General features: G+C 35.0%; 1 pseudogene; it reads right to left on the reverse strand.

Annotated features, from left to right (window-relative positions):
* Positions 1–27,833: 27,833 nt before the first annotated feature.
* Positions 27,834–50,467, reverse strand: LOC122747188 (annotated as a pseudogene).
* Positions 50,468–72,089: the final 21,622 nt, after the last annotated feature.

Here is a 72,089-nt window from a genome sequence, read left to right on the forward strand (position 1 = left end):
GAGCTCAACTTTAACAGTCACAAAATAGTCTAAAGTATGCATTAAAAATCAGAAAAGAGCCCTCACCATAGAAAGCTACTATGGTAACAGTTAAGACCGAAACACAAATTCAAAAGATGATATTACTGTCAAAATGCTGACATGTGAAGCCTCAAAGAGGAAGATGAATTATTCTCAATACCAAAAAGCCTTCTTGGAAGAGGTCAAAAAGGATTTTAAAAATAAAATAAGAGTCATGGAAGAAAAATTGGGGAAAGAAATGAGAGGTATGCAAGAGAGAATCAACAGCTTAGAAAAAAAAAGGGAAAAGTGACAGGAAAAGAAGTCTTTAAAAATACAATTGGCCAAAATAGGAGAACAATTCCACTGAAGAAAGTAACTCATTAAAAAGTAGAATTTGTCAAATGGAAAAGGAGGTGCAAAAGCTAACTAACTGAAGAAAACAATTATTTAAAAATCAGAATTGGGTAGATGAAATCTAAAGACTCTATGAGAAATCAGGAAGCAGTGAAACAGAATTTTTTAAAAATGTAAAAATAGAAGAAAACATCAAAGACCTCATTGGGAAAAAAAAAACAGACCTGGAAAATAGACCCAGGAGGGAAAATTTAAGAACTATTGGACTCTGTTTAACATGATTGTATATAAATAACCTATATCAGATTGGCTACTGCCTTGTGGAGAGGGGAGGGAAGAGAGGGAAGGAGAAATATTTGGAACTCAAAATCTTATAAAAAAGAATGTTGAAAACTCATTTTACATGAAACTGGAAAAAAATATCATAGAGATAATCAATTAAATAAATGAACAAATAAATGAATGAATGAATAGATAAGTAAATAAATAAGTGAATAAATAAATTAGTAAGTAAATAAATGAAGGAAGGAATGAAGGAATAAATTTATTTAAAATAGACAAATACCTAAATAGAAATTTTGAAAAAAATAAATATTACACTTCCTAAAATCCATGATTTTATTAAAAAAATAAAGAACCTGGGGGGGGGGCAGCTAGGTGGCACAGGGGATAGAGTACTGGCCCTGGATTCAGGAGTACCTGAGTTCAAATATGGCCACAGACACTTGAGACTTACTAGCTGTGTGACCTTGGGTAAGTCATTTAACCCTCATAGCCCCCACCAAAAAAAAAAAAAGAAAGAAAGAAAAAAAAGAAAAGAACCTGGACAGTATATTTCAGGAAATTTTCAAGGAGAATTGCCCCAATATCCTAGGAATAGAGGGTAAAATTGTCATGTAAACAATCTAACATGGCCATAATCTTTCAGGAACAAAAGTTTTCTAAGGGCTGCACCACCACTTGTCTGGTGGACAATTCACCAGAATAGAACACCAAGTTATGGGGGGCAGGGAGGAAGAGGGGGAGGAGGGAGAGCATTGAAGCAATTCCCCAAGCCTGAGAGAAAGAACACATAATCCATCAGAGAGAAGTTCTTACCACCAAGATGTCATTTGTGGCTGAGGCACAGGCTGGTGATCTTTGAAATGCTCCTCATATAAAAAGACTGAAACTCTTTTAGATCTAGCTCCCATGGAATGCACAGAGAAAAGGAAATCAGAAAGTAAGTAGTAAAGTAAATGAGAAGAGGTAGCAAAGATTTCGGTAAGAAGAAAATTCAAAAACTTTGGCAAAAAAAAATCTATGGGAAAAAACAATAGGAAGAAGGAAATATTAATTTGTATACTAAAATGTGTATAATCAAGGCAAAAACAGAAGGATATATCTCTTATAAAAATAAACTAATTCAGGAATCTATGAATATGTACTGTAAACAAATATGGGGGGGGGGAGTGGAGGAGGTTGATCCAACACATGATGAAACAGCAGAACCTGTGGAAGCTGAGGAGAACATGGAAGCACAATAAGAACATGAATCTTCAGTGGCAAATGCCATTAAAGAAACAAGAGAGAGAACAATAGATTGAAAACGCAAAAGCACAGAAATGAAGGACAACCTAGAAGAAGGGAAGCAAAAAACAAAACACACGAAACAAAAACGTTAAGATATATAGTCATCTTGGGAGCAACTCTCATTAAATAACATTAAAACCATTTTAGCAAACTCTGAAATTATTTTATCTGATAAATATGTTTTATCATTGCATTTCCCCCTTCTGGCTTATGACTTCTTACTTTCTTCTTCACCATTCCTTGATCTCCAAGCCCTCAATTATTTTCCAGGCCATCATTACCAATAAAGACTACATTCTACTACCTTTCTTATTCATAGCCCTTGATGATACAGTTCAAGTTAAATTATGCTATAGAATAGAAAATTTTGTCCCCCTCACAATATAATCTATTATGCCTTGCTAAACCCCAACTTTGGAATTCTCCTACAATTGACTTGCTGCTGAATAGAGCTTAAGAAAATTACAAAACTGGGTTGATTGAGGCCTTTTCAAATTTTTATTGCATAACCTAAACTGGGCACATACCGCATCCAGAAAATTATTTTATGCTTTTCTAATGTATTTAGTATATTATTTAACACATTTGTTTTTTCAAAACTTATAATTCCTCTTCAAACCTTTCATGGCACCCTTTTTTTACTACAGTTTTAGCTGAAGATCTCACTTTATCTTCACTGAAAAAAAAACCTTTTTACTGAGTTTCTTCCCCCATCCACCTCAAATGATTCATGTTTTCCCCACTAATTTCCCTTTACACTCTGAATCACATGAATATGTATTTTTGCCCATGAGAAAATGTCTCTTCATATATCCTTGAATGAATCCCAGGATATCTTCTCCACCATATTGCCCTTACTGTCAGCCACACTTTGCCTCTTATTTTCAAATTCTCCATGTCTACTGGATGTTTTTCTGCTTGGTATAAATATTTCTTCCCACCCTTCAAAATATCTTACTTAATCTTACCACCCTAGCCAGCTAACAGTATGTATTGATCTTCTACTTTGTGTCTACACTTGTTGAAAAAACATCTCCATTTAGTGATTCCACTTCCTCTCTCACTTGACTTTAAATCTGTTTCAATCTGGATTCTGCCTTCATTTTTAATTATTCTTTTTTCACAATTGTATCTAAAAGCAATTTTGGACATTCATTTTTATAAATTTTTAAGTTCTAAACTTTCTCATTTCCTAATTCCCTCCTCCCTCTGAGGAAAAAATGTGAAAAATGAGAGTGATGCAAGAAAACCATGAAAAAAAAATTCAACAGCTTGGTAAAGAAGACAGCAAAAGATACTGAAGAAAATAATACCATAAAAAAACTAACTAGGCCAAATGATAAAACAGGTACAAAAATACAATGAAGAAAAAAATTCCTTGAAAATCTGATTGGCCAAATAGAAAAGCAGGCACAAAAGCTTACTAAAAATAAGTCCTTAAAAATTAGAATTGGGGAAGCTAGGTGGCACAGTGGATAAAGCACTGACCCTGGATTCAGGAGTACTTGAGGTCAATTCTGGCCTCAGACACTTGACACTTAGTAGCTGTGTTACCCTGGGCAAGTCACTTAACCCCCATTTCCCTGCAAAACGAAAATTAGGATTGAGCAAATAGAAGCTAGTGATTTTATGAGAAATCAAGAAACAATGAAACAAAAATAAAAGAATGGAAAAAAAAACCAGAATGCAATGTGTAATATCTGATTGGAAAAAAGTACTGATCTGGGAAAAAAGATTGAGGAAAGGTAATTTGAAAATCACTGGACTACCTGAAAGCCATGATCAAAAAAATAACTTGGACATTTTTCCAAGAAATTGTCAGGGAAAAATGTCCTGATATTCTTTAACCAGAGGGTAAAATAGAAATTGAAAGAATCCACCAATCATCTCCTGAAAGAGATCCCAAAATGAAAACTGCCAGGAATATTATCGCCAAATTCCAGAGCTCCCAGGTCAAGGGGAAAATATTGCAACTAGCCAGAAAGAAACACTTTAAGTATTGTGAAACCACAGTGAGAAAAAAACAAGATTAATCAGCTTCTATATTAAAGGATCAGAGGATTGGAATATGATATTCCAGAGGGCAAAGGAACTGGGATTACAACCAAGAATCACCTACCCAGAAAAACTGAGTATAATCCTTCATGAGAAAAATGGAAATTCAATGAAAGAGAATTCTTTCAATCATTCTTGATGAAAATACCTGAGCTCAATAGAAAATATGACTTTCAAATAAAAGACTGAAGAGAAGCATAAAAAGGTAAATAAGAAAAAGAAATCATATGGGATATTAAATGGTTAAACTGATTACATTCTCATATGAAAAGATGAGAATTATAACTCATAAGAACTTTATCATTATATGGGTAATTGGATGGAGTATATTTATACAGAGGGCACAGGTGTGAGTTGAATATAAGGGCTGATATCAACGAAAATAAAATCAAGGGGTGAAAGAGGAATGAACTGGGAGAAAGGGAAAGGAAGAGGTGGACTGGGATAAATTATCTAACATCAAGGAAGCAAGAAAAAGTTCATACCATAGAGGAGAAAATGGGGAAGGTGCCTGGGAGTGAGTGAAACTTATTCTCATCAGAATTTGCTCAATGAGGGAATAACATACTCAACTGGGTAAAGAAATCTTTCTTATCCTGCATGAACGTATGAGGGGAAGGGGATAAGGGGTGGGGAGATAGAAGGGAGGTCAGATTGGGTGAGGGGCTGTCAGAAGCAAAACACTTTTGAGGAGGGACAGGGCAAAAGAGTTAGAGAATAGAATAAATGTCATGGGGAGGGATTAGGATGGAGGGACACACTTAGCAATAGTAACTGTGAAAAATTTTTGAAGCATGTTCTTCTGATAAAGGCCTCATTTCTCAAAAACATAAATAGCTCAGTCAAATTTACTAAATTAAAAGCCATTCCCCACTTGATAAATGCTTAAATGTATGACGAGTTTTCAGATGAAATAATCAAAGCTATCTATATCCATATTTAAAAACAATGTTCTAGCTCACTATTTAGTAGAAAGATGTAAGTCAAAACAATCCTTGGGTACTACCCCATACCTATTGTTTTGGATAATAGGACAGCAAAGGAAAATTACAAATATCATAGGGGATTTTGGGAAAATGAGACATTAATGCACTGTTCTTGGAGTTGTAAACTGATTCAATCTTTTTGTTGAGTTATTTGAAACTATGGCCAATAGGCTGTAACCTCAACTTTCTTTTAAACTCTAGATTCACATCACTAACTGCCTCTTAGAAAATCCCATTAATATTTTGTACTCAGAATGTCCAAAAACAGTGTAATAACTGCCCCCCAAATAAAAAACACAACAACAGCCTCCCCTCTCCCAATATTCCCTTGTCATACAAATATCTAGAATATTACCATCCTCCCAGTTATCCAGGCTGGTAATCCAAATGTCATATTAGACTCTTCATTTGTCCTCACTCTGTGTTTCCAACATGTTGCCAAACTCTATTTTTTAACCTTCACATCATCTCTCCTTGAAGTCCCCTTTGCTACTCCAACAATTATTATTCTGGTGCAGTCCCTCATCTCCTTATTCTTAGATTACTTCAATATCTTTCTATTTAGTCTCTATACCTCCTCTAAAGTCTCTTCCTATTTCTGTCTACCATCCACTCAAACGTCAAAGAGATATATCTTTTAAGGTCTTTCCATGGCACACACATGCATTGGTTCCCTTATACTCTAAAGATCATATATAACATCCTTGTTTGACATTTAAGTCTTTCATTATCTCTTCCCTTCCTACATTTTCTGTCTTCTTAGAGTTTACTACCTTACAAATATTCTAAGATCTAATGATATTGGCCTTCTTGTTCCTCACACAGGACACTTGGTATACCAACTCCTTGCCTTTGCAGAGAGAGGTTCCTTCCCATGCCCCAATATTTTCCATTCTTGCCTCTGGCTTCTAATTTCTCTGGTTTAATTTACACCTCCACACAAAAACTATCTTTTGCAATAGGAAGAACTTCTACTATTTCATTTACCTTTCCCCCAAAATAATAACATTTCTAATATCTTCCTTATGAGGTTTCCTTCCATATGCACTGTATATAGTCTGGATGTTTAAAAACATCCTTAGGATTTGAGATCCTTGATATCAGGTTTTGAAATTTTACATTTTGTTTTATTTATAGTCCTTAGAAGAGGGTCTGACATAGATTAAGAAAATAAAGAGATGGTTATTGATTGACAGAAAGCATGATTATAAGATGTTGGCAAAAAAGCTTGAGATTAGCATTGATTGGGGGAATTTTCCTCATCAGAAATAAAATGTACTTACAACAGTTAGATCATAGGTCTTGAACTCCAGAAAAAAACAGTACTTTGAGTGTCTAGACATAGGATGTACAGGAGTAGAAGGCAGAGTAAAAAATAGAGCAGAAGCTACTTCTCACACTTCTTTTTTTCATTTAAGAATGCACATATAACATAAAAAAGTAAAAATTTAGTCTAGTCCAGGGATTCTTTATATGTGTGTATGTGTTAGAGAGAGAGAAAGACAAACAGACAGACCTTTAAGCAGTCTGGTGAAACATATAGACCTTACTGTGAATAATTGCTTTTAAAACATTATATAAAGAATATAGAATTACAAAGGGAACAAATTATATTGAAATAGTTAGGGAATATACACATAAGTTCATGGATCCCAAGTCCAGAAAACTTGCAATGGTCCTATTGATAAGAAATGAGACATAGGAAATGCATAAAGTAGTAATTTGATTCTTGACTTAGAAGAGATAAATTTGGATTGTCATAATATGAGAATAGGTATGGCAAGATCTCTAAGATAAGCTGAGGTGGTGGGGAATGGAGGGTATGAAGTCACTGGAATATTGTGGAGGCATTGAAACTTTACAGGGTATGAAGGAAAGAGGGTACTTTGGGGCAGCTAGGTGGCACAGTGGATAGAGCACTGGCCCTGGATTCAGGAGGATCTGAGTTCAAATCCGTCCTCAGAAACTTAACACTTACTAGCTGTGTGACTCTGGGCAAGTCACTTAACCTCAATTGCCTCACAAAAAAACACAAAAAACAAACAAACAAATAAAAAGAGGGTACTTGTCTATACTTGCAGAATACTTAGAAATGGGTCAGAGATAAACATAAGCAATCCCCCCTACACATCAGTCCTTTAGCACCCTGATCTACCACTGGAATGATCTCTCTGTTATTTATTTGTTTTCTCAGTATTTGTTTACTTAAGGCTTAGATCTCACCTACTTACAAGAGTATTTGAGGCAATTAAGAGAATGAAACATTATTTAGAAAATGAAGATCATGGCTAAAAATGGAGCAGAAGCTATTTTAAAAGGAGCGGTGGGAGATAGATGCCACCAGATATCTAAAATGAGATTATTATTACTTTGGAAATTGGATTTGGTTCTTAGTTTCCTGGCAAAATGGAAGTAAGCCTGGATACTTCACCAGTATAGCCATGACCTTTGTGATTCATGAGACACTTTGCATACTATTAAGATATTTATGAATATCTTGGTACCAACTCTCTTTAATATTAATAAACCAATTTTCATAGAAATGTGCTCATATTAATCAGATACTTGATATTTTTGTTTTTAGTAGAAGGTCTCCCATGAGAGAATGATTAAAAGGAAATATTTGAAGACATTTTTCCATGCTTGCTCACTAATGTCTTTTCTAGAGATTCTAACATGATTAGTATGCCATGTCATACTTATTGCCAGTAGTAGTAACCATGGTATTATCAAGTTAAAAATAAGACATACATTTGATGGTCAACAAAATAAATAGATTTAAAGATATATACTAGATAATCAATAATCCAGATACCATTTTTCATAATAGATTAATTATGAAAATTCATATGAAATTTCAATATAGTAGATAAAAATCATGGATTTTTATTATTATTAAATAGTACCTTCTAGTCCTTCAACATAATATTTACAACTTTCTAGTTATTGAGAAAATCTTTATCTATGATAAATTGAGGAAAATATTTAAGGTGCACCTGAAAATTCTTTTCAAATTTTTGAAGTTCTTGATACAGAAGAGGCATTAGATTTGTTGTGCATGGAACCAAGGAGACAATATGGAACCTAATTGATATAAAGTAAATGAAAGGAATAAAAAAGTACTGGAATGCAGTGAAATTATAATGATAACATTTGGCCTCAAAGAAATGAGAGAAAAAAAGTGTTTGCTTGCCTTGCTTGCAGAGTTTGTGGATGACAGATGTGAAATATCTCTTATCCTACTAAACACATTTAATTTGTACAGTAATTTTGCTAAATTGCTTGATTTTAATTTCTTTTTGAAGGTATTAAGGGACAGGCTAGATTGAGAAATGACAGTCATGTAAAATCAAAACATATTAATTTCTTTAAATTCTGTTTGACTGAAGATTATAGAATTCAATGCAACAGATAAAAATTGTGGAATCCTAATTTTCAGCTCAATTTAAGGAAAACTCTTTAAAAATTACAGATATCCAATATATTTTAGGTGGAGCCAAGATGGTGGAGGAAAGTCATTAAACACACAGAGCTCCTAATACAATTAGCCCCAAAGCAGCAATAAAAGAACCACTGGAGCAGAAAAAAACACAAAAATAAGGGCTCAGATTATTCTCCAGATATAGATAGATTTCAGGGGGCCATGTTGGACTATGAGTAAAGTCCAACTCCACGATCATACCAACAGAGACCCCATCCATGCAGCCATAGGAATTTACCCTAGAGCCTCTGAAACAGCTATAGCACCAGTATCTTCTAGATCTAAGCATGCAGTCAGGTGAGAGAGCTGAACAGTTGGCCAGGGGGGAAGTGCAGGGGTTTCAGTGGGACATAAGGAGGAATTTGGCTGTCCCACCCCAGGAGTCAACCAGGAAGAAATCTTGAGCAGTGGGAGGCCCAAGTGGGGAAAGGGCACAGGCTCATTGAAAGCTAAGAACCACACCACAGAAAGCTTTGCTGGTTGATTGTTTAGTAAGTAGGATTGAGGTTATCTTTGGATCAGAGAACAGGCCAGGTAAGAGTAAAACCTTCCCTCCCTCAAACCAAAACACCTGAGACCTTCTGAAGCTGGGAACAGTAATGGAGCGAAAACTCAGGGCCCCACAGGGGAGAGTTTAAAGTCAAGTAAAAGATGAGCAAGCAAAGAAAGCTCAGTTTTATAGAAAGCTTCTTCAGCAACAAGGAAGATCAAGGGGCACCGCCAGATGAGGAAATCAACCACAGGGCCCCTACATCCAAAGCTTCCAAGAAACATATGGCCTGGTCTCAGGCCATGAAAGTTAGCAAAAGGGACTTTGAAGAGAAAGTAGGAGATATAGAAGGAAGATGTAGAGAGAGGGAGGAGCAAATAGAAAGAGAAATGAGAGTGATGCAGCAGAGTCATGAGAAAAAAGTCAACAGCTTGAAAAGCCAAATGGAAAATCTCTCTGAAGAAAATAATTGTCTAAGAATTAGAACTGAACAAATGGAAGCTAATGACTTTATGAGAAACCAAGACACAATAAAGAAAATCCAAATGATTTTTTTTTAAAAAAGAGGGCAATGTGGGGCAGCTAGATGGTGCAGTGGATAGAGCACTGGCCTTGGAGTCAGGAGTACCTGAGTTCAAATCGGCCTCAGACACTTAACACTTACTAGCTGTGTGACCCTGGGCAAGTCACTTAACCCCAATTGCCTCACTAAAAAAAAAAAAAAAAAAAAAAAAAAAAAAAGAGGGCAATGTGAAATATCTCCTTGGAAAAATAGCTGACCTGGAAAATATATCAAGGAGAGATAATTTGAAAATTATTAAACTACTTGAAAACTATGATCAAAATAAGAGCTTAAACACCATCCTCCAAGAGATTGTGCGGGAAAATTGCCCTAATATTCTAGAAGCAGAAGGTAAAATAGAAATTGAAAGAATCCACCAATCACTGCCTGAAAGAGATCCCAAAAGTAAAACCTCCAGGAATATTATGGCCAAATTCCAGAACTCCCAGGTCAAGGAGAAAATATTTCAAGTAGCTAGAAAAAAGAAATTCAAATACTGTGGAGCTCCAATAAAGATAAAGTAAGATCTGGCAGCTTCTACATTAAAGGACCAGAGGGCATATAATATGATATTCCAGAGGGCAAAGGAACTGGGACTACAGCCAAAAATCACATATCCAACAAAACTTGTATAATCTTAAGGGGGAAAAATGGGATTTCAATGAAAAAGAGGACTTTCATGCATTTATGATGAAAAGAGCTGAACTGAATAGAAAATTTGACTTTCAAATACAAGACTCTGGAGAATCATAAAAAGGTAAACAAGGACAAGAAATCATGAGGGACATTAAAAGGTTAAACTGTTTACAGTCATACATGAGAAAATAATACTTCCAACTCATAAGAACTTTTACAGTAAGGAATACAAGGACACAGGTCTGAACTGAATATGAAGGGATGGTATTTGTAAAGCATTTAGTTTTTGTGTATCCTTGTCCTTTGTGGAGCAAACAGGGTGGGTTGTGTGGTGTCTGGGGCCAGATTTGGGGTCTGAGCTTACTGGGCCCAGGGCTGCTGCTTTGTCCACTGTGCCACCTAGCTAACCCATGATAACCTCTTTAAAATAGGGGTGAGGGGTATGAGGAATAGACTGGGGGAAGGGAAAGGGGAGAGGTGGAATGGGGAGAGGTAGCTCACATGAAGGAAACAAGAAAAAAGCCTATGGAAGGGAGGGGAAGAGGGCGAAAGAGAGGGGGAGAGAGTGAACCTCACTATAATCAGAATTGGGTCAAAGAGGAAATAACATACATATTCAAGTGGTTATAGTAATACATTTTTACCCTGAGGAAAAGTGTGAGGAGAAGGAGATAGGGGTTGGTGGGGAGAAGAGGGGAAGGGGGGTAGGGAAGTTTGGAGGAGGGAGCTATGAAAGAAAAACACTTTCAAGGAAGGTGAAGATGTTCCGCAGAACACCACATGTATGACATATATTGAATTTCTTGATTTCATAGAGAGAGTTGAGGAAGGAAGGAGGAAGAAAAATTTAGAAAACAGAATTAGCTCAAAGGCCATAAACTCATCAGAGTGGGCTTAAGGAGGGAATTACATACACACCCAATTGGGAAGAGTAATCTATCTAATCCTACAGGAAAGTAGGAGGGGAAGAGAATAAGGAGGGAAGGGTGAATGAAGGGAGAGTAGAGTGGGGGAGGGGGCAATCAGTGGAAAAACACTTTTGAGGAGGATTAGGGCAAAATAAGATAGACAATAAGAGTAAATATCATTGGAAGGGAATGGAATGAAGGGAAATAGTTATGACGATTGAATACAATGTCAAAATGTATGATACCTACCTTGCTGGGCTATTGTGAAGAAAATTCTCTATCAAGTTCAAGGTATTATATAAAAATTATGATGAACAGGATGCTATCAGAAACCTGGAAAGACCCACATGGACTGAATCGGAGAGAAATGTGGTGTATACAAAATAACAGCATTAGTGTAAGATGTTCTACTGGGAAGCACATGGTTATTTTCAGCAAGACAATGATCCAATATAACTCTGAAGAACTTATGAAAATTACAGTCCATCTACAAAGAAAGAACTGATGGTATCTGAAAACAGACTGAAACACATTTTTTGACAATTCCTTAATCTGGAGTTTTGTTTTTACCTGTTTTCTCTCACAACCTAGATAATGTAGAATTGTTTTACATGACTACTCAAGTATAATTTATGTTGAATTGTTTGAGATCTTGGCATGGGGGTAGAAGGGGAGGAAGAGAAGTTGGAACACAATGCTTTTTTTTAATGGATGTAAAAATTTGCTCTTACATGTAATTTGGAAAATAAAAGTCTAAAATTTTTTTAAAAGAATATAAAAAATAGACAATGATCATAAGAGTGAATGTAAATGGGATGAACTCTCCCATAAAACAGAAGTGAATAGTGGGTTGGATTAAAAAACAGAATTCTACAATATGTTATTTCCAAGAAATACATTTGAAGCAGAGGGATATACATACAGTAAAGGGAAAAGGTTGGAGAAGAATATATTGTGCTTCAGCTAAAATCACAAAAGCAGGGGTTGCAATCCTTATCTCAGAAAAAGCAAAAGTAAAAATAGATCTAATTAAAAGAGATAAGGAAGGAAACTACATCTTGCCTAAAGGTACCATAGACAATGAGGTATATTAATACTAAACATATATGCACCAAGTGCTATAGCATTCAAATTTTTAGAGAAGTTAAATGAGTTACAGGAGGAAATAGACATCAAAACTATACTAATGGGGGATCTTCACCTTCCTCTCTCAGAAATAGATAAATCTAACCATAAAATAATTAAGAAAGAAGTTAAAGATGTGAATGGAACTTTAGGAAAGTTAGATATAAAATATATACCTTTCTTCACAGTGGTACACTACACATACAAAAAACTGACCATATATAAGGGCATAGAAACCTAACAGTCAAATGTAGAAAGCCAGAAATATTAAATACATCCTTCTCAAATCATGATGCAATAAAAAATTACCTCCAATAAAGAGCCATGGAAAGATAGACAGAAAATTAATTGGAAACCAAATAAAGTCATACTAAAGAATGAGTGGGTCAAACAACAAATCATAGAAACAATCAAGAACTTCAACAAAGAGAATGACAACAATGAGACAACATACCAAAATTTATGGGATGCAGCCAAAGCAGTTCTTATGGGAAATTTTATATCTCTAAATGCTTACATGAATAAAATAGAGAAAGAGAAGATCAATGAACTGGGCATGCAACTAAAAAACCTAGAAAAGGAACAAATTTAAAATCCCCAATTAAATACTAAATTAGAAATTCTGAGAATCAAAGGAGAGAATAATAAAATTAAAAGTAAGAAAACTATAGAATTAATAAATAAAACTAAGAGCTGGTTCTATGAAAAGATCAATGAAACAGATAAACATTTGCTTAATTTGATTTTTAAAAAGAATGAAGAAAACCAAATTACCATTGTAAAAAATGAAAGAGATGAATTCACCACCAATGAAGTGGAAATTAAAGCAATAATAAGGAGCTATTTTCTCAAAATGTATGACAATAAATTTGAATTTAAATGAAGTGAATAAATATTTACAAAAATATACATTGCCCAGACTAAGGGAAGAGGACATAAAAGACCTTAATAGTCCCATTTTAGAAAAAGAAATTGAATAAGCCATCAATGAACTCCCTAAGAAAAAACCTCCAGGGCCAGATGGGTTTACAATTGAATTCTACCAAACATTTAAAGAAAAATTAATAGCAATACTATATAAATCATTTGGAAAAATAGGTTCAAAAGGAGTTCAACCAAATTCCTTTTATGACACAAATGTGGTTTTGATACCTAAACCAGGCGGGGCAAAACAGAAAACCAAAATAATAGACCAATTTCCCTAATAAATTTCAATGCAAAAATATTTAATAAAACTTGGCAAGGAGATTACAGCAATTTATCACCTGGATAATACACTATGTTAAAGTGAAATTTATGCCAGGCATGTAGGGATGGTTCAACGTTAGGAAATCTATCAACATTATCAACCATATCAATAACAAAAGTAACCGAAGTCATGATTATCTCAGTAGATGCAGAAAAGGCTTTTCACAAAATACAGCACGCATTATAATTAAAAACATTAGAGACCATAGAAATAAATAGAGCTTTCCTTAAAATGATAAGTAGTATCCAACTAAAATCATCAGCAAACATTATATATAATGAGGATAAGTTAGAGGCATTCCTAATAAGATCAGGGGTGAAACAAGGATGCCCATTATCACCAATATTATTGAATAATGTACTAGAAAGGTTACCTTTAGTAATAGGAAAAGAAAAAAGAAATTAAATGAAATAAAAACAGGCAACAAGGAAACAAAACTATCACTTTTTGCAGATGATATGATAGTTGGTTATATCTATAGGATTTAGTTGACTTCCTGAGAAAGTAATCCATTTTGATTCTATGAAGGTTTTCATGTGCAGGCTAGATGATACCCTTGTATAAAGTGAGTCATACTTAAAATTTGGACTGGATTATATCAGGGTTTCTTACAGCTCTTTAGTTTCATAATAAGTTGGTGTTAAAGACTCTTCTCAATTGGGCTGTACCTGTGTTTTGATCATTAGCTCAAACTATTTCCCTTTATGTCCTAAATTATATTATTTGTCATATATTTATTTTTGTGTTTTTTATCACACAAATCTTAAGTCTGAAATGATCTCCTTTTCTTCCCCTTGTTTGTTATTTCACTACCAAATATAAGACTCTCCTCAGTATCAGGACAATGGTGGTTCAATTGTCTAATTGATAATAAGAATTTAATAAAAAATATTGATTGAACTATGTTTTCTAATGATAATATTTTATATATCACTACATATAACTTAATAAGTCTTCATATATCTATGTATATGTACACATATGTGTGTATATATGCATGTATTTATATATTTATGTATTATGTATATATGTACACACTCCAAGAAGCTGTAGCAATGAAACAAATATGTGAATATATATATATATATGTATATATGTATGTATATATATATATATATGTAACCATATATATATTGAGAGAGGGAAAGAGAGAGAGAGAGAGAAGAGTTTTTGTTTGTCCACCATTCTTGAAGAGAACCATGATATTGAGAGGTGATGTCATGACCTGCAATGAATTGGATTTCACTGAGGTAGGGCTGTGTAATTTCAGCAGCCTTATTCTCTCCTACTTAGCCATCTAGGTCCAGTAGCAACATATATACCAACATACTGGAGATGGCCCTGAATGTTTGAGGCAATCAAGTTTAAGTGACTTCCCCAGGGTCACGCAACTAGTAGGTGGCTGGAGGTCAGTTTGAACTTAGGTCTTCCTGTCTTCATGCCCAGTGGTCTATCCACTGTGCATCCTAGGTACCTACCATACTTATGTAACAGTTTTGTTTTTTTTTGTTTGGGGTTGGGGGTACTATTGCTGGGTAAATCATTAAAGCCCTTACTTCCCCAGACATATCATATCTCTAGACCTGTCTAACTTAATTCTTAAGTCTTCTGTGTGTGTGTGTTATGAACCCTCTTGTAAGTCTGGTAAAACCAATGGATCTCTTTTCAAAATAATGTTTTCTATCCCTAAAATAAAATGTATTCGGTTACACAGGAAACAAAAAATATTAAAATACATTATAAAGTATTTTATCGTGGATTCAAGTTTAATAGTTTCTGTTCTAGACAATTATTTGTGGAGCAGCTGCTAATTTGCATTGGTGGGGGGTAGTTTATTTATCAGATGTCACATACACCAATAAAAGGAAAGGCTCTATAAGCATTAACAAAAACATTTTTTGTTGCCCAACTAAAATATTAATCCCTCTGCTAAAATCTTTTCCCCATCATTCAATTTGGAAGAGATATCTTCTTTCTCAGAAATTTAATGGTATTGTGTCTCTTTCTTATGCACTTATCAAACTCATCATTATGTTGAATTTATTTTAATAAATGTCTTAACTTCTCTACTGGATCTTAAGTTCAGAGAACATATCTTAATAATTTTTCTCTCTCAGTACCTTTCAAGTAATAGGTGTACAATAAATATCCATGAATAAATGTATAAATAAAGTCATGAAATTCAAATTTGTGTATTAGGTCACTGAGTCATTCCTCATTTAACTTATGGAGGTACTATGTCAAAGTTTTAGGCCAAAAAAACCCCAAACAAACAAACAAACAAACCTTGGGGATGAATTAGTTCCAATAGCCAAGAAGGTAGCTAAAGCAGGTACACTAGGACACTTAGAGTTTGGTCAGGTGTCAAAAATGCCAAAGTCATCTACTGCATCCTGGGCCATTAACAGTCATATTGTCTTTTTGTGTTGCCACTGGACTTTAATGAAGCTGGAAAAGTAAGGAAGTCAAGATGTCAACATTGCACAACTCTACCTCACTTAAATCCAATTCACATGCAAGTCAAGATATCACTCATCATATCATGATATCACAATTTCTCTTCCAAAATGAAGAATGAAGAGTATGCGGACAGTACAGTTTCATCCAGAAGAGGGTTGTCTTTCCAGCATCCCTAAAGGTGTTTCTCTTTTTTTGGGGGGGTGCAAATCCTTATGGTAATAACATAAGGATAAAATTTTATATATGTCTCTAGGTAAAAGGTGGCATGTTCCAGAATGTTAGGGGTATGCCCTATAAACAATATCAAGTTCATTCCTTTTTTTTTTTTTTTTAGTGAGGCAATTGGGGTTAAGTGACTTGCCCAAGGTCACACAGCTAGTGAGTGTTAAGTGTCTGAGACCGGATTTGAACTCAGGTACTCCTGACTCCAGGGCCGGTGCCCTATCCACTGCTCCACCTAGCTGCCCCTCATTCCTTTCTAAGAGATATAAAAGTTGCAGGGTGGTCCCATGATTTGTAGCATTCATATGGTCTTATAACCCTGGATAAAGAATAAAATTTAAATTGGAAACTAAATAATATTGATAATTTATGGATTAAATGGCTTTAATTTTCAGCATAACTTTCATTTTTTTTTAATGAAACAAATTCTCCCCTATGTCTGAATATGAATCTGTTATACAAAGTACTTACATATCATCTAGGAGCCCATTTAACCATACATTTGGAAACTTAGCTTTGTATCATCTTTAGAATAAATGCTGATATTTGTCAAAATTAATTCAAGTTGAGGTGATTCTTGCTATGCAGCAAAGGATTAATTGAACTGCCAACAAGATCAGCCACAGATTTGGTAGGCAGGCCTAACTCTCATTTCTGAACCTGTCCATCCTTTCCTCAAGGAAATAAAGAGTCTCTTTATTGCTTTAGTGAAAATATAAAAATTGCTTCCATTTAATGCTCTCCATGATCTATTTACATGCTGTCTAACCAAACTGATACCACATTTTTTCCTCTCCTATAATCTGTCCTCTTGCCAGATGTCCCACTTTCTGCTCCCCCAAACAAAACATTCAATTATTCACCTGTGTACCTTTGCATGGAGTGTTTCTTAATATTACCTATGATTTCCCTGCTCAGAACTCAAAACTCCTGGCTCCCTTCAAGGCTCAGCTCAAGTGCTACTTATTTTGAGGGGCATTTTCAGATTCTCACAGTTCATAGTAAAATCACACCAAGTTCTATGCATTTGTTTTATAAATGGTCTGTATCTACTTATCTCAGAAATGTTCCCTTTTAAATAGAAGAGATGCTTTTTTTTGGGAAGGAACTGTCTCACTTGGGTATTTTGTATTCTCCAGTTCCTAGCACAATGCCTCTGTTGAATAAATTACTATTTATCAAGATAACATTTGAGCCTTTAATCAAACTTCATTTAACAAATATTTATTGAAATATGATTCAAAAAATTTGGAGATATCAAAGTACTTCCCCTTTTATTTATTAGAAAATAACCAGTTTAAATGTAATCAATGCCATATAATCTGGTATAACCTTGGAAATGGGTGCCACTGTTATTAAAAACACAAATAGAAGGGTGGTGATACATATAACATTCTAACTTGTTTATTATTGCATAATCAACTAAAATAATGAAAGCAAAAACTGTGAATTATCTTCAGCAACCTCAAGATAAGATGATACCTTGGTGACCAGAGATGTTCTTTTTTTATTAATTTGACCAAAGCCTTTGATACTGTCAATTGTGAGGCTTATGAAAATGAGGGTAATATTCAGTTGTCTAGAAAAGTTCATAAGTATTGTATACCAGTTTATAGAGACATCTAGGTGGCACAGTGAACAGAGTACTGCCCCTGAAGTTGTGAGGCCTGAGTTCAAATCTCAATTCAGACACTTACTAGCTGTGTGACCCTGGGGAACTCACTTAAGCAAAATTGCCTTAAACATCCTGGGCCATCTCAAGTCTTCCTGATATATATCTTGCTACTGGACCCAGATGACTCTGGAGGAGAAAGTGATGTTGGTTACCTTGTACAGTCTTCCCTCACTTAAATCCAAATCACTGCAAGTCATGACATCACCCTGATGTCACAGTCCTTTTTGATAACAAAGGAAAACAACAACAATAACAACAGTTTCATGACATCATGTTTTCATGGACTTTGGATAATGGACCATTCTCTTTCTCTTTCCTAGTCACCAATGTAGTGAAAAAGTCCTATGTGTTTGCTCCCATGATTTTTAGCATGATTTTTTCAACGATGATGTCAGACACCTTCAATGAAGACAAGAATTGTATAAAGGTCAGCTACCATATTTATGGTATATTATTTCACTTTAAAAATCTCCAAACCAAGACTTAAAAAGAGGGAGACTTGTTGAGATCTTTTTTTTACTTTTGGATGATCATATGTTCAATGCAGTCTCTGAGGCTGAAATACAATGGGGTATGGGTCGATTATCTGCCCTTCTGCTCATTTTTGCCTGACAATTAATAAAATGATAAGAGATGTTGTCCACTAGCCAAGATAACATGTGCAAATATTGATTACAACAAATGGAAAAAATGTGAATGCTAGGAATAATTTTACTTACTTTTGCAGTATACTTTCCAGGGATATATACATAGATGATTAGGTTGACCAACACATTTCTAGAGTTGGCTTTGTGTTTGGGAGTCTCCGAAGGAAAATGTGGGAGAGAAGAGGTATTAGACTGACTACTGAACTGAAAGGTACAGTGCTATTCTGCTAACCACATCATTATATGCCTGTGAAACATGGGCAGTATGCCAGTGCCTTGCCAGGAAACTAAATGATTCCTATTTTATCTGTCTTAGGAAGACTATGAAGATCACCTGGCAAAATAATGCATCTGACACTGACATCCTTTCTCAAGATGAACTGCCAAGTTTTCAAATTCTACTGGAGAGAGTAAAATCCCTACGTGCTGCCAACATTGTTCAAATGCCAAATGTAAGCTTGCCTAAAAGACTATTTTATGGAAAACTAACACAAGGAAATCAGTCACACAGAGGTCAGAAGAAGCAATACAAGGATAAAATTGAGATCTCTCTGAAGAAGATTGGAATTGATCTTGAGACATAGGAAACACTAGCATAGGACAATACATCTTGGTGTGCCCACAAGAACGAAGCTGTTATGCTCTATGAACAAAGCATCATTGTGGTAACGCGAAAGAAACATAGAATGCATACATTTAAAGACATTTCCTTTCCAAATTTTTATATGGACCATTTGTGTCCAAGTTGTGGTAGAGCCTTCAAAGCTAACATTGTCTCATTAGCCAGTCAGACACATTGTAACTTGACTCCAACATAGTGATATTATTTTGGTCATCCTTGAGCCTGAAGGACAACAACCACCAACTACTCTCCCCAAGTTTATCCCAAAATTAGAAAAAGGTAACTCACCAGGCTACTACACTTAATGAAAATGTCAATTATGAGGATATCCAAATGATTTATTTTTAATTATAACTTAATGGATTTATTATAATTATTTACGTATCTGTGCAAAATACCGATTTCATTTACTTTGAGGTTAATCTTAGAAGACAAACAGTGAATCCCAGGTTCATAATGAGGCTATAGACTTTTATGAAAAAATGGTAATTCCATATAAAATATAAAAATGAATTTCCAGGGGCAGCTAGGTGGCACAGTAGATAAGGCACTGGCCCTGGATTCAGGAGGACCTGAGTTCAAATCCCACCTCAGACACTTGACACTTACTAGCTGTGTGACCCTGGACAAGTCACTTAACCCTCATTGCCTGGCCAAAAACAAAACAAAACAAAAAAACAAAACAAAACAAATAAGTGAACAGATCCTCTGGAGGACAGAAAAATGAATTTCCATTTTAATGCATTAAAACTAAGATATTTCTTCACACTTACCAATGCTTACATGAAAATATAGTGATATATTTATAATTCAGTGACAAATATAAATGTTGTTTTAATAGTTATCAATTTTTAAAAATTAAAAATAGGTAAAGTAACAAACTTTTGTTTGTCTGCTTATTGAGAATTAATTACAGAAGTTGATATTTTGTTGCAAGGTAACTATCTTCCACTTATAATGGTCTTCTAAATGTAAATCTCTCATTTGTGTTTATAAATATTTTTTAATTCAAGTCCTGTATTACGCCTATTCAGAACAGAATAGGTTACTCTTAGTAGCTTCCATACCACTGGTGGCCATCAATTAGTTGCTAGATTTTCATTTTCTAGGAATGTGCATATTAGAATCCTGTAAAAATATTCATTGGATTAGAAAAAAAACTTGCATCCTTTGCAAAATGAAGACTATATTATTCTGAAAACCTGGAATTAAAGTATATTGCTTTTGTGAGAATCAGAGCACCACCATCCTGTTGAGAAAGACATTGTAAGAACCAGGGCAGCATCACCCTGAGGAAAAAGCATGTGATCAGCATCCAAGCATTTACATCTCTTAATAGAAATGCCTGTTAGTCTTATCAATCACTCCTACCAGCCAATTAGCTTGGAGCTGTGTGTGTAGGGACCGCACCTGGGTGGGCCTGTAGAGAGCTTCCACTTTAGGGAATGTGAATCTGCCTTTTCAGTTGGAGGTCACAAGAGGAGCAGCGGTAGGTGCAGGGAGCTAGGGTCTTTTCTTTCTTTCTCCATGTGTTCTTTTTCCTAACCCCTAATATACTTTAATAAATACTTAATGCCCTGAGATTGGTGGTATACAGTTCTAATTTAAGGCAGCCACTCATTAGATTTTTAAACATCACAGTTAGAATTTTAGGGTTCACACTTTCATTCCATGGAAACCACTTTAACAGTATAACAGTTTGGATAGAGTTTTTCATAACTTCATTACAATCATTGAATGTGGTAATTTTATTAATCACTTGATATTATGATCTTTCAAAAATGATTACTTTACTCAACAGTATGATCTTAGTCTTTCTGTCATCACAGTTATCCTTCAATTTGTATTTCTTTAGACAAATATACAAAGAACACAAAATATGGCCAGCTCCCTACCTGTACCTAAACTCCAAAGCAAGATAATTTCATCTCCAAGGAAGATGAGTTTCCCTTTTAAATTCAATAACAACAACAATATCAATAGAATTATAGTTTATAAGCTAGTGTCTCATAAATTGATTATCTTTATCCCTATGCTAAGATACTAATCTCCCCTAATTGCCATGTTCTGAATCCATACCATTGCACTATTTGCCTTGCTTCCACTGCTTATTTTCCCAGGTTATTTTTCAAGATTCATATCAAATCCTATTTTCTTAGGAGGCCTTTCATTAGTCTCACAACTACCAATGGATCTTCTTCAATTGCCTTACATTTATCCAGTATATATTTCATATGAACCTAGTGTGAGTACATGGACATATATACACATTTACACACATATACATACTACATAAATACACAATATACATATAGATACCCAAATACATATTTGCATGTATGTACTTGTGTGTAGATAGATAGATAGATAGATACATAGATAAATAGACTGTGTTCTCCATTACAATGTAAAAATTTTTGAGGGAAAGAAAAATTGTAACCTCTTTTTTTATAATCCCAGCATTTAGAACACTGCTTGCACATGATAAACACTAAGTAAATGCTTACAGATTAACATGGTAAATTAAAATTTCAACATAGTTAGAAAAGCTAAAGCCTTCAAATTAGAGTGATACCATACAATTTTAATATTCTATGAGAACAAATATGAAATTTTCTTCTAAATCTTCTTGTTAAACAGTAGGGATAATAATGATAAACCTTGTCAAATTGTTCTAGGAGGAAATGCAGCTGTTTACAAACCCTTGAAAAAATGGCAGATTTCTATATGTTATGGAAGAGGAAATATTGGAAAGAAAGTGAACCCTGATAATTAGTAAAGTGACAAATTTATAGCCAGATTTTTCTATACATCAAATTTGGAATAATACATATAGAGATAAGCTTAGAATATGGTCAATCTATATTCATGACCTGCCCCTGATATATACATGACTCTGGACAAATCCTTTAACCTTTCAGAGCCTTGGGAAACTTTCTAAGACTATCTTGATGATCTCCATTGTGAGAGGATATTCTTCACTGAAAGCTCCCTACACCAATGAATTTACAGATTTTCTATAAAGAAAATTCACTTTTTTTATGCTCCTGCTCCTGCTCCTGTTCTTATTCTTGCTCCTCATCCCCTTTCTCCTCTTCCTTCTCCTCAAAAACATCATTGACCCATGTGATACAGTGGAATTATAAAAAGGGTATTAAACTTGGAATCAAGAAAGACCTGGATTGGAATCCTGCTGACATTAGCCATGTGGCCATTCAATCAACCAGCATCTTAGTTTTCACATATGCAATATAATAATAATTATTATTATTAAGAAACTTGTCAAAAGTATATCATGGGGGGGGCAGCTAGGCAGTACAGTGGATAAATACCAGCCCTGGATTCAGGAGGACCTGAGTTCAAATCTGGCCACAGACACTTGACACTTACTAGCTGTGTGACCCTGGTGTGTTGTTTAAAAATCAAAATGTGGGTTCTAATATGCTCCCCCCCAGTTTTGGGGGGAAACTGGCTAAAATCACTTATAAATTCACCATGAGTTTAGGCTTTTAAGTGTTTATTGAAGGATATAAGATAGTGAAGAGAGAAATATTGAGAACAGATTTCTTATAGCATGGAAATGCTCGTCTTCCTAAACTCCCATGTGAAGTCCTGCCACCATACCAATCTCTCCAGCCAAAGAGGAAGAAGTTCCCCATTGTCATTCACTTCCTCCTTCATGTCCTCCTCCCAGAAATGGGAAGTTCTTCAAGCTGATTGGTTAGGGTCATTCAAATTCATTGGTTCACTGGAACCAAAGGTTGTCCTGATTTAAAGTTCAAAGTTTTTAGCTTCTGAGAACAATACCCTCTTAAGTACCAGCCAGATGTGCTTATAAACTAGTCAGCATTCCTTCACTCTCACTTAATTCAATCAGTTTAGATCAATCTCCGGGTGGGCCCCTAAGTATCTGCTAAATCCCCTCATCTACCACATTCCATTATCTTGATACACTGGGCAAGTCACTTAACCCTCATTGCCCTGAAAAAAAAAATATGGTGAATTTATTTTTAATCTGACATCATTCATTGTAGTGAACTTGCAAAGATAAAATTAACTTGATGTGTCCATATTTCACCTGTTTTATAATTCAGCTCTGAGAATTACCAAGGGAAATTAGTTTAAGTGCTTTGAACAGAATCACACAGTTGAAATATTTTTTGATTTATGAAATTATTTTCCCAATTCCATGTAAATCAATTTTACTATACTTTTAAAAAAAATTTTGATTTCCAAATTTTCTTCTTTCCTCCTATATTCCCTCCCTTAGATGATAAGCAATTTAAAGCATATTCCCCTCTTAGTCATATTTTGGAAAAAAAAAAACAGAACAAAAAAAAAGTGAAAAATACTATGCTTCAATATGTATTCAAACTCCACCATTTCTTTCTCTTGAGTTGGATTGTGTTTTTCTTCTTGAGTTTTTTTTAATTTTCTTGGATCAATCTATTGCTGAAAAGAGCTGTCATTCCATCCCACAAAAGAAAAAAAAGACCTATTTGTACAAAAACAATTCTTTTCTGTGGTGGCTAAGAATTGGAAGTCAAAGGAATGCCCATCATTTGGGGAATGGCTAAACAAACTATGGCATATGATAGTAATGGAATACAATTGTGCTATAAGAAATGACAAGCAGGATGATATCAGAAAGACCTGGAAACACTTGTATGAACTGATGTATATGAAGTGAGCAGAAACAAGAGAATATTGTGCAGAGGGGCAGCTAGGTGGCACAGTGGATAGAGCACTGGCCCTGGAGTCAGGAGGACCTGAGTTCAAATCCAGCCTCAGACACTTAACACTTACTAGCTGTGTGACCATGGGCAAGTCACTTAAACCTCATTGCCCCACCAAAAAAAAAAAGAGAGAGAGAACACTGTACACTGACAGCAATGTTGTTTGATGAAAAACTGAATGACTACTGTTCTCAGCAATACAATGATCCAAGACAATCTCAAAGGACTAGTGATGAAGCATACTATCCACCTCCAAAGAAAAAAAATGATATTAATTGAATACTTTATTTCATTTATTTCATTTTTATTCTAATTTTCTTGTATAAAATGACTAATAGTTTAAGGTTTTACATAATTATACATATATAACACCTATCTGATTGCTTACCACATCAGAGAGGGAGGGGAGAGAGGGATAAAATTCTGAACTCAAAACTATATATCAAAATGCTTATTTAGAAAAAAAAATTAAAGCTTTATTAAAAAAAAAACATAGGGGCGGCTAGGTGGTGCACTGGATAAAGCACTGGCCCTGGACTCAGGAGTACCAGAGTTCAAATCCAGCCTCAGACACTTGGCACTTACTAGCTGTGTGACCCTGGGCAAGTCACTTAACCCCCATTGCCATGAAAAAAAAAAAAAAGCTGTCATTCACACATGATCAACAAATAATATTACTATTACTGCCTAAAGCATTTTCCTGGTTCTGCTTACTTCATTTTGCATCAGCTAAAGTCAGTCTATTTTCTTTTCCTGAAATCATCCTACTCATCTTTTCTTATAACACAACAGTGTTACATTATAATCATATGACGCCTTTTCTGCCATTTCCTGATTGATGATCACCCCAATTCATGAGCATCAATTTCAAATACTTTGCCACAACAACAACAACAAAAAGCTGCTATAAATATTTTTGTACAAATAAGACCTTTCAGGGGCAGCTAGGTGGTGCAGTGGATAAAGGACCAGCCCTGGATTCAGGAGGACCTGAGTTCAAATTTGGTCTCAAACATTTGATACTTACTAGCTGTGTGACCCTAGGCAAGTCCCCTAACTCTCATTGTCCTGGAAAAAAAATGACTCAATGTTGTTTCCCAGTTTTCCCAGCAATTTATGCCAAATAGTGAGTTCTTGTCCCAAAAGCTTCAATCTTTGGGTTTATCAATCACTAGATTACTATTGTAATTTACTACCATGCCTTGTGTTCATAATCTATTCCACAAATTCATAATTCTATCTCTTAACCAATACCAGCTTGTTTCATGATTACCATTTTATAATACAGTTTGCTATCTGATATGGGTAGTCTACATTTTGTCACATATTATTTTTTCATTATTTCCCTTGCTATTCCTGATGTTTTCTTCTTCTAGACAAATTTCCCTATAGAATTTCTAGCTCTGTAAAAGAATAGTAGTTTGATTAGTTTGGCACCGAACTAGTAAATTAATTTAAGTGAAATTATCATTTTTTATATTGATATACATTGCAATGTAGTTCAAGTTATCAAATATTTCCACTATTGTTAATTCATTATTTAAAATTCTATAAGTATGGATCATATCATCTAAAAATGGTGATAATTTTATTTCCTCATTGCTTATTCTAATTCTTTCAATTTCTTTTATCTTCTTGTATTGTTATAGGTAAAATGTCTAGTAGAATATTGAACAATAGGGTTGATAATGGGCATTCATGCTTCACCCTTGGTCTTACTGGGAAAGTTTCTAACTTATCATTACAAATAATGCTTCAAGGGGCAGTTAGGTGGCGTAGTGGATAAAGCACTGGCCCTGGAGTCAGGAGGACCTGGGTTCGGATCCGGCCTCAGACACTTAACACTTACAAGCTGTGTGACCCTGGGCAAGTCACTTGACCCCAATTGCCTCACTAAAAAACAAAAACAAAAACAAATAATGCTTCAAGAAGATTTTGGATAGATATTATTTATCATTTTAAGGAAACCTATTCATTCTTATACTATCTTGTGTTTTGATAGGAATGTGTATTTTATTTTCCCTAAAGATTATTTTCTTCATTTATTGATATAATCATATGATTTTGTTGGTTTTATTATTGATATGGTCAGTTATGGTGACAGCTATCCTATTATTAAACCATCCCTGAATTCCTGTCATAAATTGCACCTGGTGATAGTGTATGATCCTTATGATATATTGCTGTAATCTCCTTGCTAGTATTTTATTTAAATATTTGGCATCAATATTCATTAGGTAGATGGGTCTGTATGTTTCTCTCTCTATTTTTTTGTTCTTCCTCATTTAAGAATCAGGCACCAGGGGCAGCTAGATGGCGCAGCGGTTAAAGCGCTGGCCCTGGATTCAGGAGTACCTGAGTTCAAATCCAGCCTCAGACACTTAACACTTGCTAGCTGTGTGGCCCTGGGCAAGTCACTTAACCCCCATTGCCCCGCAAAAAAAAAAAAAAAAAAAAAAAAAAGAATCAGGCACCAGATTTATGCTGTAAAAGATGTTTGGTAGGACTCCTTTGACTATTTTCCCAATAGTTTATGTAGTACTAGAATTAATTGTTCTTCAAATTTTGGTAAAATTCATTTATGAATCTATCTGTCCCTGGTGATTTTTTACTTAAGGAGTTTACTGATAGCTTTTGTTCATTTTTCTAAGATATGATCATTTAAGTATCCTATTTCATATTCTTTTAATTGTGATTTTTTGAAAATATTTATCCATTTCTCTTAAACTGTAAAATTTTTGGCATATAATTTGGCAAAAATAGCTCCTAATGCCTGCTTTAAGTTTTCTTCATTGGTGGTGAATTCACCCTTTTCACTTTTGATATTAGTAACTTGATTTCTCCTTTATTTCTTAAATCAACTTGTCAATGGTTTATCTGTTTTTTGTATTAAAAAAACAAGCTCCTAGTTTTATATATCAGTTCAAAGATTTTTTTTACTTTCAATTTTATTTTTCTTTTCTTTGATTTTCAGTGTTCCCAATTTGATTTTTACTTGGAGATTTTTAATGGTTTGTTTTTTCTAGTTTTTTTAGATGCTTGCCCATTTCATTGATCTGCTCTTTTTCTATTTTATTCATATAAGCATTTAGAGATATAAAATCTCCCCCAAGAACTGCTTTGGCTGTATCACATAAATTTTGGTATGTTGTATCTTTGTTGTCATTATCTTTAGTGAAATTATTTATTGTTCTTATGATTTTCTCTGTAACCCAGTCATTCTCAGGATTAGATAATTTAGTTTCTAATTTATTTTAATCTAAATTTTCATGGACCTTTATTAAATGTAGTTTTATTGCATTATGATCCAAAATTTATGCAACTAATAGTTTGGCTTTTCTGCATTTGGTTTAAGGTGTTCTTGTTTTTTTTTTTTTCTTTTTGCCCTAATACATGGTTAATTTTTGTGTAGGTGCAATCTGCTGAAAAAATATATATTCCTTTCACTTTTCCCCAGTGGCATATTATCACTAGTTTTCCTACAATTGTATTCACCTCCTTAACTTCTTTCTTATTTATTTTGTGGCTATAATAATCTAGTTGTAAGAGGGGTAAGTTGAAGTCTTTCACTGATATAGTTTATTACCTATTTTTACTCTTGTAACTTACTGAACTTTAAAAATTAGGATATTCTACCATTTGGGGAATATATGTTTAGTATTGATATTATTCCATTTTCTATGGTACCTTTTAGCAAGATGTAATTTAGCATATCTCTTCTAACTAGATTTATTTTTACTTTTGCTTTTTCTGAAATGATTTCTCTAACTTCTTTTTTTTTTTTTTTAAACTTCAATTATAGTATAATAGATTCTGCTCCGGGACCTTACCTTTACTCTGTATGTGTCTCTCTGATTCAAATCTTTTTTTTTTTTCCTTATAAACAAAATATTGTAAGATTATGTTTTTTTAATTCACTCTGCTGTCTGCTTCCATTTTATAGGTGAACTCATCCAATTCAATCTCACATTACTTCTCCCAGTGTAATCCTCTCTCTAAGTTCTTTTTTTTTCCCCAAATTTTATTCAATACAAAACATCTCTACACTTTTTATTGAGGAGGTTGACCATGTCCACAACCAAATCCACCTCTAAAATGGAATTCTGCTGCTGACCCAGCACCAGCTTCAGCTTTCTTGTCAGCACCAGGGGGAGCAGCACTTCATCTGTATGTGTCTCTGTCAGCTTCACCACCATGAGAAAGGTGGGGAGGTTGCTCACCCTCCAGGCCTTTAGGCGTTGGCCTTCCCATCTCAGGATGACTTCTACAGAGTGTGGCAGGCACAATCTCAGAGGGCAGGTGAAAGTAATCCTGGAGATACTGAATGCCTTCATTGGTGAGATACCAGTAGAAATGGCTCCATGCAAATTGCTCCTTAACATAGCCATGAGACTTTAGAGACTGCATAGCCTTCATGCCTTGGAGATTGGGCACATTCTTGTCTGCCAGCTCAGGATGCTTTGGCATGTGGACATCTTTCTTGGCAACCATTATTCCCTCCTTTAAAAGGAGTTCATAGATAGAAATTCGGCTCTTCTTGGGCATCAACGTCTCGACGGTGGCAACGGGTTCTGCTCTAGACAGTCCCGGATAGAAAGCTCTCTCAGTTCTTAATTTTGTTTTGATGCATGTCATCCCATCACAGTCAATCTGTACCCATGGTCTCTGTCTTTGTAATACTCCTTTTAACTTCCCTAACAAGTGACAAAGTTATTAGGAGCTACAAGTTTTACTTTCACATAGGGATGTAACAGTTTAACCTTATTGAATTCCTTATATTTTCATTTTCATATTTACCTTTTTATGCTTCTCTTGAGTTTTTTTTTTATTTGAAAATCAAATTTTATGTTCAACTCTCGTCTTTACATCAGGAATATTTGTAATTCCTCTATTTCATTTATTATCTGTTTGCTTGTTGTTGTTGTTGTTGTTGTTGTTGTTGTTGTTGTTGTTGTTGTTTTTCACCTGAAGTATAATGCTCAATTTTTCTGGGTAGGTGGTTTTTGGTTGTTATCCTAGCTCTTTTGCCTTCTGACATTTCGTATTCTAAGATCGCTTATCCTTTAATATAGAAGTTGCTAAATACTGTGTCATCCTGACTGGCTTTACAACATTTGAATTGCTTATTTCTGGCTGCTTGCAATATGTTCTCCTTGACCTGGAAGTTCTAGAATTTGGCTACAATATTCCAAGGAATTTTCATTTTGGGAACTTTTTAGTTCTAGAATATCAGGGCAACTTTCCTTGGCAATTTATTGAAATATAGTGTAGATGGTCTTTTTATGTAGGCCATCTTCAAGTATTAGAATAATCTTTAAAATATATCTCCTTAAACCACTTTACAGATCAGTTGTTTTTCCAAACAGATATTTCTACTTCTATTTTTCATTCTTTTGATTTTGTTTATTTTTATTTCCTGATATCTCATGAAGCTATTTTCTTCCACTTGTCTAACTCTAATTTTTAAGGAGTTATTTTCTTCATTGAGTTTTGTACCTCTTTTTCCATTTGGCCTGTTCTACTATTCAGAGTTGTTTTCTTCAGTGAATTTTTGTATATTTTTTTTCACATTTTGAGTGCTTCCTTTATCAAGCCATTACCTCCTTTTTCATGATTCTCTTGTATCACTCTCTTTTCCCATTTTTTCTTCTACCTCTCTTATTCAACTTTTAAAAATCCTTTTTGAGTTCTTGTAGGTATTCTTTTGTTATTGTGGTATTTTTTCCCTTCTGAGGCCAATTCATGTTTTTCTTTGAGGCTTTGCACATAGCCATTTTGACATTTTTGTCTGTGCTTGATATTCCGTTTACTATAGTAAATTTTTACAGTCAGTTTCTTTTTTTCCAGCCTATTTGCTTAATTTTAACTTCATATTAAAGTTGGACTCCTCCCTAGGCTTATACCTTGCTTGGTCATGGGTCATGGCTTACTTGGTTGTGGTTTAATGCTGGCTTCCTTTGATGCCACCTGCTCTGGAGTGTTTCCCATTCACTGAAGTGAGACAGATCTTCCCTGCCAACCTTCTAACTTGTATTTGGCTAGAATTTTTTTTCCCTCCATCCTTTTGTGGTTAGGCTGCTCCAGAATAATTTTTGAGGTATAACTTTATATCCATTTGGAGGCTAATTTGAGAGGGTTCAGGCAAGTTCCTTTCTTATTCTACCATCTTGGTCTCACCCTCTCCATTGGAATAGCTTAGAAGCTATTTAATTATTCTTCCCCTGTTTTTTCCATTTGCAATTCTTCTATGCAGGTTTTCCTCAAAGTCACCTAGAAGGGCAAATTCTAAGGATCTCCTATATTCCTGTTTGCAGTATAATTTTAGACCACAAAAGTCACCTTGACCTTTTGAAAAAAAAAATAAATATTTTTATTTAAATTTTGAGTTCTAAATTCCAAATGAAAGTTAAAAATAGCATGCTTCAGGCATCTAGGTGGTGCCGTTTGGTTATCATGACAATATTTGTCTCAATAAAGGACTTTGGTAGTACTCCTTTTTCACTTATTTTCTCAAATAATTTATATGGTACCAGGGTTAATTGTTTATTAAATGTTTGGTAGAATTCACTTGTTAATGCATCTCGTGATTTTTTTCTTAGGAAGTTTATCAATGGCTTGCCAAATTATTTTTTATTGGATCATTTAAGTATTTTTTTCTTCTATTAATCTCAGTAAATTATATTTTGTAGATAATCATATAATTACATTTGTAGATATTAATTTCATTTAGATTTTTCAATTTATTGCACATAATTGGGCAAAATAGTACTTAACAATTGTCTTAATTCCCTCTTCATTGGTGGTGAGTTCACCCTTTTTATTTTTGATACTAATAATTTGGTTTTCTTCTTCCTTTTTTGATCAAATTAATCAATGACTTATCTATTTTATTGTTTTTTTCCATAAAATCAGCTTCAAGTTTTATTTTATTATCACAATGGTTTTCTTTCAATTTTATTGATTTCTCCTTTGATTTTCAGGATTTCCAATTTGATATTAAATTGGGGATTTTTAATTTTTACATTTTCTAATTTGTTGTGTATAATTCATTCATCTGCTTTTTTTCAATTTAATTGATGTAAGCTGTTAGTGCTATAAATTCTCCCCTAAATGCCACTTTGGCTGCATCTCATAAATTTTGATATGGTGTCTCATCATTGTCATTCTCTTTAATGAAATTATTGATTATTTCTATGATTTGTTCTTTTGGCCTACTTGTTTCTTAGGATCAGAATATTTAATGTCCAACTAATTTTTAATCCCTCTTTCAATTGTACATTATTGAATATAATTTATATTGCATTATGATCTGAAAAAGATGTGTTTATTCTTTCTGCTTTTCTGAATTTAGTTGTGAGGATTCTGTCGTAGTAGTGTAGTTGTGAGGATTTGGTCAATTTTTGTGTAGGTCCCATGTACTGCTAGTATATTCCTTTCTATTCCCTTTAAATTATCTCCAGAGATCTATCATATCTAACTTTTCAAGAATTCTATTAATTTCATTAACTTCTTTCTTATTTATATTTTGGTTAGATTTATCTAGTTCAGAGAGGGGAAAGTTATTGTTCCCCACTAGAATAGATTTATTATCTATTTCTTCCAATAACTAATTCAACTTCTCCTTCAAAAAGTTAGATGTTATACCATTTGTTATATATATGTTAAATACTGATATGACTTCATTGTCTATGGTTTTTTTCAGAAAGATATAGTTTCCTTCTTGATCTCTTTTAATCAGATCTATTCTTGCTTTTGTTTTGCCTAAAGTCATGATTGCCTCCCCTGTTTACTTTGCTTCAGCTGAAGTAAAATAAATTTTGTTCCAGTGATTTATGTTTACCCAGCTTCAAATGTATTTATTGTAAACAACACATTGTAGGATTTTGGTTTTTAATCCATTCTGCTATCCACTTACATTTAATGGCTGAATTCATCCCATTCACATTTATAGATATAACTGGTTATTTCTCTCCATACTATTCTCTTGCTTGTTCATCCCCCCACACTTACCCATCACCACCCTTTCCCTCCTCACAAGTGCATTACTTCTAATCACTGCCATCCTCAATGTCTCCTCCCTTGTATCAGTCCCTCTTCCCCTTTCTATCATCCCCCTCCCTTTTTTACTCCCATATAGGGTAAGATAGATTTCTATATGTGTATGTTATTCCTTCATTGAGTCAATTTTGTTGAGAGTAATCTATATTTCCCTGCCATCCCCACTCCCCCATCCTTACCTCCATTATAATTGTTCTTTCATGCTTCTTTTTGGGGGGGACAATTTACCCCCATTCAATTTTCCCTCTCCTTCTTCCATGAAATTTATTTTTTAATCCATTATTTTGTTTTTGGGGGGTATTGTCTGATCAATGTCACTTTTTAACCACACCTGCTGTCTACATATATTTCTTTTGGGGGGGGGGGGCAATGAGGGTTAAGTGACTTGCACAGGGTCACACAGCTAGTAAGTGTCAATTATCTGAGGTCGGATTTGAACTCAGGTCCTCCTGAATCCAAGGCCAGTGCTTTATCCACAGTGCCACCTAGCTGCTCCAACATATACTTCTAATTGCACTTTTAATAAAGTTAAGACTTACAAATATTGTCTTGTCATATAGAAATATAAACAGTTTAATCTTATTGAATTTCTTACATTTTTTCTTCCTTGTTTGTTTTTAAGTTTTTATGTTTTCCTTCAGTTTTGTATTTGGCAGTCACATTTTTTAATTCAGCTTTGGCCTTTTAATCAGAAATGCTTGAAAGTCCTCTATTTTATTAAATATCCATTTTTTTCCTAAAAGATTATATTAAGTTTTGCTGGGTAGACAATTCTTGGTTGTAAAACTAGTTCCCTTACCTTTCAGTATATCATATTCCAAGCCCTGCAGATCTTTAATGTGAAAGCTGCCAAAGTCTGTGTAATTCTAACTTTAGCTCCACAATATTTGAATTGTTTCTTTGTGAGTGCTTGCATTCTCCTTGATTTATGAGCTTTGAAATTTGTTTTTATGTTCCTTGGAGTTTTCATTTTAGAATCTCTTATGGGCAATTATTGGCTGATTCTTTAAATTTCTATTTTTTTCTCTGGTTCTAATTTATAAGGTCAGTTTGATAATTCCTTGAAAGATATTGCCCAGGCCTTTTTTTTTATCATGCCTTTCAGGTAGTCCAATAATTCTCATATTGTCTCTCCTGGATTTGTTTTCCAGGTTAGCTGTTTGTTTGTTTGTTTTTTTCCAATTAGAAATTACAAATTTCCTCCCATTTTTCTTACTTTTTATTTTGTTTTATTATATCTTTATGTCTCATAGAGTCATTAGTTTCCGTTTGTTCAATTCTAATTTTTAAGGAATTACTTCCTTTGGTGACCTTTTGTACTTCCTTTTCTATTTGGCTAATTCTGTTTTACTTTAGGGAGCTATTTTCCTCAGTAATTTTCTTTATATCTTTCCCCATACTATTGACTCTTTTTTTCATGATTCTCTTGCATTATTCTCATTTCTTTACTCAATTTTTCTTCTACTTTTCTAATTTACTTTTTAAAGTCCTTTACAAGGTCTTATAGAAATTCATTTTTGCCCTGAGCCTAATTTACATTTTTCTTTAAAGTTTCACCTATAGTCATTTTGATACTATTATCCTCTAAGTTTATGCCTTCATCTTCTATAAAACCATAGTAACTTTCTACAGTTAAGTGTATTTATGGTTTTTGCTCATTTTTATTCCTTTTTTGTGCCTTGGTGTTTTAATTAGATTGGTGGGCTCTAGTCCTGTACTGTCCCAAGTTGTTTTGCTGAGGCTCTGGGTCTTACAGTTGGCTTTCTTTGGGCTGCAATGTTTAGCCACTTACTTTTTCTGTAGAGTAAGCTTCCTTACTGACTGGTACTGGGGGGTTGATCATCCCTTTTTTCCTCTACTGGGTGTGAACTGACCTTTTCAGGGGGTGGTGCCCTCATGTTGGGTTGCTATAGTTAATAGGCTCTTTTTGGTGGCTAACCCTGGAGGAGGAATCTTGCTGCTGTTCCGTCCCAGTGGTGGAGCTTTGCTTCTTGATTGTTTTATTAATAGGACCTTTCTGTTAGCAGGCTTTAAAGGAGTAATTTTGCTGCAAATCTGACCAAGTTTGGGGGCCCTGCTGCTGTGTTGCTATGGTAACATAGTTTCTTACCTAGCAGGTCTTGGAGGAGTAATTTTGTCTATGGAAAAAAGAGTCTCTCTCTGTTGGTAGGTCCCAGGGGCAGGATTTCATCATTGGACAGCCTCAGCACAGCTTAACGACTAGTCAGCAGTGGGGACAAGGCCTCCCTGGTGGTTTGTTCTGGGGGTGGGGTAGCTAGTGAGGGTCCTTGTTATGAAGCCCAGACTGCTCACTTGCCTAGGGGCTGCTGGTTTGAAGGAGGGCAGGACCTCACTGGTGGACTGCCTGAGACATAGCCTTGCTTCAGCTTCCCTGCTGTGAGCATAGCTACTGCTACTGATGCTTTTGGACCTCACTTCTCTCTCCCAAGTAAGACAGATCTTTCCTTCCAGGCTGGTAAGCTCCTCCTGGAGCAATTCCAAGGTGATTTACTATTGGCTTGGAGGGGAAATTTGGGGGAATTTCAGGGGATACCTTCCTCACTCCATTGTCCATGATCTTTGAGAGGTTTTCCAAAGGCACCATGACAATATCTATGGGGAAAGAAGAAAGTCTTACCTGGGTTACACTTATTCCTCTATCTATACGTTCCTGACTCCCCAGTCCTTGTTAGGCTCTAAATTATTTTATTCATTAATACTCAATCCAGTTGCTTGAACATTGTGTGACCCAAATGAATTTTTTTTTAATACAAATTGAGCAGCTAATAAAAAGTACAGCATTTATACCATGTCTATAATCTGTACAATATGTTTCTACTATCCTATGGTTTGAGCATTAACATTAAATTGCTTAACATCTTTTCCTCTATCAGGAGGTACAATGGAATAAGATAAGTTTCTAGAGGAGATTTAGTGATTGAGAAATAGAGAAGTATACAAATTTTTTAAAAAGATCCAGATGGTCATTTACTTTCTTTTTTAAAAAAATATATTTATTTATTTTTGTTTTGAACATTTGTTTACATAAGATTTCCAATTTCAAATTTTCCTCTGTCCTTCCACCCACACCTAGACAGCAGGTAATCTGATACAGGTATATATAGATATAGATATTGTAAAAATATTTTATTAACTTACTGGCCTAATTTGGGGGGCCTAATCTGACTGGGGTACTTAATCAGGGACTGTTGACTGTTTGGTTATCTGACTGCTATTAATTTTATATGGGCCATTTATAAAGTTCTACCACACTGCTCCACTCCCAAAATTGATAAGCAAAAGATTAAGAAGCCTCTTCCATTTTAACAGCAGAGGGTTTATTTATGAGATACAATTTAAAATTAAGAATACAGGGAAATAAAATGTACAACCTGACTGCGTTCCGGCAAGTATCTTTCCACCTGCTGCACCTGGAACTTTTTTAGCCTCCTCCTGCTTACCAACAGACCTTCTTCTAGCATTCTCCTAGTGCTCCAGTGTCCCTGTGCTCTTAATCTTAGCTTTCTCTAACCTCCTGTACCATCTCCTGTTCTGTCTGTCTGCTCTGTCAGTCTGCTCCCTCACTACTTTCTTACCTCTCTTTATGTAGCCTCAGTCTCCTTAGCGTCCTTGTAGCTCCTTTCTATCTGTTCCTTTCCAACCTCTTAACCTTCCGGCCTTTCCCTTTCTCCTAGTCCTTCGGCATTCTCCCTTTATATATGTTCCTTCTCACCCCTCAAATCTCGGGCTCTCTGAGCCCCCACATACACCAAGCAAATCTGCCAGGCACACTAGGGCTGAGGCTCAGGGGGGACATGCATACCACACCCAGGGCTCCAGGGACCCATGCCCCTTGCTTTGTGCCCAGGGACCTCTGCATGGGCTATGCCAGAGGCCGGCCTGGATGAGCCCAGGATCTCTGGGATAGATGCACATAGGGCGGAGGGAGCTGGGGATTTTTCCCCCAGCTGTCTGACCTGGTGTCCTGTACAGCCCATGGGGCTTTTTGGCTCAACTGAAGCAGAGGGGGAGGGGCACCAGCCCCTCACACAGAAAAAACCTTGAGGACCCAAGACTTTCTAATCTCAGCCCAAAGGTAGGGTCCCAAATCAAAATAAATTTCCACTATATATATATATATATATATATATATATATATATATATAATAACATTAAACATATTTCTGCATAAGTCATGTTATAAGAGAAGAATCAGAGCAAAAAGGAAAAAACCTCAAAAAATAAAAACAACAGCACCAAAAACAAAAGAAATAGTATGGTCCAATCAGCATCCATATTCCACAGTTCCTTTTTTTTTCTGGATTTGGAGAGCCTTTTCCATCATGAGTCCTTTGGAATTTTCTTGTACTGTCAGATTGGTGAGAAGAATCTAGTCTATCACTGTTGATCAACACATAATGTTGATGATACTGTGTATAATGTTCTTCTGGTTCTGCTCATCTCACTCATCATAAGATCATTCAAGTCCTTCCAGGTTTTTCTGAACTCCTCATCTGAGTTTGTGTTTACCTATTCCCTGTCCATACAGAAGCTCTCAATGGTGAGAGCTCTTTTTTGTTTCTTACTCATACTGCAGCTTTTATTTTTTTTTAATTGAGGTCTACTCTGGGGGCACCAGGGTCCCTGTTTCAAGCTTCTTGTGCTAAGGTATAGGGGCTGTGTCACTGGCTTTCTACACTGAGGCCTCTATGGCTTGTGGATTTCTCACCACCCTGGCCTTGCTGGCTGTGCACTGGGATCAGTAGGCCTGGTTGCACTTGTCCTATGGGTGGGCATACAGCTGGCAACCTGCCCTCCCAAGTGGTGCAGGTGGGTTTCGCCACTGTCTTGCTGTGACACCAGCTTGTTGAGGCAGGATCCAGGGGCCTCAGTTGCTCAGCTGTGGCCCACAGCTTCCTATTGACTTGCAGTGACCCACTCAGAGCTGCACAGCCATGGTGAACTGCACCTCCCTTTTGCCCCAGTGAGACCAACCTTTCCTAAAGTCTTCTAAATTATCTCTGGTTGGGAGACTGTGTCTCTCTATCTCTTTGCAGGTTCTGTAGTTTCGGAATCTGTCTAGAGGCTTGATTTAATGTTCTTTTTGAGGGAACAGAAGGAGAGCTCAGGTGATTTCCTGGCTATTCTCTGCCATCTTGGCTCTGCCCCAGGCCATTCTATTAAGTTTCTGTAGATAGGAGGCAATTGTATAATTATAAACATAAGCCACTGCACTATGTTTACTCTTAATACAAATTACTACAAATGGAGACTGAGTGTCTTATTTCTCTAGCTTGAATGTTAAAAAGTGTCTTTTGGATAAACTTGCCTTGACAAGCAGAAAATATCCTGAAATTCCAACGTGATTAGTTTTCAAAGATATCCTTGATTAAATGACTGAATAAGACACTGTTTAAATTTTCACAGATAGATCTTCAGTTATCCACTTTTTAAACAGTAGCAGGTATCTACTTTTAAAAAGGTACATTTTAAAGTATGTGTGCATATTATGGCTGAAGTAGCTGGTTATCAGGATCATAAGCACAATTGAAGACCACTGAGTATATTACCCTTCTAAAAATTATAATTGGAATTTCCCTCTATAGCTCAGAAGTATAAAAATATCTTTCAGTATTTCTTGCATTAAAAGTAAAAATGGGGGCAGAGGGAGCAATCATCTCCCAGGACATTTATGCCAATTTTTCTTCTTCCAACCTGACAACTTTGAATTGATAGCTTAATAACTCAATTAAAACTTTTTTAAGGTACTATGCTTTTGATATTGACTGAGTATCATATAAATGACTCCTATTAAAGTGAAATGACTATGTAGTATATGAACCCTTGGTATTGAGTGAATAATTTCCTTCTGTTTTGCACACTAAAGATCCCCTTTTCATGCTTTATAAGTGGGTTCCAATAAAAGAGTAGCTCCATTTAGCATGAAACATTAGATAAATGCATATAAATCTACAAGTTAAAATGTATAAACTACAACGCAAATACCTTACAGAAAACCAAATAGGCCATATAGCATAAAGAAAATTTTTTCCTATTTTAGCACTAATTTATTTTTCTTCTCCTTATTATTATTGATGTTAATAATATTATTATCATTATCATCATTATCATTATTATCATTTTTACTATTTTAAACTTAAGTCAAATTTCTCCATAGCTATCTCCTACACAGGACCCCTATAAAACCTTTCAAATATCCTCTGGCATTTTCAAATAACTGATCACTCTATCTAGGATTTTTCAGTTCAATATATATCCTGAAGTTTGATAATTTCTGGAGGCTTATGCACCCCTTTCTTTCCACATATCTTTTTCTACCTTTTCCAAGATGACTGAAACTACCTCCCTTTCCTTTATTTCCTAGGAATAACCTTTCTGTCTTCTCAAAGAATTATATCAGTATGTTTAATAATTAGTGTTTTATTCTATTGTGTCAGAGGGAAATATTAATGACTCACTATTTTCCCACTGGTATGTGTTTGTGTGTATATTTATGCATGCATGTGTGTATGTATGTACATATTTGTATATGTAAATTGTATTGTGTATGTAGGCATTGTGATGTATATGTATGTAGTGTATGCACATTTATGTATGTACATGTGCATATACATGCATACATGTGTATATTTACATATATTTCTACAGATGTAGATGGTATAAAGGTGTATGTATGTGTATATATGTGTGTGTGCATGCATGTGTGTATGTATGCATATATCATATATCCATACACACATATGTGTTGATATATATGTATATTTGTTTGTATATCCATAAATGTATGCAAATGTGTATACACATACATATCTACCTATCATCAATACCTAGTTTTTATATGCCAAGTAACTTTTAATATACTTATGTATATAAGCATATATGTCTATGTTAGTATTTTTAGTTTTTATATAGCATGAATTTCTACTTGGATCCTTCTCTCTTCCAAGAGACTCATCAATATGACCCAAAAAAGAGAGAGAAAAAGGAAAAATAGTAAAATCAGTACAACTAATCAATACCTTAAAAAAAAAAACCCTGAAAAATCTATGCACTTTACCCCAACAATATACTTACTTCCTCTGGAAAGGAGGATAGAAAGGTTTCTTCACATATATTTTCTTTATGGTCATACTTGTTCTTGGTAATTTTGCAACATGTACTTTTAACTGTTTTGTGATGGTTCTTTCCATTTATGTCATTATAGTCACTTTTTATGTATTTAATACTCCATTCATTTACCAAAATTCGTTTAGCCACCCCTAAGTTGTTGGTCACCTACTTTATTTAATTTTTTTGCCTCTCTAATTATTTGTTACCATAAAACCTTTTGCTATAAATATTCTGTAGGGGCTTTATTTGTATTCATTGCCTCCTTGGAGTACAAAGGTAGTAGTGGAATCCCTAGATCAAAGAATATAGCTATTTTATTCATTTTATTTGTATAAGTCCAATTTGCTTTTGAAAATAATTATATTGATTTTTAGCTTTACCAATAATGTACTAGTGTGTCTGTTTTCCTACAACTCCTCCAACACTGACAATTGCTATTTTTATGTTGATTTACGCAAAGCTCAAGGTTAATTTGATTTTAATTTATCTCATTAGTTATTTAGAGCATTAATTTATGTTTTAAAAGTTTGCAATTTTTAGAACATTTCATAAACCTCATAATATATTTATTGGCAAATGAATTTTTGTACTTATAAAGTGTTTCCCTAAGTCTCACTGCAAAATTAAGCTTTAAAAGATTTTAGAGCACTCTGTTTATCCATCCATCCATGCATTAATACATAAATACATGTATGCATATATACTTACATATATGTAGGTATGTATTTATGTATACACACAAGTATGTATGTTAGTTATCCACATAACTTGGATACTAATCTTTTTTTTTTCCATCTGAACACTTTCTGGTTCATGTAGTCAAAGAAAATTATTTTATCTAATAGTAGGTAAGAACCAATTTAAATGAACTCAGAACATCCAATTGTTAAAATTTCAATATGAGTATTTACATCTTAAAAATTGTCAAACACCAAGAATCACATCTTCCTTTATAGTTATAATTATCCTTATTATTGTTGTTGTTATTGACTAAAGAAAGTGATGGAGAAAATGTAAATAATGAAAATTAAACCTATAACTGTATCACATGTACATTTTTCCAGGACAGTTGGTTGTTAAATATTTACCAGAAGATTTTTCTTGTTTTTCTGTAATGATACATGTTCTTCCTGTATTTGTGGGATGTAAATGATCTGTTTCTGTTCTAAATTTTTAATGCTATAATCATTAATGTTAAGGTCACATTTCCATTTTGAATTTATTGTGGAACATGGCATAAGAGTTTGCCCTAAGGTTAATTTCTGCCAGATGTTTTTTCTTTTTCTTTTTCTTTTTTTTTTTGGTTGGTTTTGTTTTTTGTTTTTTGTTTTTTTGTATTTTGGTGAGGCAATTGAGGTTAAGTGACTTTCCCAGGGTCACACAGCTAGTAAGTGTTAAGTGTCTGAGTCCAGATTTCAACTCAGGTCCTCCTGACTCCAGGGCCAGTGCTCTATCCACTGCGCCACCTAGCTGCCCCTTTTGGTAGTTTTTTTAAATGAAATAGACAATCTTTCCCAAGTAATTTATATTTTTATATTTATCAAACACCGGCTTATTGGTTTCAATTGTTTATTTTTTCCACTGTCTAAATTGATCCAATGATATTTGTCCTTTTAAAAACTGATACAAATGGATTTAATGAATATTGCTTTATACTATTTTTTGGACTAGAAATTCTATTTGAACTTTATCTCAACCTTTATTTTATTATTTGCTTTTTTTTGTTTCTCCAATAAATTTTTTTTTCAGTTCTGTTATATAGTCATTTGTTAATTTAATTGCTATATCATTAAGGAATAAATTAACTTTGGCATTATTATCATTTTTATCATATTGGCATGACCTGTACAGTCACATTGAATTTTCCTCTATTATAAGTATTCTGTCTTTCTTTAAGGTTCGCTCTGTAACTGTTTCTATGCAAATATTTAGTGTGTTTGATAAATTGATCTGAAAATACACAGAGAGATATGTGTGTGTCACTGTATGTATGTATACATATATGCACATGCATATACACTGTGGGGGTCAAATATAATATATGGAGAGTTAATTGGGTGACTCATGGAAATATTGGGGTTGCAGAAATAATGAGGGACCTCTAGGTTCAAAGCTCCTTCCCCTCCAAACTGCCCTTTTAGATATTTTTCCTAGGCCTATAAGAAAGGAGCCTTACAGCTTCTTTTCCACAAAATGATCAGATTTTATTACTTTGGAATTAATTAAACAACAAAGGTGAAATTAATAAAAATCAAAGATAAGGAAGAAGGGAAAAAGAAATACAGATAAATTCTCCTAGCTCTAACCTAAGTCTATACAATCACCAACTTGCTTCCAGTTAAGCTAATTCAAAAGAAAACAGGGCTTTTGTGTTGTCACCACCTGGGACATCTCCTCTAGCTGCTCGCACCACCAGAAGGACAGAAGAGAGGGAAGAGAGCCAGAGTTCTAGAAGTGACTCAGCCTCCCCTCAGTGAGCATTCAATCATCCTCCCCCAAAAGGGGAGGTCCTTCAAATCTGCCTATGGAGAGGTTTCTCCTTCTGACCTCAGTAGCATACATAACTTCAGGGTGGGCCAGGTGTGGCCCCTCCCAAATGAGTCAGCTAAACTCCAATAATTTTTACCACAACACATATAATCAAATACACATATAATAATTTCATCTTATTTGCTTATATTGCCACCTTTAATTTCTTTCTCTTGTATTATTGCTATTGATAGCATTTTAATTTAAGTGAATATGAGTCCTTTCTACCATTCCCTCATAATTGCCTTCATACTTTTTCCATCTTCCTCTTGCCTAATACTTATAATGTTTTGAGGCAGACAACAAGCACCAGTTTGGGGCTTTTGTAGTGTCTATTAATCTATTGATTAGGCATTTTTGAAATACCAGATTTCTTCCAACATTCTCTTTATAATAAATCAGCAGAAATGAGAGAGAAAAAGAAGACATAAGTCCTCTAGCTCCTGAATCTTAAACACTGAGTCATTGAGGTGTCAATCAAGATCAGGCACATGATAAGAAGCCTAACAGGTGATGTGCCTTTGAAGTTGTTTCCAGTTCTAAACACCATTATCTATTTTACCTGTCCTAATTGTAACTAACAGCTAATAAAGCAAGTAATATTGGTGAAAAGGAGTAAAGAATGTTAGCTTCTCCTGTTATGTGATATTTTAGGAATCCCATAAAAAATTCAGGGATACTTTTAAAATAACAAAAAATCTATATTCTATGGCTTGGAAACTTTGCTGTTTCTTTTCCGTCATCAGACTTAGAAATTTTTGTTATAAAAGTTAGGGAGATACCAAGTTGTGAAGCTCACTTCTCTAAGAAATCACCTCACATGATGTTTATAGATAATTCAGAAGCTAGAAAAAAAGAGTGGCTTAAACACTGTGCTTAGTGCAATAGTGCCTGGACACTAACAGCATTAACAATGCAGCTAGTGAAGAAATTTCAAGCAATTGCCTTGCAAGAATAATAGAGAACAATACCTACCAGATACTATGAACATCAAATGAGGTCACTAGGCAGAATATTCTACAAGCATAGTCATTCACAACATGAGGGGATTTTACTGAAAAGAGCATAGCAGAGGATATGAACTTCCTGGCAGTATGAGAGGCATGAGCTGCTCTTGTGTAGATGAGATATTTGTTGCCCTAAGCATGCCACCTCTTCTGTTTAATAAAAGGCAAATTTATGTAAGTTTTCCATAGGTTTATGGATAAAATATTTTATGGTTATCTTGTTTACTATATTTCATTAAATCTCTTTGCTTTAAAATAATTGTGTCCTATGGCTAAAGACATAAGGTAAATGTATTATTTGGGGCTCATGAATAATGGATTCTTATTGTAAATGAAAGCACAAAATACCTTGTTCCTAAGGGCCAATCTTGAATGTTGGGGTGTGGGGTGGTGGAAGCTTACACAAATTCTACTGAAATTCATTTTCAAAGCTTTGGTATAAACATTCTTTCCAAAATGTTTTCAGAGATATTTGTTTTATTTTTAAGGAAGATTAGTGTAATTTCCAAATACTTGTTATTATAATCATAGAAAAATTAGATTAAGCTGCTATCAATTGTGTAATTGTTGCAAAAAATTGACTAAGTCCTTGGAGGTTCCTTTCTTTGAGAACATTTTAATTTTAGAAATAAGACATTTAAGTAGATAAAGAGGAATAATTTTTGAAGGTATTTTTTTTCAGTTTATCATTAATATAAAGTATTAGTATTCTGTAATAGAATGCTATTCTGAACCTCACTGTGCGGCATCCATATATTCTTGAAGACTAAACCAGTAGAATGCAAAGTGTTGTAGGTCCCAATAATGTGTAAAGACTATTCACCTGGGAATGGACTTGTAGCTGCCATTAGTGAACTAGCTTGGTAAAATCAGAGATGCTGATTTTCAGGTAAATGACTAACAAGTATTATTGCTTCCTTTCTTCTTTTTTTCTGTAGCAAATTACTAAATTATCTACTAAGATATAGTGTGATAGATCCAGCATTTCCCTGATACAGATTCTTTCCTCTGACCCACAATATGGGGAGTCTTGGAGCAAAAGATGACAAAGCAACCCTTAGGACCTGATTGATCTCAGCCTTCTTGATAGTTTCTTTTCCAACCTTAGTCAACATGAGCTAGGCACTTAACGAAGCTTCTTTTGGAACTTAACTGGCTCTAGCTTTCTTTCCTCAGACTCTGTTCATTTATAGGCCCAGCTATATGAAGTCTATATCTCTGTGATTTTTGGGGTGCTTAAGAACACTTGAGTTTCCATATCCTAATGTCCTACTGTCCACATGTATTGTGGCAGATGCCACCCAGAGAAGATAAGTGCTACTATAAGCTTGGTGTATATCCTTGCTGTGTTATGGCAAAATAAACTTCCTTTTGTTAAGTGGTCCTACTTATTCCACAGTCAAAGGATTCTATTTCATCTTATGCTAAAATTAATGTAATAGTTCAATATCATTTTGTATATTAATATTGACAGAATTAATCAAGATACTAAGGTTCTATGACTTTGATACAACCCTTCATATGTTTGAGGTACAGTTCTAACAAAAACAATGTTTTAGGCTAGATTTGGAAATGAAAGGAGGCACTCATAAAACCTTGAACATTAGAAAGGACCTGGATTTTAGTGTATACATTTTCTTTGCGATATTATGAGTCAATTAACTTCTTAATAAACACAAATCAGGTGCTTGTTTTGGAAGTAGAATTCTCTTCCCTGGGGGGAGCAGGGATAAAATTAAACACACAAATATAAAACAAATCAAACTAACAATAACAGCAACAACAATAAAACACCCACTAAGTGGGTCAAATGGCTGTCTCAGTTTGGCCAAATGACCTGAAGTGAGGGTTGACCAAGTATTTTAAACCTATGTGTATCTTCCTTCTTATTGGCCTGAAATTACATCATTTGGACTTCCCTGGCAAAGGGAAGCATAGGCAACTAGGTGGCACAGTGGATAGAATACTAAGCTTGGAATCAGAAAGACTCATCTTCTTAAATTCCTATCTGACTTCAGATACTTACTAGCTGTGTGACCTTGGGGAAGTCACTTAACTTCATTTGCCTCAGTTCCTCATTTGTAAAATTAGCTGGAGAAGGAAATGGCAAAGCACTCCAGTATCTTTGCCAAGAACCAACAGAATTGAAACTGAAACTGAAATGACTGAACAACTACAATAATTACAGGACAAAAACTTGACCTTTAGGAGAGTTTTTCCGGAATGTAGAAGAGTAAAATTACAAGGGTAAGGATTTTAGATTCACAAGGAGTGGGAGAGTAGTAAACCTATGCAAGCTTTATTAGGTGTTAAAAATAGAATTAAAATTAATTTGCATTTTATAGTACTTTATCTCACTTTTCTTTTTTTAGGAAAGCGCTAACAGTAGCAATAGCAACTCCTAGTTATATTTATATATGGCCTTCAAGTTCACAAAATGCTTTCTTCATTACAACCCCTTCTGGGGAGTAAGGTGAATGAATGTAAGACACAGGGGTTTTCCAACTTTTTGGCATTCAGGATTCTTTTGAAATCTTCAAACCTAGAGAATCCCTCTCCCTACCAAATAATTTTTATGTGGCTTATATCTATCGATACTTATAGAATCAAGAAAGTTTTTTTGTTCTTCATCTTTTCAGTTTTGATCAATGCTTTGTAACTCCATATGGAGTTTTCTTGACAAAGATACTAGAGTGGTTTTCCATTTCCTTCTTCAGCTTATTTTACAGAAAAGGAAACTGAGGCAAACAGTGTTAAGTAACTTGCCCAGAGTCACAAACTCAGTGTTTGAGACCAGATTTGAATTCAGTTCTTCCTGATTCTAGTGCCTGCACTCTATCACTTGTGTCACCTACCTGCCCCATTAGAAATGAAAACATCTTAAATATCATTAGGAACATAATTTTCACCTGATGAAATCATGAACCGAGCCTTGAATACACCCAGTCTTCCTTGAAAACTGTGAAGTAGAAAAACAAAGGACTATGAAATCATAGAATTACCCTAAAAAACAGCATCCTCATGGAACCCATTGAAGGAAAAAGTGAAAAATATACAGCTGTTAAATACTGAAAAGTTCCAAGAACTAAATTTAATGAATGCCACAGTGACTAATAAAATAGAATTGGTGTTCACTTGTGCCATATATCTTCTCGGCATAATGACTGTAAATACAAATGTAAATATGATGCTAATGATTTTAAATAAACCTAAAATCAAAGAAGAAATCACTGGAATAACTTATACTAACCAAACAAGAAATGATAACAAATAACTCTGTGTCAATGCTCCAGTGCAGTAATGATTTTAAATTAGAACAGCAACATTTCCAGAATAGGTTGCTCATTTAACATTTTTAGGATCTGTCAATAAGATCACTTTTGGCATGAAACAGCCTATTTATTTTGATTAGAACAAAAATCCCCCAGAAACACTGGAGCAAATGCCAACCTCAGTGCTTGACTTCCTGAGAGCCCAGTGAGTTCTTGCATATAATAAAGGCTTGAAACAGAGAAACCAAACAAAGACCTGAAAATGTCAATGTAGCTTTCAGACAGAGAGCCCACACTCCTGAAGAGCACTATTATACAAAAATGGGAAAGATCTGATCAACTGATTAGGGAAACTGTTTGTAGTTATTTATAATTCACTGACTTGGTGGGCAGTATCACAGTTGTACTCACTGAAATGAAGTTTCTAATGAGCCATTTCTGCTGTGTGAGGCAGATATCTGATAAGGTTTGACAAAGGTTATCTAGTTACTGGTTACTTAAAGGTAAGTAGATATTTATGAATTGTTTTCCTGCTGTCAATGACTTAAGTTCTGGGTGAAGCTGTATCACATAGGCTTCATGGGAGGAAATGAGTGAATTAGAGCATATTCAGGGTTACTTGCCAAAAGATCATGCTCCATTTTTTTTTATATCTTCCCATAAGTATAAAGTGTTTGGTGAAAGAGTCAGAGATGAAGGTAATGAGGTAGGAGAGGCAGAGCAGCTGAATGTTATGTAGAATACCACAAAAGAGACTGCAATCAGCACCAGGATTTACCACCATAGATAGCATCACTGAAAAGTCAAGGCAATTCTAACTGTTGACAAAATTTTCCCATTCCTAATTCAACTGTCCTCATCTGTAAGTACTCTCTCCTTGAACATATCTTATATTCACTTATCTGTAAAATGTTATATAGCACTCCCTTCCCCTCAGCTGTACTAGAGCTCCCTCGTGTTTCATTTCTGTTTTTGTATTCAGATAGCAGAATAAAGGAACTGGAACAGAATGTTTAAGAAATGTTTGTTGAAACCCTATCTATACTCTCTTCTTTTTTTAACTTCTCTATTTTTATAAGAATACCAACGTCCTTTCAGACCCAACACTTGCAGTTTTAGAGTTCATTTACACCACACACACACACACACACACACACACACACACATTGCTAAATTTGGTCAAGTCTACCTCCCCAACTTATCTCACATTCATATCTGTCTCTCTTCAAAAATGACCAGAACCATAGATCAGGTTACTATCACCTCTTGCCTGAACTACTGCAATAGACTATTAATTACTTTCCCTGTTTCCAATTTCCTCTCCGTTATTGTTTTCAAGGTTGACAAACTGTTTGATATTTCTGAGACATGAGTGTAATGATGTCACTCTGCTTTTTAAAATAAATTTTACTGACAAGTATTTATTTCCTCTCTCCTAGTATTACTAAAAAAGAAAGAAAAGAAAAAGGAAGAAAAAGAAAGAAGAAAAACTTTCTAATGGCATGCATAATATACAAATTCCCCCATGTGACCTATGCAAAAAGAAAATAAAACAAAGTAAAACAGCAATAATTATCAACTTTGAAAGATTTTTAAAATCTGACAGATGATTCCAGAGTACTAATTATGAAGTTACCCAGCTACTGGCTCTCTTTTAAAAATCTCAAGATCCGGGGACAGTCACCAAAGTGTAGAGACTCTCTCTCTCTCTCTCTCTCTCTCTCTCTCTCTCTCTCTCTCTCTCTCTATATATATATATATATATATATATATATACACACACACATACATACACACACATACACACATATATATACATATATATATACACACACACACACACATATATATATATACACATACATATATATGTATATATGTATATGTGTCTCTCTCTTTTTTTTTACAAGATTCATGATGAGCCTCTAATATTTTGGGTGAGCTAGTGCTCCTATCCAGGTCGCAAGTCCCCCCCAAATACATTTGGTGCAGAAACCCATGAGAAGTTGTCAGACAGGTATAAAGGGGGCTACTCATTTGTCTCCTTGGATTCCCCAGGTGGGGTATACATTGTACTTTTCTCCTCTGTCTAGAGCCTCAGTTATGTTGGGTGGGTCCCCAAGGTCTGAGGTCAGAATAGACAGGCTTCCTCGAGAATCTCCTTTCTCTTAGTCAGGAGACATCCTGACTTAAAGAAATGCTCCTCAGGTTTTTGTCAGCACCCACTTGGATGCAAGTGTGGTATTTTTTCCTGGTGTGGTCTAGCCCAAAACACCATGAAGGGACAAGGAGACAGCATTCTGTGTAACCCCCATCTTTGGGTGTATCCTTAAAAAAAATTGGGGGAAAAATTGGATGTAGGCAAAAAGAAACAAATTATTTTCTAGTGTAACACGAAATGGCCACTGTTTGCAGGAGAGAGGAGAATTAAGGTAGATAGGCCTCCTAATAAGCCCCTACCACACCCCCGAGTGGGCTAGACAGGAAGAAGTAACATTTCACAGCTGTTTATTTGCTTGATGCCTTGTGTGCATTTATGTGTCTGTCAAATGTTGTAATTGCATGTACCGTCTAAGGGAAATTTTTGCTTGTAGCTCACAAAAAGCTGATTCTAAAACCCTGTTGCCTTCGGAGCTGTGGCCAGGCTCCAAAGGTGGGCAAAGGACTGTCTCTGACTTCTGGAAATCTTTATATTGTGAATTACTCAGAGTTTGAATTTTGCATTGGAATGTAAATTCTTTGCTCAGCATTCATATAGCCTTTGATGAACATTGTAAAAGCCATATATATAAACACTTTTGAAATCTTCTATAGTAGAATAGTTTAAAATCAGGAATTATTTTTAACGTGTAGAAGTTGCAAAGAAAAAAAAAAATTTTTTAAAGTCTCTAACCACTGAATCACACTGCCAAAGAACAGCTTCTAGTTAACTGCTAAAGCAGGCCACACCCTGTCTGCATTAAGACCTGCAGCAGCAAATATCTTGAGAGAAAAAAAAAAAGGCACTAAAAAGGGGTGGGGGGGTGGGCGGACACCAAAAGTGGCCACAATTTAACTCCACCTCATTATAACAGAAAAAGGACAGACTATAACAAAAGCCCTTCTCAAGTAATAACTTCGAGGTTTGGCCTTACCAAATCACTCCAGAGTGATAATGGCCCTGCCTTCCTCTCTCAGATTACTCAGAAGATGGCCCCTTACCAAACTATGAAGAAGCAAAGATTGATTGGGTCCTTGCACTTACCTGAATTAGAATGGCTCCTTAGGGGCTTATGCAAATCAAACCCTTCCTAAACTTTTACAGGAAGATTTACCAAAACCTCAAAATCCAGCCCAGTCAGGGGATCTACTGTTTCTGAAAACTTGGACAACAGAGGGACAGAACCAGCTAGTGCCTTGATGGGAAGGTCCCCATCAAGTAATCCTCTCAACACCCAAAGTTGTCAAGTTTAAGGGGAAGAACACATGGACTCATGTTTCTTTCATCAAACTATTTGTCTCCTCAGAATCAAACAGTAGGGAAAAAGAAGGACATATATCCCTGTGAACCACTGGAAGATCTCAAAGTTTCTTTTCTGCCTACAGTCACCCTGGAATGAGTATTACTTCTCGTTTGTACCCTCATTTTTTTACTTTTGACCCTTCTGCTCCTTGTGCTTATTCTACACAGCATGCTGTCTCAGAGACTGAACCATCCCACTAAGAGAAGCAGTAACTAAGGCAGGCCCTTTTGACTGCTGGGTATGTAAGAAACATCCACAGAGCAAAGAGAACTCTCAGCTCCAAGCTCTTGGCCTTAATGCGTCCGGGTCATATCCCTGTAGTTTCAAGGAAACATGGCAGGCAGACCTCAGACCTGGTACACTTGTACCCTGGGACAATTCTGAATAGGGGGCTAATGTTATTCCAGTGTTAAGGTCAACCAAACAATCTATCTGTGCTCCTCCAGGTTATAGGTTTATTTGTGGTCATTATACAACATCACTGACATCTTGGGTAGAGACACCATTCTTTGCACCAGGATGGTCTCCTGAGGAAACATATTTCCGTGGTCCTAACTACTTCTTGTCTCAGCCCCTACATCTATTATTGTCAGTGTATCTTGGGTTTTATAGATTCTAATGCATTCCTAAATTAGAACCTTCTGAGCCCTCTCCCTCCTGAGGAAAGGCATAGGGCAAAAGGGGGTCTGGGGGCAATTTCCTGTGGTAGATCTGTAAAACTGTCACCCTTTCCATTTCTTTGGTGGGTACCTAGACCATGAGGCAATTCTGACTAGTTTGACTTTAGCAATTGAAAATATTTCTAATGAAATTGCTTTGGGCCTTGAGGACCTCCAAGAGTCCCTAGATTCTTTGGCTACTGTAGTATTGGACAACAGGATAGCCTTAGATTATTTACTTGCTGCTGAAGGTAGAGTAATATACTTTGTGCTGCATGTATATCATGGCAGACACTGACAGCCAATTGTTCTCCAGCTCTCCATCCTGGACTTCATGGTTGTATTCATACCTATAATTTTGATAATTGCATGCATCTTGCTGTGTGGAACTTGTTTTTGTAATACTCTCACTTCTTTAGTTGCTTCTAGGATTAGAGCTTTCACTGAAGCCACAGCAAAGCCCTGTGACCCTTGGACTGTGTCTACCAAACTTTTGACTCCATCTCTCCTTAAAGACAGGGACATCGCTCCTCTTCATTTTTCAGCCTTGAAGAAGCTATAAAAGATGGACCTTCACCCCTTTCTCCCCAGAAATAAGGATATGGAGAATGTTATGGGAATACAGTGGGACCCCAAGAAACCTAAGGATCCCAACCCCCAAGACCAAGGGAATAACAAACAGCTCTCTCTCCCACCTCAGGTATGAGGTGTGGCAGGACATGACCCCAGTATGCTGATAAGCAATATCAACGTCTTCAAGATGATATACAAAATATAGATGGGTGCTGCATATCTTACTGATGCCCCATTATTTCAAAATCTCCTCCTTGCATTTCCCTACCAGTTCTTTGTCATACCCTTCCCTTTCTTTTGTCTGGTAAAAATACAAAAGACCAGTCTTCTCTTACTCTAGTGGGACAGTCACCAAGGTGATCTGTTCCCCCAACTATATATTCCTCTCCTAATCAATTCTCTTTTTATTAAAAAAAACCTTAAGATTCATCTATTGACCCTTAAAAAGCTTCACAATCTATCTCTGACCTGTCTTTCCAAATCAGTTTCATCTTTTTCCCCATCATTCAGTCTGTTTTCCAGTCAAAGTGTCATACTTGCTCTTCTTCGTACATGTCCATCACCTTTAAAATTATGATCATTCCCCTACATATTCTACTCAGTTTAACCAAATTCTTCCTACAGTGTGGTATATAGCAAAGTATGCAATACTCCTAGTGTGAGGTGATGATAGCAGAGTACAGAAGTACTATCATTTTCTTTGTTTGGGATGTTGTATTTCTCTTAATACAGCCTGAGATTACTATAGATTTTTTGCCTGTCATAAAGTTCCATTGAACTTTAGGTTTGTAATCTATTAAAATGTCTTATTTATCTCCTACTTATAAAGTTGATTTTTAAACTAAATGTAAAACTTTAAATTTCATTTGATGACATTCAGCTTACAATGCTAGCCTATCAAGCTATTTTTCAATCCTGATTATGTCACCCAGTGTGTTAGCTCTGTCTCCCAGCTTAGTATAATTGGCAAATTTGATAAGCATGCCTCAATGCCTTTAACCAAGTTGGTGATAAAATCACTTTAAGTAAGATAACATTAAGATTTCTAGTGAAACCTTTATATAACCTCAGGGGGAAAAACATTATTTGTATGAACAATTGGTATATACATTAACCTAGGCTTTTTTAGGTATTTTATTTTGCATGTAACTCAAACAGTTAAACTAAAAATATTTTGCTTCTTTTCATAAAGGAAAAAATCCAAGAAGTCAAATATATAGTATTTTTTTAAACACAGGATTAAATCACTTTAGATTGTCTACATAATGTGATATTTATATAAGAATAGTGATAATAAAAATATTTATCTGGTACTTTGAAGTTATACATTCATTATCTTATTTGATTCTCACAAGAACCCTGAGAGGAATGTGCTATCAGTTGTTTGTTTGTTTTTTTTTAATAGATTCTATAATAATGATGATCTAGTCTTGAAAACTGGTGACCTTTTGCTATAATGAAATAAAATGAGTGACATTTTTGTAGGATTTACTTCTTAACAAATGAGAATTATGAGTAAGAATAGAATCTTAGTGTTTACCAAGATTTTACTTTGATAAAAATACAATCTGATAAAGGAAATATCAGATCTGATGTATATGATTTTATTGGTCAAAAATAAGTTGTTGATCAGTCATTCATGATGTTCCTCTCTTCATGACTCCATGTACCATAGCATACTAGGCCCTTCTATCCTCTACTACTTCCGGAAATTGGCCCAAGCTCATGTTAATTTCTTCCATGACACTATCCATCCACTTCATGCTCTGCTACCCTCTTCTCCTTTTGACTTGGATTTTTCACACCATCAGGGACTTTTCCAGTGAGTCCTATTGTCTCATTTTATAGTCAAAGTATTTAAGGTTCAGCTTCAATATTTGACTGGCTAATGAATAATTTGAATTGATTTATTTAACTACTGATTGATTTGATCTCCTTACTGGTCAATGGACTCTCAAAAGTCTTCCCCAGCAACACAATTCAAAAGCATCAACTCTGGGGAGCTCCACTTTTTTTTTCTAGACCAATTCTCACAGTCATACACTGCTACTGGAATAACCATAGCTTTGACTACACAAACTTTTTTGACAATTTGATGTCTCTGCTTTTTAGTATGCCATCAAAATGTGCAATAGCTTTCATTCCAAGGAGAAAGTTTCTTTAATTGTATGGCTGCTGTCACTATCTGCAATGATCTTTGAGCCCACAAATATAAAATCTGACTTTCTTCTATTTCTTGCCCCACTATTTTCCAGAAAGTGATGGAACTGGTTTTCTTGGATGTAATTTGTTTTGTTTTGTTTTTGTTGGTGTTTTTTAGTGTTAAGGTTCAAGCCAACTTTTACAATCTATTCTTTCACCCTTATCAAGAGGCTTCTTAATTTTTCTGCAATATCTGCCATCAGAGAGTGGTATTGTCTGAATAATTGAGATTGTTGATATTTCTCCTGACAACCTAATTACAGCTTTTGATTTACCAAGCCTGATGTTTCATATGATGCACTATGTAATATAAGTTAAATAAAAAAGGTGACTACACATAACATTGTCATATTCCTTTTCTATTCTTAAATCAGTTGGGCCATATGTGGTTCTAACTGCTGCTTCTCAGCCCACATACAGGTTTCTCAGGAAATAAGTAAGATGATCTTTCACTCCTATCCTTTGAAAACTTGCCAAAATTTGTTGTGAAGCACACGGTAAAAATCCTTAATGTATTCAAAGAAATAGAAGTAGATTTTTGTTTGTTTGTTTTTTAGAACTTCCTTGCTTTCTCTATAATCCAGCAAAGGTTTGCAATTTGGTCTCTAATTCCTCTGCCTTTTTGAAATTCACCATGCTCTTCAGGGAATTCTTGGTTTACACATTGCTGGAGCATAATTGCATAATTCTAAGCATAACATTGTTGGCATATGAAATGAGCACAATTGTTCAGTAATTTGACTATGCCTTGACATGTTCTTCTTTATGATTAAGAGAAAAATGATCTTTTGGAAGCCAGTGGCAAATATTCTTTTTTTTGAAATTTGCTGGCACATTACACACAACACTTTAACACCATTATCTCTTTTAGGATTTTAAATAGCTCAGCGAGAATTCCATTACCTCCACTAACTTTACTATTAGTAGGGCTTCCTAAAACCCACTTTATTTAATTCTCCAGGATGTGTGGCTCTAGATCAACAACTACACCATCGTGGTTATTGATAATTTTAAAAAATAATAATAATTTTTATTTATGGTTTTGAATTCCAAATTTTATCCTTCCTTTCCTCACTTCCCTTCCTCCTTCCTGAGGTTGTAAGTAATTAGATATGGATTATACATGCACAATTATGTAACACATTACCATTTTAGTCATTTTGTACAAGAAAACTTGAATAAAAGAAAATAATAAAGTGAAAAATAGCATGTTTCAGTATGTGTTCAATCAATATCAGTTTTTCTTTGGAGGTAGAGAGCTGCCCCAGAGATCCCAGGCTTGTCCTGCCAGTCCCTGGGCATGCAGCAGGGAACATGGTCCCCTTGAAGCCCTGGGTGTGGTATGCATGGGACACTCAAGCCCTAGCACAGCCAGTGGATTAACTTGGCATGTGCACAGGGAGCCCAAGGTTTGAGGGGAGAGAAGGAAGATATATACTGGGGTAGTTAGACTGACAGGGAGGAGAAAGCTAGAGAGTATGGACAAAGAGAGAACGCTGGAAGACTTAAGAGAAAAGAAGGAGGTCGGTGAGAAAAGAAGGTAGAGATGCTGAGAGGTTGGAACGATGCTGAGAGGACAGACAGAAAGAGGATGGACAGAGAGAAGAAGCGCTTGGGGGTTCATCACAATAGTACATAAAGGGGGTTTGCTATGGAGACTGAGGCTATGGTGGTGAGAGAGAAGTTAAAGAGTGAAGCAAGGGGCTTGGAAGAAAGGAGCTGAGAAGAAAAAGCGAAGCAGGGGAGCTGGAGTGAAGGAGAAAAAGAGTGAAATTTGGAGAAACCTGGAGGCAGGAGAACTGGTCCAAGCAGCATACCTTCAGGCAAGAGGCAGCAAGAGCCCTTATTATATTAAAAGCAGACAGGTAGTATAATTTGCATTCCTTTACATCCCCTCCAACATCCAATATTTTCTTCTTTTGTTATATTTGCCACTCTGATAGGTGTTAGGTGATAGCTCAGAATTGTTGTAATTTACATTTCACTGATCAGTAGTGATGTAGAACATTTTTCCTATGATTATAGAGAGCTTTGATTCCTTTGTCTGAAAACAGCCTGTCCATATCCTTTCACCATTTGTTACCTGGGGAATAACTTTTATTTTTTATAAATTTGACTCAGTTCTCTGTATAATTGTGATATGAGGCCTTTATAAGAGATACTTCTTTCAAAAATTCTTTCCCAGATGGATCCAAGATGGCAGAGAAAAACCAGGAAGTTGCCTGAGTTCTCCCCCATTTCCCTCAGAAAAAACATAAAATCAAACCTCTAAACTTATCTTTCAACTTCAGATAATTCAGAAGACTTCAATAAAAGTCAGTCTCACTTGGACAAAAGGGGAGCACAACCAGAAAAACAAAGGCAAGTCAGCAGGAGGCTCTTGGTGAGAGCACAGATCAGCAGGTGGGGTCCCTTGGTCCTGGTTCAGTAGGCTGGTGGCTCAGCAGGCCAGTTGTGAGACCCACCCGCCCCAGTTGAGAGGGGAACTGCTAGCTAGAAAACCACCCACAGAACAGGCATGACTGCCCAGAGCAGTGAGGAATCCTGAAGCCAAAGAGGCTTCAGAGCAGACAGCCAGTGACCAGGCCCTGATCCCCCAGCACAAAAAGCTTGGGGCAGTGCTCTCATTGCCCCACAAGTAGACCTCAACTTAAAAAGTTAAAAAAATAGACTTTAATATGAATAAGAAACTGAAAACGACCCTTACTATTGAGAGCTTGTATGGTGACAGGGAAGACCAAAACACAAACTCGGATGAGGACAATATGTCAAAATGTCTATATATGAAGCCTCAAGGGGGAAGAAGAATTGGTCTCAAGACCAAAACCATTTTTTTTTTTGGAAAACCTCAAAGAGGTTTTTAAAAATCAAATAAGATAACTAGGAAAAAATGGGAAAAGAAATTAGAGAAATGAGATTTATACCAAAAAATTATGACAGCTTGGAAAAGGAAGCACAAAAGTTGACTGAAGAAAACAATTCCTTAAAAAATACTACTGGCCAAATGGGGGAAAATTGGAGAAATGGAAAAGGAGATGCAAAAGTTTGCTGAAGAAAATAATGCCTTAAAATTGGGCAGATGGAAGCTAATGACTCCATGAGACACCAAGAATTAGTTAAATAGAATGAAAAGAATGAAAAAATAGAAGAAAATGTGAAATAGCTCATACCCTTTGACCCAGTTATACCACTACTAGGTCTGTATTCCAAAGAAATCATGAAAAAAGAGGAAAGGACCCACATGTACAAAAATATTTATAGCAGTTCTCTTTGTGGTGGCAAAGAATTGAAAAATGAGGGAATGACCATCAGTTGAGGAATGTCAGAACAAGTTGTGATATATGAATGTAATTGAATACTCTTGTGCTATAAGAAATGATGAGCAGGCAGATTTCAGAAAAACCTGGAAAGAATTAAGTGGACTGATGCTGAGTGAAGTGAGCACAACCAGGAAAACATTGTTCACAGTTACAGCAACAATGTGTGATGATCAACTGAGATAGATTTAACTCTTCTCAGCAATACAATGATCCAAGACAATTCCAAAAGATTCATGATGGAAAATGCTTTAACATCCAGAAAAAAAAGAACCATGGAATCTGGATTAAGAGTTTTGACTTTTTTTCCTTGAGGTTTTTCCCTTTTGTTCTGATTCTTCTTTCACAACATGATTAATACAGATTTCTTTCTGTCTTGGGAAGGGGAGGGAGAAAAATTTGGAACTCAAAATCCTATTAGAACAAATGTTGAAGACTATCTTTATATGTAACTGGAAAATAATAAAGTACTTTTATGATTAAAACAAAATTATTTCCCAGTTTTCTGCCTCCCTTGTAATCTTGGTTACATTAGTTTTGTTTGTGCAAAAACTTTAAAAAAAATTTATATAATCAAAATGATCTATTTTGTTTTGTTTTCTATACCTTCTTTGATCCTAAATTCTTCCTCTGCCATAAATCTGACAGATAATCAATTCTATGCTCTCTAAATTTAAATTTATTTATGATATCATCCTTCATGTGTAAATCATATACTCATTTTGACCTTATTTTCATATATTCTGTGATATGTTGGTCTATATCTAGTTTCTGTCACACTGTTTTCTAGTTTTCCCAGCAGTTTCTATCAAATAATGTCTTTGTTTTAAAATCTTGGATCTTGGGTTTATCATATACTAGATTACTATGGTCATTTACTATAGTGTAATTTGTACTTATTCTATTCCATTGATCCACCTCTCTTTTTCTTAGCCCATACCAGATTGTTTTGACAATTACTACTCTATAATACTCTATTAGTACTGGTGATGTTGATCTTTCTTGTTTTAGATAGATAGATAGATAGATAGATAGATAGATAGATAGATAGATAGATAGATAGATAGAGATGTAGATGTAGATGTAGATGTAGATGTAGATGTAGATGTAGATGTAGATATAGATATAGATATAGATATAGATACAGATACAGATACAGATACAGATACAGATACAGATACAGATATAGATATAGATGTAGATGTAGATGTAGATATAGATGTAGATGTAGATGTAGATATAGATATATAGATATAGATACAGATATAGATATAGATACAGATATATATACAGATACAGATATAGATATAGATCTATATATATATAGATCTATACATATCTATACATATTTTTCTTACTACCTTCTTGTAATTTATTCTGCTTCTGTAAAGTTCTCACTATTTTTGTCTTTCATCATGCCCACTTTTCCATGAAACTTTCTCTTGATATCACTAATTTTCTTGAAGAAGTCTCTTATCTTTACCACTGTTTTTTTCTTCTATTTCTTGGAATTGCTCATCTAAGACAATCTTATCTTTCCTTGCTATTCTCTTGAATTATATATTCAGTTGGGTAATTCTTCCCTTTTCTACCATACCTCTTGCTGTCCTATTTGTAAAGTCTCTTGATGTTTTGCTTTTTGTTTTCCTTGAAGTTTTTCTTTTTTTTTTTTGACTTTTTTTTTTGGCTGACTCCTATATAGTACTACAAAATTTTGTCCATAGTTCTTCAGACACTCTATATATTATATCTAATACTTAAATCTATTCATCACTTCTACTTCATATTCATAAGGGATGTTATTTAGGTTATTCTTATATGTTATGTGGCTTAGCTCTACTTAATGTATATCTGGATTTTGCAATAATAAGCTCATGATCTAAGCTACAGTCAGCACCAGGTCTTATTTCACTTGTCCACAGTGAGCTTTTAAAACCTTTGGCTGCAAAGTATATAATCAATCTGATATAGGTATTGGCCTTCTTATAATGTCTACCTTAAGAGTCACCTTTTGGGTTGTTGAGAAAGATGGCTTGCTATGAACATTGGGTTATCTTGACCAAACTCTATTAGTTGGCCAAAATCTATTAGTGTCTTCTAAGCTTCCTTTTGTACTCCAAGGCCAAACTTGTCTGTTATTCTAATTAGCTTTTGATTTCCTACTATAACATTCAGTCCCCTGTGATGAATGTCACATCTATCTCTCTCTTTTATTCAGGTATTACTTTTATAATATGGTATGTCTTTATAAAACTAATCAACTTTGACATTTTTAGCATCAGCATTTGGAACATAGATTTATTTTGCAGTGATATTGAATGGATCACCTTGGATTTAAACATATCATTCTGTCATTTTTCAGATTATACCCCAGTACTACTTTTTTCATTCTTTTATTGACTATGAATGCTACTCTATTACTTGTAAGGGATTTTTGCTCACAGTAGTATAGGTAATAATCACCTGAATTAAATTCCACCATTCTACTACATTTAAGCTCACTTACACTCATGATGTACCATGATGTTTAATCTTTCCATCTCCTGTTTGACCAGAACCTGCTTATGTTGGTTCATAGATATTACATTCCAGTTTCATTTTCAAAAATGTTCTAGTTTAAATTTCCTCGCAAATGCACACTGGATATAAATCCCATTCTAAATTCTCTTCTAACACTGAAATTACATATAGATATAAAAAATTCACTGTAAACATAATACTTAGCTTGTTTGAACCATATTCTTCAAGAAAGGTGACAATGCAAAATGAGTAAAAATAGTGATAAAATAACATTTATTTCACAGATATATGAAAAATAGACCAAATGTTGAAATTTGGCCAATTTCAAAAGACATAAATTTGACAGGATCAATGAGAAAAAAATCAAACAGCATTCATAACCTTTTAGAATATGTACAGAAACAAGATTCACATTTTTAAAAAATCAAGAGGAATAACCAAAATGTCAGAGGAAAGGCAATTACTTGCCTGAACTCTCTCCAAGAGCCCTCAAAATACCCTCAAATAATGCCATAAGACAATTCCTGGAGCAGTCAAAACCACAAAAAGACAGGGTGAAATCATGTTCTACACAAAGACAATTTAGAAGATTGGCAAGAAATGTCTGCTGTACAGGGGTGCAGGGCACACCAGCACAGAACCAGCCTCAGTGCAGACCAAGTCCCAGACACAGCAAATACAGAGCAGGCCTTGGGAAATTCTGAATGAGTAGTGGCAGCAAATCCTTCCGGAACTAAGCCCACAGACAATAAGGTGGTGAACATTTGGCCAGAAGGATATTACAAGGATCTCCTTGCCAGCACTGAGGACCCTGTTGTTTGGCCCATTCTTTGATCCAGGTCAGAGTCTTGGTGGCACTCCCAGGCCAGGCAGAAGCACAAGCACCCTGGAGCTTGTGGCCACCATACATTGGGATTCTGTTCATAGTTCCAGGGCAGAAGAGCAGGCCTGTGGTTGCTTGCAGACCAGAGCACAGGCCATTATAGAAGTAAATATGCCTCTCCTTAATTCATACCACCTTGGAAGAACTAGAAACTTATGAATTTGTGTTAGTATCTCTGAGAACAACTGCAAAAAGCCCCTAAAGCTTGGGACTGTGCACTCTCCACCCTGGAAGCAGTGCTCCACCTTAAGAAAGAGTTAGAAGTCAAACAATAGGCTGGAATATTGAGCAAACAGAAAAAATAAATATGATGACCCTAGAAAGTTTTTATGATAAAAAGGAAGATCAAAATACACCCTTACAAGAAGACAACAAAGTCAAAGCTCCTAAATTCAAACCTTCCAAGAAAATTATGAATTGGTTTCAGGCCATAGAAGGACTCAAAAAGGACTTTTAAAATAAAGTAAGAGAAGTAGAAGAAAAAATGGAAATCAAAATGAGAATGAGGCAAGAAAATCACGAAAAAAAATCAACAGTAAAGGAGACACAAAAAACACTTAAGAAAATAACATCTTAAAAAACAGACTAAGTCAAATGGTAAAAAAGATCCAAAAAGTCAACGAGGAAAAGAATGCTTTGAAAAGCCAAACCAGCCAAAGGGAAAAAGGAGTTACAAAGGCTCTCTGAAGAAAATAACTACTTAAACATTAGGATTGAGAATATGGAAGCTAATGACTTTAGGAGAAATGAAGACATAATAAAGCAAAACCAAAAGAATGAAAAAATAGAAGGCAATATGAAATATCTTGCTGGATAAACAACTCACCTGGAAAGTAGGTCCAGGAAAAATAATTTGAAAAATATTTGACTATCTGAAAGCTATCATAAAAAAAAAAATGATCCTAGACATCAACTTCCAAGAAATTGTCAGGGAAAGTTGCTCTGATATTCTGGAACCAGAAGGTAAAATAGTAATTGAAAGAAGGCACCAATAACCTCTTGAAAGAGATTCTAAAATGAAAACTCCAAGGAATATTATAGGCAAATTCCAGAGTTCTCAGGTCAAGGAGAAAATATTTCAAGCAGCCAGAAAAAAAACAGGAAGAAACAATTATTGTGGAGCCACAGTCAGGATAACACAAGATTTAGCAGCTTCTACATTAAAGGACCAGAGGGTTAGGAATATGATATTATGGAGGGCAAAGGAGATGGGATTACAACCAAGAATTACCTACCTAGCAAAAAACGAGTATAACTTCAGGGGAAAATGGGCGTTTAATGAAAGAGGGGACTTTCAGGCATTCTCGATGAAAAGATATGATCTGAATAGATCATTTGACTTTCAAATACATCACTCCAGAGAAAAATAAAAAGGTAAACAAAAAAATCATAAGGGATATTAAAAGGTTGAACTGTTTATAGGCTTATATGGGAAGACACTTTTAACTCATAAGAACTTTCTCATTATTAGGACTGCTTGGTGGATTATATTTAGAAGATGGCACAGGACTGAGTTGAATATGAAGGGATAATATCTTTAAAAAATAAAATTGAGGGGTGAGAGAGGAATGCACTAGGAGAAAGGGAAAAGGAGAGGTGGAATGGGGTAAAATATCTCACATAAAAGAAGAAAAAACTCATACAATGGAGGGGAAGATGTGGAAGGTGCCGGAGAGTGAGTGAACCTTACTCTTATAAGAATTGTCTCAAAGAGGGAATAACATACACACTCAATTGGGTATAGTCATCTTTCTTAAACTGAAGGAAAGTAGGAGGGGAAGGGGAAGAGATGGGGCATTGATAGAAGGGAGGGCAGATTGGGTGAGTTGGGCAGTCAGAATCAACACACTTTTGAGGAGGGAAAGAGTGAAAGGAGATAGAGAATAGAGTAAATGTCATTGGGAGGAAATAGAATGGGAGGAAATAAAGTTATCAGTAGTAAGTGTGAAAAAAAAATTTAAAGCAAGTTTGGCTGACAAAGGCCTCAGTTCTCAAACACATAGCTGAGTTAAACTTAGTAGGATGAGAGACATTTCCATATTTATAAATGATCAAAAGATATGAAGAGTTTTCAGTTGATGTAATCAAAACTGTCTATAGCCGTATTAAAAACAAAAGTGCTCTGACTCACTATTGATTAAAAAAATGCAAGTCTGTGCAATTCTGGGGTACTACCTCACACCTATTGGATTGGATAATAGGACAGTAGAGGAAAATGACAAATGTCATAGGGGATATGGGGAAAATGAGACATTAATGCATTGTTGATGAAGTTATAAACTGATTCAAACATTCTGTAGAGCAATTTTGAACTATGCCCAAAGGGCTATAAAACCACATATACTCTTCGACCTAGTAATACCACTACTAGGTTGACATCAAAAAAGAGATATAAAAAACATTAAAGGAACTATATGTATAAAAATATTTACAGTAGTCCTTTTCTGGTGCAAAAAAATTCAAAATTGAGGAAATACACATCAATAGGGGAATGGCTGAACAAATTGTGGGATGAGATTATGATGGTACACTAATGTACTATAAGAAATGATAAGCAAGATGCTCTCAGAAAAACCTGGAAAGACTTGCATGTGCTTATGCAAAGAGAAATGTATTGTAAACAAACTAAACATATTATAAGATGATTATGTTGTGAATGACTTAGCTCTTCTCAGCAATACAATGATTCCAGACAACTCTGAAGGACTTATAAAAAACGTGATCCATCTCCAGAGAAAGAACTTATGGTGTCTGAATATAGATTGAAGAATATTTTTGTTTGTTTTTCTTAAGTTTTTTTTCTGTTTTCTTTCACAACCTAATATGAAAATGTCTTGTATGACCACACATGTAACTTATATTGGAGGACTTGCATTCATAAGGGGGGTAGGGGTGGGGTGGGAAGGAGGAAGACAATTTGGAACACAAAGTTTTAAAAATGGATGTTGAGGGGCAGCTAGGTGGCAAAGTAGATAAAACACCGGCCCTGGATTCAGGAGGACCTGAGTTCAAATCCAGCCTCAGACCTTGACATTTACTAACTGCGTGACCCTAGGCAAGTCACTTAACCACCATTGCCCCACAAAAAAAAAAATGGATGTTGAAAATTGTTTTTATGTGTAATTGGGGAAAAATAAAATAAAATTCTAAATTAATTTAAAAAAGGAAAAAAAACTGACTTGGAAAACAGATCCAGGAGACATAATTTGAAAATTATTGGACTACCTGAAAGCCATGATCAATAAAAGGGTCTAGACATCATCTTCAAGAAATTGTCTGGGGAAATTGCCCTGATATTCTAGAATCAGAAGGTAAAATGGAAATAGAAAGAATCCACCATCTTACCTCCTGAAAGAGATTCCAAAAGGAAAATTTCCAGGAATATTATAGCCAAATTCCAAAGCTTCCATGTCAAGGAGAAAATATTTCAAACATCCAGAATAAAACAAAATGGAACAAAACAAAACAGTACAAAACAAAACAAACGAAAAAAAAAAATCACAATGATTCAAGTATTATGGAACCACAGTCAGGATAACACAAGATCTAGCAGTATTCTACATTAAATTATCAATGGGTTTGGAATATGATAGTCAACAGTGCAAAGGAACTGTGATTACAACCAAGAATTACCTACCCAGCAAAACTGATTATAATACTTCAGGAGAAAAAAATGGGAATTCAATGAAAGGACATTCGAGCATTCTTCATAAAAAAGACTTGAGCTGAATAGAACATTTGACTTTCAAATACAAGACTCTAGAGAAGCATAAAAAGGTAAACAGGAAAAAGAAATCATAAGAGATATTAAGAGGTTAAACTTTTTACATTCCTTCATGAGAAGATGATACTTATAACTCCTAAAAAACTTCTTATTATTAGGGCAACGGGATGGAGTATATTTAAAGAGAGCACAGGTGTGAGTTAAATATGAAGGTATGATATCTTTTAAAAAAATAAAATTAAAGGGTGAGGGAAAGAAAGGGAGAGGTGGTATAGAGTGAAGTATCTCAAATAAAAGTAGCAAGCAAAAGCTTATATAGTGGAGGAGAAGATGGGTGAGGTGCATGGTAGTGTGTGAACCTTATTCTCATCAGAATTGATTTAAAGAGGGAATAACATAAACACTCAATTGGGTACAGTAATCTATCTAACCCTGCAGGAAAGTAGGAGGGAAAGGGAGTAAGGGTGGGGATGTGAGAGAAGGTAGGGCAGATTAGGGTAGGGGGAGTCAGAAATAAAATGCTTTTGAGGAAGGGCAGGATGAAAGGAGATATGAACAGAGTAAATATCATGGGGAGGGAATAGGATGAAGGGAAATACAGTTAGCAATAGTAACTGTGAAAAAATTTTGAAGCAAGTTTTTCTGACAAAGGTCTCATTTCTCAAACACATAGAGAACTGAGTCAAATTTATTAAAATAAGCACCATTGCCCAATTGATAAATGATCAAAAGATATGTAGAGTTTTCAGATGGAATAATCAAAGCTATTTATAGCCATATTTAAAAGATGATCTTGCTCACTATTTTTTTAGTAATAAACATTTTTATTTATAATTTTCAGTTCCAATTTTTATCCCTCCTTTCCTCCCTCCCCTTCATTTTCCTTGTGGTGGTAAGCAATCTGATATGGGTTATACATGTATAATTATATAAAACTTTAACATATTGGTCATTTTGTATAAGAAAACTTGAATAAAAGAAAAAAAGTGAAAAAATAGCATGTTTCAGTTTATTGTTCATCCATACCTGTTCTTTCTTTTGAGCTGGATAGTATATTTCAACAATAGTCCTTTGGAATTGTCTTGGATCATTGTATTGCTGAGAATAGTTAAGTCATTCATAGTCCTTCATCAAACAATACTGCTCTCTCTGTGCATAATGCTCTCTTGGTTCTGCTCACTTCACTATATACCAGTATAACTCACTATTGATTAGAAATGTGGGGACAAATTTTTAATTGGGGAGTGTCAGCTAAGCGGCTCACCACAATATTGGGGCAAGGAAGGAGACCGGCAGCCTCCCTCAAAACAGAGCAGGATTTATTTAACAAGAATGAACTTAAACACACACACACACACACACACAAACAAACAAGATCAGTAGGATCAAGGGAAAGGAAATAAAATGGGGAAAGGGAAATTATACAACCTGAATAACACCACCACCCAGGAATCAGCTGAGAATACACAGCAGCATCCTGTCGCTTTCCAGCTTCCAGCTAGAATGGCGAATCTCCTTCCCCCTTCTTTCCAGAAGACCCCAGCCAGCCCCCAGCCAATTGGCTGGCTACTCTGACAGTCACATGACTGTCCTCACTAGGCTTCCAATCATTATAATTTTGCCAGGCCCATGTAGGCATTGGTGAGTGGTGATGATGTGAGGTGCCAGCGCCATGGCGACGACTACAACCAGTGGGTGGAGCACCGTGCCATCTGCGGAGCCCCAGAGGCCAATGTGTGTGCCAAGGTTTTTTTTTTTTTTAAATATTCTAGTCAAAAGATGGGGTCATAAAAACCTCAAATAACGATTAATTCTTTACAGAAAGATGCAAGTAAAAATAATTCTGAGGTGCTACCTCATATCTATTGGATTGGATAATAGGACAACAGACAAAATATGACAAATATTTCATAGAGTTGTAGACCAATTCAAACATTCTGTAGAGCAATTTAGAATTATGGTCAAAAGACTATAAAACCATGCATACTTTTTGACCTAGTAATACCACTAATAGGATGCTATCCAAAAAGAGATAAAAAATAATTTAAAAAAATAAGCTACAGGACCTATATGTACATATATATATATATATATATATATATATATATATATATATATATATATATATATATATAGGTACATATAGCAGTCCTTTTCTAGAGTAAAGAATTTGAAATTAAGGAGATGCCTATCAACTGGGGAATGACTGAACAAATTGTGGGTTGAGATTATGATGAAATACGATGGTTCTATAAGAAATGATGAGCAGGATGCTCTCAGAAAAACCTGGAAAGACTTACATGAGCTGATGCAAAGTGAAATGTACTGTATACAAAGTAACAGCAATATTGTAAGATGATCAGCTGTGAATGAGTTATTCTCAGCAACACAATTATCCAAGACAGCTCTGAAAGACTTATGAAAAATGTGATTCATCTCCAGAGAAAGAAATGATGGTATCTTAATGCAAATTAAAGCATTTTTTAGTTTCTTTTACTTAACTGGAATTTCTTTTGTTTTCTTTCACAACCTGACTAATATATAAATGTTTTGGATGACTACATATGTATAACTTATATTGAATTGCTTGAGTTCTTAAAGGGAAGGGGGTGGGAGGCAGGAAGAGAATTTTGAACACAAAATTATAAAAATGTATGATAAAATTGTTTTTACATGTAATTAGGGGAAAATACAATTCTCAATAAGGGGGAAAAAGGAAAAAGAAAATCAAGAGAGAGGAAGGACAGAGACTCACCTGAATTCTCTTCAAAACCTGTCCAAATATCTTTAAATATTGCCATAAAACAATTCCTGGAGCAGCAGAATCCCTAAAAGGGTGAAATAATTTTTCAACCAAATACAACTTAGAAGTTTGGCAGGAAATATCTGTTGTACATGGCTAAGAGTGGACTGCAGGCCAGCACAGGCCTTGTCAGCACAGACCTGGCCCCAGCAAACTAGGAACAGTCCTTGGGAGCCACTAAAACTTTGGAGGTAGTGGCTGCTTCAGTTATTCTCAGCCCCAAGATCGTAAGAGTGGTCAAATAACTGGTAAAAGCGTGACTGCAGGAGTATCTTTGCTGGCACTGGGGAAAGGACTCTGTTTCTTTGCCCATACTCAGATCTGGGTCACAGTACTGAGTCACAGGCCCAGGGCAATAAGGAGCAATAGCACACCAAACCTTGTGGCCCCAGTGGAATAAAGAAACTCTTCCCTGTTCCAGGGTGAATAAAAGGGCTTATGGTTGCTCAAAGACCAGAGCAAATCTCAGGAGAGGAGTCAACACACCTCTCCTTAGCTCATACCACCTTGGAAGAACTTAGAAGTATCTCTCAAAACAGCTGCATAAAACCCCTGAAGTACACCCTTCACAACGGCATCAGAGACCTACTTTAACAAAGAGTTAAAAGTCAGGAAATAGACTGTGAAAATGAGCAAGCAGGGGCAGCAAGGTGACACAGTGGGTAAAGCACTGGCTCTGGATTTAGGAAGATCTGAGTTCAAATACTGCCTCAGACACTTGACACTAGCTGTGTGACCCTGGGCAAGTCACTTAATCCCCATTGCCTCAAAACAAACAAACAAACAAACAAAAAAAAAACTTGAGTCCTGAAAATGAGCAAACAGGAAAAAAAAATATTCTGATCACAGAACGTTACTATGGTGACAAGGAAGATCAAATCACACCCTCAGAAGAAGATAACAAGGTCAAAGCTCCTACATCCAAAGCCTCCAAGAAAAATATGAATTATCTCAGGCCATGGAAAGGCTCAAAAAGGACTTTAAAAATCAAGAGAGGTAGAGGAAAATTAGGAAGAGGAATGTGAGTGATAAGAGAAAATCATGAAAAAATAGAATCAACAGCTTGGTAAAGGAAACACAAACAGAAAAAAACAGACTAGATCAAATGGTAAGGCATACAAAAAGCCAATGAAAAGAAGAATGCATTAAAAAGCAAAACAATCAAGGCAAAAAATATGCTTTCCCAAGTATAAATAATTCTATTGTCTTTCCAAGACATGATTACACATCAAAGACATTTTTTTCAAAAGACTAAAGATGTTACAAGCAATTCTTGTTATTTATGCTGCCATATCTTTTGATGTTATTCATAAACTAGTACCATAGAATCATTTATTTTGAGGTAAAAGAGACTGTAGAGGTGGTCTTATACATCCCACTCATTTTCTATATAAGGAAATTGAGGAATTTTATAAAGAGGTTAATCTCCATCTTCTTTACCTCTTTCATTTCAAAAGTTATACCAAAAATGGTATAAAAATATAATGAAAAAACCATAAGTAAAAACTACATTCAAGTCATGTGTCACATCATACCAAGTCTTAGTAATGAATCATAGTATAATATATCACATATTGATCACTGGAAATCATATTGCTGGCCAAGTCCAACTTCAGGAAACTGAGGCTCAAACATATGCAGGGACTTGCCTAGACACAGATATAATATGTATATGTATGTGTATGTATATGAGTACATGTATGTGTACATGTATATATATACACATGTATATATGTATATACATGTGTATAGATAGGTAGGTAGATAGATACATAGATAGACAAATGATATCTTAGCACATTATCTGGCAAATAGTAAGTAGTATTTTTTTTTCTTTTTAACCAAGAAAATTGCCTCTGGCCTCTCAATTCTTCATGTCATGCTATGTAAGGCTTTTCTGTGGGTGTGACTCAATAATTAACATTTTTTTCTATTTTCTCTGCCCAGTTCTTTCATCTTGGCATATGCAAATCTAAATCCTTAACACAAGAAGCAGGAAAAGTTATTCTCTTCTCAGAAAGTCCTGTTTCACCCTTAATGGGAAGGACCTCAAACTTGTTATATTTTTTCAACAAAAAGTCACTTGTCTGTAGATAAAGAAGAATAGTGTAACTGGGAATCATAATGGAATTAGGTATATACAACTGTGGTATCAGAAACATGTAGATAAAGGTTAAACTTAGTAACCATAAAAGTAAGGCAAATTTTAGCAGTGTTTGTCTTAGCAGCAAGGATTAGTGTGAAAGAGCAGGAATCTCAATAAAGATTCTTTTTGGGGGAAAAAAAAACAACCTATTTTAACATCTCTAAGCTACTCAATTAACCTTGATTCTTTTAAAGCATCACTGGGAAGGGTCTAATTTAATTAAAGCAAATCCAGGTTACCTAAGCATGAATGATCTTCATTTTGCCAGAAGTCTTCCTTGAAGATTATATCAGAAAGAGTGAGGAGATGTGTATATATTTAGGCTAGACTCATCGCTTAGGTGGAATGCTCATGTCAATAGACTGTTGGGTTTGACCAAATGTCAGAGGGATCTTTTCTCTTAACCAACATCGATATCATCATCCTTTACTTTACAATTGTTCCACAGAACTGTAATACTCTCATAATTGTTTTTTGTTAGATAACACTATGAGACTTTTTCTTAAAATGACAGATGTATAAGTGCTTTTGATTTATTGAAGATTAGTAGAGGGGCAGCTAGATGGCACAGTGGATAGAGCACCAGCCCTGGAGTCAGGAGTATCTGAGTTCAAATCCGGCCTCAGACATTTAACACTTACTAGCTGTGTGACCCTGGGCAAGTCACTTAACCCCAATTGCCTCACTAAAAAAAAAGAAAAGAAGATTAGTAGAAAGAATTTATTTGTAAATGTAAGGTTAATTTAATTTAGTATTTTGCAGTAGTGCTTAATTTCTTATCAAAATATTTTAAGAAGGAGAAAAGAAATACCGGTCTGTAGATTATTTATCATGTCAGCAATGAAATAATAACAACAGTTCTAGATTCATTTATCTTTAAATAAATTGATCATCATAGATATAGGGAGGATCTTAGAGACCATTTATATTGCAAGTGAAGAAATTGGCCAGGGATGTTGCAATACTGTCAGTAAGTATCAGAGGCAGGATTCTCAATCAACAAACATTTATTAAACTTCCACTATGAGCAAAGTACTGTGCTAAATTCTGCCAGGTATACAAAACCCTGCCAGGTATACCTAACCTCAGGTAATTTACAACCAAGTATGAAGATGACATAGCTAAATAACTAAATATCTAAAATCATGGTACAACATGAGGAAGCAAAATGTAGAAACATTCAAAATTCAATGAGTACTCAGAAGGGGTAGTTCTGATAAAACCTTATTTAAAGATTTCCAACATAAAAATGTGCTTCCCCCACATAATAAATATGAGTTGTGCTCATTCCTTTCTGTGAGCTATGTCTAAAATTCATATTCTATCATTCTCTGAGATCTCATTATTTTCCTTGGAAATAATTACTGTAAGCTACCCTGGGGAAGGATTAAGGAAAGTATTCTATATTTTAAGTAGACTGAATGGAACTTTTTTCCTTTTAATTTTTGCTTAAGTAGTTTGCATGTGTTTTTGTGTTTGTGTGTGTGTGTTTTCCTTGCGTATCACCCAATGTAATGTTGAAAGAACAACCAATGACTTTGATAGACTATAAAGCAAAATCATGATGTCATCCTGGGGAATAAGAAGTGAAGGTGGATCAAAGTATGAAAAGACACATTTGATCAGAAATACAGAATCCTAAAATTAGAAATTTTATTAATGTGAAATTGAACATGTACATCCTTCTCACATTAGCAACTTGTTAATATTAAATTACGGATGTTGGATCTTCAATTAGAAAGTGAGTGACAAATGCAATAATTAAAATTAATAGAAGAACAATGTGCTATTGTTCATTGACCCTATATTGCTCACCACCACCCCCATTCTACTTCATCTACAGAAAACTTTATAGTAGTCTTCTTTAAAACTTGGCTTACAAAACATATTTCCGTAATTATTGCTTTGACTTAAAGAAACAATGTCCCAACATTCTTCCCATGACCTGTACCTCGTTGTCTGCAAAGCAGACATTACAAATGCTCAGGCACTTAGTCTTCATGATCTTTGTATTTATATTACTATCTTCCAATCTGATCCTTTCACAGTTTTCATGCAAATTTCATCAGTCCAAGAACTGAAATTTGTCTTTATAGTCTCATATTAGCTAAGAAATATATTGTATAAATTTTTATTAAAAATAGTCTTTTTCTTAATTTAGAAAAAAATCACCATATTTTCAAGTTAAAATGATATGAAAGCAAACATCTTCCTATTGCAAATAAGTGTAAAAGATCTGCATATATTAGTTCCATAGCTTAGAACAAAATACTTATTAGAACATTATCTGGAAACATTTATTTGAGATAAAAGTTAAAGACCTATTATTTTACATACAAGCAAAGTGAGGCAAAGACTATATTTCTTGCCTGATATATCATATGGCTAATCTAATCATCATTGATTTATTCAAACAATATTAAAAAAACAAACAAACCAAAACAACAACAACAACAAACACTACGTTTGGAGCCAGAAGACCTGGATTCTGGGTCTGTTGATTCCATTTCTTAGATTTGATTTTGGAGAGAGAAAGAGAGAGAGAGAGAGAGAGAGAGAGAGAGAGAGAGAGAGAGAGAATATGTCTCCCTTAAGTATTTCTAAGGGTTTCTGTAAGGTTCAAAAAAGTTAATGCCTATGAAATCATTTAGAAAATTGTAATGTCTCATATGCATATGACTTCATCATTATTAATTCCAAATGGAGGAGATGTGGTTTAGCAACCCATCTTTCTCTTTTCATAGTCAAGTAATATAAAATAATGTGTCCATTTTTATATGTCCACTTCATAATGATAAATGCCTCAATCCCTTATAACCCCATTTCTATTGCTGCACTTGACTAAAAGTTGATATCTAAAGTGCCTCTTATTACTTCCAAATTCAGTTGTTCCCTTTTTAGTATTCACCCTTCTTAAACTGTGTGAAATAGTTAATATTATTTGTGACCCATCCCTATGTATAGTTTTAGATCCATTGTTTTCTAAGACACTGAATTTTCTGCCTTGTTCCCCTGACATTATAATGGACCTATTTCTGGTTGTGATATCTGCTAATCAGTATAGGGTAATTATCTAAAATAAATGGCACTATTATTTTGGAGTTAAAAATAGGAGACTAGAATGAAAATAAAAAGATTTATTAAAATATTTTAAATCTTTTTTCACTGATAGCAAATTCAAATTCTTGGGATAGAATTTTTATAACTTTTTATGTTAACTTACATTACATAGCCAATCAGCAGAATTGTGTGGCTACTTATGATTAAAAATAAATCATTTCACAGGAGAGGGAGGAGTAGAGAAAGGAAATCAGCCAAACGAAAAAAAAGGGGATTGACTATTTGGAATGCGAATGACAGGTTGTTTTATCAGATTGACAAAATATTTTGCTGTTCAAGGTCAGGAGACAAGGGGATGAAAAGTAATATTTTTTTCCAATAGCAAAAGTAGTTCTTCTAGACAAAAGTGTTGTCTTATCCAAAGAGAGTAAGTAGTTGTTACAATAATGAATGAGTCCTTATGTTTGACTATGTTCTTTTTTAGGGGTTGAAGACTTTCTGTTATCAAGTCACTATAGAACTGGGGAATTTCTAAATTTTTAGTCTACCAAGATGTTATAAAATGACTGTGAATCCAGTTTTCTCCTCATATCATTATTCTGTCATGTTCAAGGTGGGTATTATAATTCCATACACACACCCAATGCTTGAAATACCACCTCTACACAGACATGACCCCTGAATTTCTGTAACCCATAAAATTTCATAAAAGACTATCAAAGTTCTTACTGAAACTCAGATATACTCTAGAATTTTCCTCTTCCAGTTTAGTAGTTATATTTTTTAATGAAATGGGATTTATTTTTGGCATAATTTGATATTAGTGAACTTATTCAGGCCACAAATGCTTACCCTTTCAAAGCCTGAGAAGCCATCTATTCAAACATCTTTCTTGCAATTTTTTGAGGAGTCAGTCTTA

Source organism: Dromiciops gliroides, chromosome 3 (assembly GCF_019393635.1).
Source record: "Dromiciops gliroides isolate mDroGli1 chromosome 3, mDroGli1.pri, whole genome shotgun sequence".
Taxonomy (NCBI): Eukaryota; Metazoa; Chordata; class Mammalia; order Microbiotheria; family Microbiotheriidae; genus Dromiciops; species Dromiciops gliroides.